At 44.3% G+C, this 72089-nt stretch overlaps 3 protein-coding genes across 3 annotated transcripts; 1 reads left to right on the forward strand and 2 right to left on the reverse strand.

Moving 5' to 3' along the window:
* Positions 1–13094: 13094 nt before the first annotated feature.
* Positions 13095–15164, forward strand: flrt1a (fibronectin leucine rich transmembrane protein 1a; the record flags this gene model as incomplete). The annotated part of the gene is made up of 1 exon (XM_084320561.1): positions 13095–15164. One exon carries the CDS (start codon positions 13095–13097, stop codon positions 15162–15164), a length of 2070 nt encoding a protein of 689 aa, XP_084176687.1.
* A 29662-nt stretch (positions 15165–44826) lies between these two features.
* On the reverse strand, positions 44827–54089 carry LOC311233200 (N-acetylneuraminate-9-phosphate synthase-like). Its single transcript, XM_084320128.1, has 6 exons — positions 53794–54089; positions 53425–53640; positions 51770–51869; positions 50561–50715; positions 49094–49360; positions 44827–45117 (listed from the first exon to the last, which is right to left on the reverse strand). The coding sequence occupies exons 1-6, from the start codon at positions 53923–53925 to the stop codon at positions 44932–44934; spliced, it is 1056 nt and encodes a 351-aa protein (XP_084176254.1). The 5' UTR covers positions 53926–54089; the 3' UTR covers positions 44827–44931.
* Positions 54090–56711: 2622 nt separating this feature from the next.
* Positions 56712–67874, reverse strand: LOC311233201 (hemagglutinin/amebocyte aggregation factor-like). Its single transcript, XM_084320129.1, has 5 exons — positions 67673–67874; positions 64393–64486; positions 62842–63033; positions 61053–61205; positions 56712–57957 (listed from the first exon to the last, which is right to left on the reverse strand). The coding sequence occupies exons 1-5, from the start codon at positions 67707–67709 to the stop codon at positions 57912–57914; spliced, it is 522 nt and encodes a 173-aa protein (XP_084176255.1). The 5' UTR covers positions 67710–67874; the 3' UTR covers positions 56712–57911.
* Between the last annotated feature and the right edge of the window lie 4215 nt (positions 67875–72089).

Consider the following 72089-nt stretch of genomic DNA (forward strand, 5'->3'; position numbering starts at 1 on the left):
GACACTACACATCACAGAGGACCTCTCCTGGACACTACACATCACACTCTCCTGGACACTACACATCACAGAGGACCTCTCCTGGACACTACACATCACAGAGGACCTCTCCTGGACACTACACATCACAGAGGACCTCTCCTGGACACTACACATCACAGAGGACCTCTCCTGGACACTACACATCACAGAAGACCTCTCCTGGACACTACACATCACAACAGAACCTCTCCTGGTCACTACACATCACAGAGGACCTCTCCTGGTCACTACACATCACAGAGGACCTCTCCTGGACACTACACATCACAGAGGACCTCTCCTGGACACTACACATCACAGAGGACCTCTCCTGGACACTACACATCACAGAGGACCTCTCCTGGACACTACACATCACAGAGGACCTCTCATGGTCACTACACATCACTGAGGAACTCTCCTGGACACTACACATCACAGAAGACCTCTCCAGGGAAACAGCTCTGCACAAAATGTGGCGCGACAATTGCTGCTGCTGCACTGGCGTTGAAGTGGGGAAGCGGCAGTGAAACACAGCAGCCTCTGCGTTTTGCCGCGGGGCGTGGCCGCGGCGTGTCACGTGGCCGTCACGGCCAATCAGGGCAACCCCGGAAATAGGATCCGTTGCTGAAGCGGTACACGTGTCCCTGCGAGCGGCAGAGGTCCCAAATGATGAAGCGCGGAGCTGTAATCTTTGTCCGACTCGAATCGCGCGAATACACAACGCATTTATCAAAACAACTACACGCTTCACTCGTCAGTGGAGGCTGTGGAGGCTGCTGACTGATTAACTAGAAACTGTACATTGTGACTTCGCGACAGCCATATTAGACACATAATTTAAGATATAGTTTATGCATTCGCAAATATGAGAGCTCTGTCATTGAAGTGGGTGGTGGCAGCGTAACAGCGTTCACTTCACCCTGATGTAAAGTAGCGATTTTTATTGTTTTGTCATGACAAACCAATTACATAATCCAACATATGTGTAAAGAAACAACATATTCCAGTTAACGGTATATTTTTTTAATGATTAATTACGGTATAAATTAGGTTAACTGGAGCTGCGTATTGCCGGCTCTCATATTTGCGAATACAACAGCGTTCACCCTGCTGTAAACAAAACAAGTCATTGCGACGGCCATATTAGACACATAGCCATAATTTAAGATATAGTTTATGCATTCGCAAAATATGAGAGCTCTGTCATTGAAAGGGCTTCTACAACTTCATGACAGTGAAGTGACCCTGGGGGGGGGCATTTTTATCTGTCTCTGTCCGTGGTGCTGAAATGGACAACCCTAACACTGAGTTGCCTGCCTAAATTCAATTAAATTAGAAACTCTTCACGGATCAACTCAGGCCTCACAGCGTGTGTGCTACAGCATCACCCGAACATATTCACCATTGACTTGTTGTGTCAAAAACGTAGGCAAACAGCCACAGATACACACACACACACGGAGGCCCAGCCAAAACAAGGGGTCGAATATATTCCGTTGCAATATCTGTCACTCTCTGCCGCGTAACAACACACAGAGCGACGCGGCGCGGATAAGGGCGTGTGCTAGGGCGGTCACGTGGCCGTGTGGCCAATCAGAGAAACGCTGAACGAAAAGCTGAACACAAGTTGGTTGCCTTTAATATTCACGCCTCCTGGACACTACACATCACAGAGGACCTCTCCTGGACACTACACATCACAGAGGACCTCTCCTGGTCACTACACATCACAGAGGACCTCTCCTGGACACTACACATCACAGAGGACCTCTCCTGGACACTACACATCACAGAGGACCTCTCCTGGACACTACACATCACAGAGGACCTCTCCTGGACACTACACATCACAGAGGACCTCTCCTGGACACTACACATCACAGAGGACCTCTCCTGGACACTACACATCACAGAGGACCTCTCCTGGACACTACACATCACTGAGGACCTCTCCTGATCACTACACATCACAGAGGACCTCTCCTGGACACTACACATCACTGAGGACCTCTCCTGGACACTACACATCACTGAGGACCTCTCCTGGTCACTACACATCACAGAGGACCTCTCCTGGACACTACACATCACAGAGGACCTCTCCTGGACACTACACATCACAGAGGACCTCTCCTGGACACTACACATCACAGAGGACCTCTCCTGGACACTACACATCACAGAGGACCTCTCCTGGATGCTACACACATCACAGAGGACCTCTCCTGGACACTACACATCACAGAGGACCTCTCCTGGACACTACACATCACAGAGGACCTCTCCTGGACACTACACATCACAGAGGACCTCTCCTGGACACTACACATCACAGAGGACCTCTCCTGGACACTACACATCACAGAGGACCTCTCATGGTCACTACACATCACAGAGGACCTCTCCTGGACACTACACACATCACAGAGGACCTCTCCTGGACACTACACATCACAGAGGACCTCTCATGGTCACTACACACATCACAGAGGACCTCTCCTGGATGCTACACACATCACAGAGGACCTCTCCTGGACACTACACATCACAGAGGACCTCTCCTGGACACTACACATCACAGAGGACCTCTCCTGGACACTACACATCACAGAGGACCTCTCCTGGATGCTACACACATCACAGAGGACCTCTCCTGGTCACTACACATCACAGAGGACCTATCCTGGATGCTACACACATCACATCAGGACCTCTCCTGGACACTACACATCACAGAGGACCTCTCATGGACACTACACATCACAGAGGACCTCGCCAGGGCCCTCATTCATCAATAGTGTGCGTAGAACATTTCTATTTCCACACGTAAGCACGGAATGTAGAACTAGTGTACGCACAGGGAAGTCGGGATTCATCACACGGTGCGTAAGCAGGCTCTATGCTCCTCTGTGTTGATGAATACCACTTTGTTCTACCGTCAATGCTCGTGCATGATTATCCATATATGGTCATGAAAATGAGGAAACACCCCCCATGGGATGTGAAATAATGGACTGACCCGAGCGGGACTCTGAGAAACTCCACGAAGATTGTTCACTGCTGTCGAACCAAGAAGACACTATCGCGTATTATGCCTGGGATAAATAAAAGGCGGACTTGTAAACGGTGATGTCAGATATCAACGGCTCCCTAAGACCATTGCTGCAATTCTGCCTGGACAGCTCAAAATACTAATAAAGACCGTTCGTTGACCACTGTTTGGCGTTGGTTGTGTGTCATTATAACCGTGCTGTAATATGAATGCCTTTATTAGTTGTGTTCGATTGGCTATATGATTTTTAGAGGCATCTATTTTGTTGTCGGCTAATAAAGACTGCGCTGGAATATGACTGCCTTTTCCCGTGTTGTTTGATTAAATACCCAGGGATTAAAGTTCTCCTCAATTTTATTCCAAATCGCGATGGATCTCCCGTCAATTTTCTACCTGCTACATATGATTTCTAGAGGCATACTACAATCTATTTTGATGTCAGTATTGGGTAGCCTATATAAACAATAATAGAGAGCATATACAAGAACAATGAATCTCACTGCATGTATGATGTATACCTGCCTTTCAATACATGAACTTGAATTCCATCATGTTTGTGTGCGGGACTCACAAGGCTGTTGTCACAATGGGTGGTACCGGTACAGTAATAATTACAGTCCACACAATATCACGATCCATGCCATAGCCTATGTTCTAGGACATGATCTGTGACGACAAATGTTCTAGAATGTTTGAAGATATCATACTCTGACAGCATGCCTATGATCAACAAAAACGCGAACTTGAATCCCATCATATACATAGTCTGTCCACTATAGTGTCATTGCAATGCGTTTTCTATTCTTTCTTATACAGTAAAAAGGGGGAAGAACACTATATTCATATGACTTGTATTCTGCTTACAGCTTCGAAATTCAACTTGTTTCGTTTAACGTAAAGCCTTAAATATAATCAAAACGTTCCCGTGTTTCTGCGGTCTGCGCAAAATAATAACGAGTTGAGCTTTATGATTTATGATGAATTGAAAATGGGGGACCCTGATGTAAACAAGACGAAAGTTGGTCTGCATCCCCAATTAACAATTGTATGTACTGAGCTGTACTGTACTGTACCCATTCTGCAATCTGTTAATAAACTTTTCAATCAATCAATCAATCAAGCTACGCGGAGCGCAGTCAGTCAGTAGCCTACACCCCGTATATTCCGATAACGCTATATAAACCATGCTGCATTCATTCTGAGAGAAAGATCTATTATTCCAAATGCTATTTATAGGGTTTTGACCATAATTACACTACTGTTGCTATTTTACAATGAACTATAATGAACTACGGTTCGTACAGAACATGCCAGTGTTATTATGCACAGAAGCTCATTTCCTTGTTGTAATAATATATTCTACCACTGGGCGCCAGGTAAGTGTGGTCTGACCTGTGCGTAGATGTAAGCACGGAGTCAAGTTCAAATCGAAATTGATGAATCCCACTCTTTGCTTAGAAATGATCGTACGCACAGGGTAAGCACAGATCTGTGCGTAGAACACGTTGATGAATGAGGGCCCTGGACACTACACATCACAGAGGACCTCTCCTGGACACTACACATCACAGAGGACCTCTCCTGGATGTTACACACATCACAGAGGTCGAGAACGCTCACCACCAGCTCTATTGAGACTGAGGAAGTTCGGCATGAGCACCAGCGTCCTCACAAACCTCAATAAGTGCCTCATGGAGAGCTTGCTGACGGGCCGCATCACGCTCTGGTACGGGAACTGTTCTGCCCACAGCCACAAATCACTACAGAGAGCAGGGGTAAGCGCATCACATCACCGGCAACAGACTCCCGGCTGTCCAGGATATCTTTCATCAGCAGTGCCTGTGAAAGTCACACAGCATCATCAAGGACCACAGCCAACTGGCAGAGGATGCAGGAGCAGGGCCGCACATACAGTAGCTCCAGCCTCAGGGTTTTTTATACCAGCAGGCCCCCAGGCTGCAGGAGCAGGGCCGCACATACAGTAGCTCCAGCCTCAGGGTTTTTTTTATACCAGCAGGCCCCCAGGCTGCAGGAGCAGGGCCGCACATACAGTAGCTCCAGCCTCAGGGGGTTTATAGAGGCAGGCCCCCAGGCTGCAGGAGCAGGGCCGCACATACAGTAGCTCCAGCCTCAGGGGGTTTATAGAGGCAGGCCCCCAGGCTGCAGGAGCAGGGCCGCACTTACAGTAGCTCCAGCCTCAGGGGGTTTTATACCAGCAGGCCCCCAGGCTGCAGGAGCAGGGCCGCACAACAGTAGCTCCAGCCTCAGGGGTTTTTATACCAGCAGGCCCCCAGGCTGCAGGAGCAGGGCCGCACATACAGTAGCTCCAGCCTCAGGGGGTTTTATACCAGCAGGCCCCCAGGCTGCAGGAGCAGGGCCGCACATACAGTAGCTCCAGCCTCAGGGGGTTTATAGAGGCAGGCCCCCAGGCTGCAGGAGCAGGGCCGCACATACAGTAGCTCCAGCCTCAGGGGGTTTATAGAGGCAGGCCCCCAGGCTGCAGGAGCAGGGCCGCACTTACAGTAGCTCCAGCCTCAGGGGTTTTTATACCAGCAGGCCCCCAGGCTGCAGGAGCAGGGCCGCACAACAGTAGCTCCAGCCTCAGGGTTTTTTATACCAGCAGGCCCCCAGGCTGCAGGAGCAGGGCCGCACATACAGTAGCTCCAGCCTCAGGGGGTTTTATACCAGCAGGCCCCCAGGCTGCAGGAGCAGGGCCGCACATACAATAGCTCCAGCCTCAGGGGGTTTTATACCAGCAGGCCCCCAGGCTGCAGGAGCAGGGCCACACATACAGTAGCTCCAGCCTCAGGGGGTTTATACCAGCAGGCCCCCAGGCTGCAGGAGCAGGGCCGCACCGCCACATACAGTAGCTCCAGCCTTAGGGGGTTTTATACCAGCAGGCCCCCAGGCTGCAGGAGCAGGGCCGCACATACAGTAGCTCCAGCCTCAGGGGGTTTATAGAGGCAGGCCCCCAGGCTGCAGGAGCAGGGCCGCACATACAGTAGCTCCAGCCTCAGGGGGTTTTATACCAGCAGGCCCCCAGGCTGCAGGAGCAGGGCCGCACATACAGTAGCTCCAGCCTCAGGGGGTTTTATACCAGCAGGCCCCCGGGCTTCTCATCTCAAAAACCTATCTGCACTGTGTACAGACAATACTGTTCTATACGCTTTTACACACCTATCTGCACTGTGTACAGACAATACTGTTCTATACGCTTTTACACACCTATCTGCACTGTGTACAGACAATACTGTTCTATACGCTTTTACAAACCTATCTGCACTGTGTACAGACAATACTGTTCTATACGCTTTTACACACCTATCTGCACTGTGTACAGACAATACTGTTCTATACGCTTTTACAAACCTATCTGCACTGTGTACAGACAATACTGTTCTATACGCTTTTACAAACCTATCTGCACTGTGTACAGACAATACTGTTATATACGCTTTTACAAACCTATCTGCACTGTGTACAGACAATACTGTTCTATACGCTTTTACAAACCTATCTGCACTGTGTACAGACAATACTGTTCTATACGCTTTTACAAACCTATCTGCACTGTGTACAGACAATACTGTTCTATACGCTTTTACAAACCTATCTGCACTGTGTACAGACAATACTGTTCTATACGCTTTTACACACCTATCTGCACTGTGTACAGACAATACTGTTCTATACGCTTTTACACACCTATCTGCACTGTGTACAGACAATACTGTTCTATACGCTTTTACAAACCTATCTGCACTGTGTACAGACAATACTGTTCTATACGCTTTTACAAACCTATCTGCACTGTGTACAGACGATACTGTTCTATACGCTTTTACAAACCTATCTGCACTGTGTACAGACGATACTGTTCTATACGCTTTTACACACCTATCTGCACTGTGTACAGACGATACTGTTCTATACGCTTTTACACACCTATCTGCACTGTGTACAGACAATACTGTTCTATACGCTTTTACACACCTATCTGCACTGTGTACAGACAATACTGTTCTATACGCTTTTACAAACCTATCTGCACTGTGTACAGACAATACTGTTCTATACGCTTTTACAAACCTATCTGCACTGTGTACAGACAATACTGTTCTATACGCTTTTACACACCTATCTGCACTGTGTACAGACAATACTGTTCTATACGCTTTTACAAACCTATCTGCACTGTGTACAGACAATACTGTTCTATACGCTTTTACAAACCTATCTGCACTGTGTACAGACAATACTGTTCTATACGCTTTTACACACCTATCTGCACTGTGTACAGACAATACTGTTCTATACGCTTTTACACACCTATCTGCACTGTGTACAGACAATACTGTTCTATACGCTTTTACACACCTATCTGCACTGTGTACAGACAATACTGTTCTATACGCTTTTACACACAGAGCCTCATTGTCATATTATGTATATAGTGTCACATTCTATTATGTTCTTCTCATTCCATTCTCTCATAATCTCATTCCAGTCTCTCATAGTTCATACCACACTTTGTCACACCATATCATACCTGTCACACCACTGTGTCACACCACATCATACCATACCTGTCACAAACACCATATCTTAATGTACATTTTTGCAAGTCCTCTGCCACAGGCAGACCAGGATAGAAAGATAGTTCTTACTAAATAACATAGAGAGAGAGAGAGAGAGAGAGAGAGAGAGAGAGAGAGAGAGAGAGAGAGAGAGAGAGAGAGAGAGAGAGAGAGAGAGAGAGAGAGAGAGAGAGAGTACTCATTGTACTCATTCAACTTGCAGTTAGGTAATCTGTGCCTTCTGCCAGTAAGTACAAAATAATAATAATTAGGGATGTTCGATATTGGCTTTTTTACCGATATCCGATATACCGATATTGTCCAACTCTTAATTTCCGATACCGATATCAACCCCCCCAAAAAAACTGAATAATTTCAGGTAATTAACATTACATATCTCTTGTCATGGAATGAACACAACATTATGCATACTTTTGACAATAAATAAATTAAGAATGTGTTCTTACTTGCTTGCCTGGGTAAATAAAGGTTAAATAAATGTAAAAGAATTAAAAATATTATATATATATTTTTGAAAACCAATACCGATAATTTCCGATATTACATTTGAATGCCAATATCAGTAGGCCGATAATATCAGACATCCCTAATAATAATGTTATTTGTGTGCCCTGCGACAGTTCAATCAATATGTGTGAACACGGGCAGCTCCTTCCAGAAGTCCACAAGCAACTCCATCTTTTATGATTTGAAAAGGATTATAGTCTTTTCACAGTGTTTGATGCCGTTTATAATAATAATATAATAATGCAGGACCTGTCGCAGAGGTCTTTAATTGGCATGCAATTATCCTCAATGTTAGCGGTTAGCACACACGGTTAGCACACACACACACGCATGCATTGTTTTTGTAGGATCACGATCCTTAACCCATCCCGTCGTCCTTCCCCCCCAAGGGCAGCCGGGAGCAGACGAGGGCTGTGGTGTGAGCCACGCTCGGGGACCATCCAAGTGCTCCTGCCCGTTCTCGTCACAGACGCGACAGCGTTAGCGATCTGTTGTTTTGCATGTTTTTCCATTGGGTTTCTCTTATCGGGGGGGGGGGGGGGATCCTTGCGAGCACGGGGAGAACATGCAAACTCCACACAGAAAGGCCCGGGAGATACCCCACATGGGTAACTGGCATCACGGAAACCTGGTCCCCAAGTGGGAATCGAACCCTGGACCTTCTTGCTGTGATTGGTTTAGACGCGCTGTGTGGGAATTACCATGTTTTCACGACACATCAGCTGCAATGCGATGCGTCTTTTTAATTTAATTAAATTTCAAACATTTATTTCAACCCGTGAGTTTGGTGGAACCGGACTCATCAATTATGCCGTTGACGGGTCTTCATGCAATATATGTTTTATAATTAAATCAAGTAGTACAAAGAAAACATTACACCATATTTGATCTATTTATTCTTACACATTTTACCTCATTTTAGCATTTTCTACATTTTAGTTTTGTATATTGTATATTTTGTATAGTGTTTGGTCTTTTACTCCTTTACTCTTTTACTGTAATGTACATGTACCTTATATGTGACAAATAAAACAAAACTTAAAACTCATCGCTAGGAGACACTGAGAGGAGTACTCTCATCGTAGCCAGCTATAGGAGACACAGAGAGGAGTGCTCTCATCGTAGCCAGCTATAGGAGACACAGAGAGGAGTGCTCTCATCGTGGCCAGCTAGGAGACACTGAGAGGAGTGCTCTCATCGTGGCCAGCTAGGAGACACTGAGAGGAGTGCTCTCATCGTGGCCAGCTATAGGAGACACTGAGAGGAGTGCTCTCATCGTGGCCAGCTAGGAGACACTGAGAGGAGTGCTCTCATCGTAGCCAGCTATAGGAGACACTGAGAGGAGTGCTCTCATCGTAGCCAGCTAGGAGACACAGAGGAGTGCTCTCATCGTGGCCAGCTAGGAGACACAGAGGAGTGCTCTCATCGTAGCCAGCTATAGGAGACACTGAGAGGAGTGCTCTCATCGTGGCCAGCTAGGAGACACAGAGGAGTGCTCTCATCGTGGCCAGCTAGGAGACACTGAGAGGAGTGCTCTCACCGTGGCCAGCTAGGAGACACAGAGAGGAGTGCTCTCACCGTGGCCAGCTAGGAGACACTGAGAGGAGTGCTCTCATCGTGGCCAGCTAGGAGACACTGAGAGGAGTGCTATCATCGTGGCCAGCTAGGAGACACTGAGAGGAGTGCTCTCATCGTAGCCAGCTATAGGAGACACTGAGAGGAGTGCTCTCATCGTGGCCAGCTAGGAGAAACTGAGAGGAGTGCTCTCATCGTGGCCAGCTAGGATACACTGAGAGGAGTGCTCTCATCGTGGCCAGCTAGGAGACACTGAGAGGAGTGCTCTCATCGTGGCCAGCTATAGGAGACACTGAGAGGAGTGCTCTCACCGTGACCAGCTAGGAGACACTGAGGAAGAGAAGGGGACTATGAGTTTAAGTAGAGAGAGGGGTGGGGGCCGTAGCCCTTAGGTGTGAACTAAGCTATTGTTTTTCTTTTTTTAAGATTTATTTTCGCATTTTTACAGCTTTATAGGCCATACAAGACCGACAGAGGAGGGGGAGAACGGGAGAGGATGTGGGGAGGACATGCGACAAATCATCGTCGGGAGCGGGAGACAAACCCGGGACGGCCGCGTAGGTGTGCGAGGCACTATGCGGTGCGCCACGAGGGCGCCCCACTAAGATATTGTTTGGGGCCACCAAAAGGAACGCCTCAACGTGACACACTGAAGTTACCCTCATTTACAGTGACAACGAGCTTACAAAACAAGACAAAGTTATCAGTAGATTCATACATGTAGGCACAGTAGATAAGAATAAACAATAAAAAAAGACAGTTACAAGTCGACCAAACCCTGACCAATTTTCTGCCGTTGACAAAGAAAAAACAAACATTCGTACTTGGTGATGTAATATGGGCTTTAAAAATAAACAAATACCAATGATAGTTATGCCTATCAACCAGAGAAGGCCATCCAGCCTTATGTTACCAGGTAATGAATGTTCTCACGTGCTATACATGTCCTCGCTCTGTTTGCTAACTGAACTGACATATGACCTGACTTCAATGTACAGATGTATGCTGACGATGCAGTCATTTTTGTACATGGTAAAAAAACTGACCTGATCTCACATAACCTCACAAATGCAATGAACAAGGTCCAACACTGGTTGCAAAACTCATGCCTACTGCTAAATACAAAAGAAACTGTATGCATGATGTTCAGCAAACGACCAGTTAGAATCACAAGGTCTAATGTGTTTCTGGGGGGGGGGGGGGGGGGGGGGAACTGGAATTGGTTTCCCATTTCAAGTACCTCGGAATCATCTTGGACTCGAACCTATCCTTTAAGAAACATATAAAAAAAGTGAAACGCACAATTCATTTACATTTTGTTAATTTTAGACAAATCCGGCCTTTTTTAACAGGTGATGCTGCAAAAATGTATCTTCATTGCATGATATTCTCACACATTGAATACTGCTTCACAAACTGGTCATTTGCTGGTGTCACTGTCATGAAACACATCGAACAGCTTTATCATAGAGCCATCAATGTATTTGCCAGGAAACCATTGGCATACCACCATTGCAATATTCTGAAACAACATAGCTTTTTGAGCTTTGAAAATGTCAAAGTCTTAAAAAGCGATTCTTTCATCTACAAATGCCTACATGGACTAACTCCCCCTCCTGTACAGGAATTCATCTACAAAAAAAGAAACACTGGACTCTGCACCAGGTCGCCTCAATACTTTAGACAATAAATGTTTGTTTCCGCGTCTCTGATCTGAGAAAAAAAAAAAAAAAAAAAAATTATCTAACCCTAACTAACCATACTGTCATGCACTTGTCCTAATAAACTAACCTACACTGTAGCACTCAACACTTTGACGAACATTGTTACTCAGCTGATAGAGTTGTGCCCTTCCTGATGGCTTGTCGTACAGAACTTGTAAGTCGCTTTGGATAAAAGCGTCAGCTAAATGACTAAATGTAAATGTAAATGTAAATGATTGGCCACGCGCGTTTCTGGTCATGTGACATTGCGCCAATCGTGGGACCGCAAGTTTCTACACTGGTTAAGCTTAGGCGCTCTTTCGAAGTTGGTTAAGGTTAGAGTTTGTCTTAGAGCATGGCGATAGAACGCCTGCCCTGATTCTCACGGTTAAGCTTAGGCACTCTTTCGAAGTTGGTTAAGGTAGTTTGTAGTACCAGGTAGTTTGCAGGCTGTTAGACCCGGAAATAGGCGCAGAACTTGCTGTCCCACGATTGGCGCACATGTCACATGACCTGGCCAATCAGAGCGCAAAACTCGAACGCGGAAACAAACATTTGTTGTCTAAAGTATTCACGCCACCAGGTCAGACACCAGAGGTGACTGCATGGTCCAACGTAGACTGACCACGTTTGGGCCAAAACGTTCTGTCCATAAAAGGCAGTCAAACATGGAACAAACCTATTTCCATAAGGGAAAGCCCCACCCTTGCTTCTTTTAGAGGGCAACTAAAAAAATTGCACTCACTCACACTGTACACAATATAGCATACGTGCAAGCCATCTCTCTCTCTCTCTCTCTCTCTCTCTCTCTCTCTCTCTCTCTCTCTCTCTCTCTCTCTCTCTCTCTCTCTCTCTCTCTCTCTCTCTCTCTCTCTCTCTCTCTCATACACACACACTGAATACATCACAGACTACATAGTCCACTCTTACTCTTAGAATAAATTCAGTTCTACTTCTATTCATATAACCAGAGGTCAGGAGACCCCTCTGAAAATGGCCATGCCAGATTTTCCCAAATGTTTTGCTTACATTTGGAGCAATACTTATCATGACATGCCTGGCATCTCCAAGCCATGTTTATCTAATTTCATATGACGCCCGTTAACATCACCGATGTCACCGATATACTAGAATGAGGCATAATGATGTTTCTTCTTCCTCTCTCTCTCTAACGTTCTGACATCTTTTCTCTCATCCCTTCCCAGGGTGGAGGCTACAGTCTTCCTCTCTCTCTAACGTTCTGACATATTTTCTCTCATCCCTTCCCAGGGTGGAAGAGGCTACAGTCTTCCTCTCTCTCTAACGTTCTGACATCTTTTCTCTCATCCCTTCCCAGGGTGGAGGCTATACAGTCTTCCTCTCTCTCTAACGTTCTGACATCTTTACTCTCATCCCTTCCCAGGGTGGAGGCTACACAGTCTTCCTCTCTCTCTAACGTTCTGACATGTTTTCTCTCATCCCTTCCCAGGGTGGAGGCTATACAGTCTTCCTTTCTCTCTAACGTTCTGACATCTTTACTCTCATCCCTTCCCAGGGTGGAGGCTACAGTCTTCCCGCTCGGCGTTCCCACTTGAGACCCGAAGACCGAGGTGGACGAGAAGGAGGAGCAACGCGGCGGTAAAAACCCACACCGCCATGTCCTCCGTAAGGCTGCCGGAGCTGCGTGGACGGCCCCTCCTGCTCTCCCTCTGCCTGACATCACTGACCCACGTGGTGGTGTTCGGCGCGGCCGCGGTGCCGGGGGACGCCGTGTGCCCGTCCGTCTGCAGGTGCGACGAGGATTTCATCTACTGCAACGACCGCGGCTTGTCCTCCATCCCGCCGCTGCCCTCCTCCGCCGCCGTCCTCTACCTGCAGAACAACCGCATCAACAACGCCGGCCTGCCCGTCTCCCTGGAGCACCACCTCGCCGTGCGCGTGGTCTACCTCTACGACAACGCGCTGGACGAGCTGCCCGTGCACCTGCCGCCGACGCTGCGCGAGCTGCACCTGCAGGACAACAACATCCGCACGCTGTCGCGCTCCGCCCTGGGCCGCATGCCGCTGCTGGAGAAGCTCCACCTGGACGACAACTCCGTCTCCACCGTCAGCATTGAGGACCAGGCCTTCGCTGACAACCCCCGCCTGCGCCTGCTCTTCCTCTCGCGCAACCACCTGTCGAGCATCCCGTCGGGCCTGCCGGCGTGCCTGGAGGAGCTGCGCTTGGACGACAACCGCATCTCCACCATCCCCACGCACGCCTTCCGCGGCCTCGCCTCGCTCCGCTGCCTCGTCCTGGACGGGAACCTCCTGGCCAACCAGCGGATCGCCGACGACACCTTCTCCCGCCTGGCCAACCTCACCGAGCTGTCGCTGGTGCGGAACTCCCTCCAGACGCCGCCGGTCAACCTGCCCACGGCCCACCTGCAGCGCTTGTCCCTGCAGGAGAACGCCATCACACACATGCCCCGCGGGTCCCTGGACGGCATGCGGCGGCTGCAGAGGCTCGACCTGTCGGGGAACAACCTGACCACGCTGCCGCGCGGCCTCTTCCGGGACCTGGACAGCCTGGGGCAGCTGCTGGTGCGCGGGAACCCGTGGTACTGCGGGTGTAACCTGCGCTGGCTGCACGACTGGCTGCGCGCCCGCGGCAACGCCGTCACGGTGAGGGGCCTCACCTGCCAGAGCCCCGAGAGGGTGCGAGACGTGGCCCTCAGAGACCTGAGCGACCAGATGGAGGAGTGCGAGGCGATCGGGGCCGGGGCGGCGGGTAACCGAGACAGGGTGGGTGTCGAAGGCTCCACCACCCTCTCCCCTCCGCAGGGCTCCCTCTTCACCCTCCGCTCCAAGAGGCCCGGCTTGGGGATCCCCGACTCGGGCTTCGACTACACACTGGGCAGCAGCGGGGTGGGGAAGAGTCTGGCTCTCAGCGTGAAGGCCCTCTCCCACGACACCGTCCGCGTCACCTGGAGCGTGGCCCATCCGTCCTCCTCGTTCCGCCTGAGCTGGCTCCGCCTGGGCACCAGCCACGCCACGGGCTCCATCACCGAGACGCTGGTGAGGGGCGACCGGAGGGAGTATCTGCTCACCGCGCTGCACCCGCACTCCGGCTACATCATCTGCATGGTGCCGCTCACCTCCGGCGGAAACAGAGGGGTGGTGTCGAGCGGAGGAGGAGGAGACGGCGACTCGGACGAGGCCCTGGTTTGCGCCAAAGCCGAGACGTCGGATGTCGGCGAGACGAACGGAAGCGGCGCGAAGGAGGAGGACCAGGACTCGCGGCGGGGGGCGACCTCGCTGCCCCTGGCCGGGATCATCGGCGGGGCGACGGCCATCGTGTCCCTGGCTCTCGTCCTCGCCATCTTCTGCTGGTACGGACACCGGGCGGGACGCCTGTCCTCCCGCGACCACTACACGCGCAACAGCGGCTCGCGGAAGAGCAAGAACTACGACGACTACATCGAGTCGGGCACCAAGAAGGACACCACCATCCTGGAGATCCGAGGTCCGGGGTTCCAGATGACGCCGATGGCCGCCTGCCCCCCGCCGCCGCCGCCGCCGCTGCAGCCCAAAGCCCTGCGGGAAGATTACATCATTCACACAATATTCCCCTCCAACGGCACCGGGCCGTACAAGGGCGCCGACTACGTCTCGAACGCGGGATACAGCACCAATCGTGGCTATAGAGAAGGAGGAATACCAGATATAGACTACTGTTACACGTGATATACCTATATCCCCCACCCTCCCCCCCCCATAGCCACACTGTTACTGATAAGACTGTATAGATGCACAACGTTGTCCTCCGCATGGGTTCTTTCTGAAGCACCCCTATTGTGCCTTCTACTTCTTCTGGTTTCCCATTCCAACTGAACCTGCACTGACATGATTGGACGATTCGAGGTGACCTATGAAACAGTAGCAGGAGTCAACGCCCCGCCCCTCGAGTCTTTTTCCACCCCTTTAGTAACGGTCCTGTCCTTTACTTCCCTTTAGTTATGGTCATGTCCTTTACTTACCATTCCTACTCCCTTCTCTGTGACATATTAGGCAAAGAATGTATATGCTGTGTGGAAACTGCCGGGGAATTGGTTCACTTTAAAAACAGTGCTTTTTCAGGGCTTGTGTGAGACACTTGGGGGTGGGAAGAAACGAGATAACGACAATTTAGATACTTCTTCACCTGCTCACTGGCCCACATATGTAGTCCTACAGAACCGACATGTCCTCCTGCAGACGCCTCAACCATCTCGACGAGCCCTACCAGCCCCCCGACGACAAGGGCTTTGTAAAGCTGTGAATTGTTCCTGTTTCAAAATGGCCCAATTAACCACTTGTCTTAAAGTAGACTTGTTATAATTGTATCCCCCGTAGTTCTCGGGGTCCGAGGGCCCCTCCACAAGGTTCGGCCCGACATGGATTCAACTTCGGGTCCGTTTGTTCGGTACCGGGACGTGGCATCGGACGAGATGCAGGTCAGGCGTGTAGATAATTGACGTTCCATAAGACGATCCGCCCAAACTGGATTCTGATGTTTTTGCTACTTTCTATTGGTGTTTTTCTTTTGCTTACCAAGACGGTCCTGCATCGCTGTCTTTTATTTATTGCTTTTCTACTCTTTTACTTCATGTATTAACGTCATATTCTTTTCTTTAAGCTAAAATCACTTTTTTTTGGGTTTTCACCCTGAACGCCCCTCCGCTGTTGTCTGTTTGATGGAGGGAGTAGACCGTTCTCGCTGACAAAAGAGAGAAGAGGGACACAATAGGGGTCGAAGGTCGAAGGTTCGGTATTCTCTTGACTGCACCACAGCACGTTCTCACGTGCACACCTACATTCTGTCAGAGGTCACAAACCGGAGGGCGGCCAGTAGATATAGTTACATCGGCACTACAATGTTCAGCCTTGTAGGTACGGCCTTCTCAGTATGGAGGTTCAGTAGTCTTAGCTTCTCGACGGTTGAGTAGGTCCTTTTTCCGGTGATCTTAAAATGGCCGGATGTCTACCATCTTCCGGGTTTTTGTTGAGTGTATGGTTACCATGGTTACTTTCAGGATGTGGATGTGTACTTTACTCCCAAACATCACAATAAAAGGCCTGCCCTACAACCAAAACCATCACGGAAAGCGACCAAGTTAGATGCTGCATATTGCTATCGTTGACACTAATAACATGCAATGTGATCCCCCCCCCCATGACATGGGGAGGACAAAAGCTGAACTTCCCTACTGCACGGTAGGAGATCACTAGGCTGAACAGTAGGTTCTAAAAGTATAGTGAGGGTAGTGAGGGTAGTAGGGTTAGTAGCTTCTGTCCTACCGTGTAGGTACTGAGGGTAGTAGGGTTAGTAGCTTCTGTCCTACCGTCACGGTACTGAGGGTAGTAGGGTTAGTAGCTTCTGTCCTACCGTCACGGTACTGAGGGTAGTAGGGTTAGTAGCTTCTGTCTGACCGTGTAGGTACTGAGGGTAGTAGGGTTAGTAGCTTCTGTCTGACCGTGTAAGTACTGAGGGTAGTAGGGTTAGTAGCTTCTGTCTGATCGTGTAGATACTGAGGGATTTCAGACACAGCCTTTTGTCGCATGTGAAATCGTCCACCTGAAAGGGTCGAAGGGAACAAGGCACACAGTGAGTTTACGACATACAAATTTGGTGATTCAACCCAGTCATCAGGCCACGCCCCTTTGAGATATCACACGCCCGTTCTCCATGCCCAGCTTTTATACGTGTGTGGCTTTAGTTTGTGTATTTGCGATGGAATAGAAATAATAAAGAAAAAACAAAGAAACATAAAACAAAACATACCTAATAACGATGCATTCGAAACACAACTGAAATAATCTCAACTAGCCACACGACTTCTGTGGACCCTCCTGTAGAGAGACAGGAAGCAGTAGGGGGCCGAAGGTAGAAGAAGAAGAAGAAATAAAGAGATATATCACAAAACATGGCCTCCTGAGAGACGCCACTGCAATCATTAAAAAAGATGTGACCTTTAAAGGTGCTATGTCGCAGTTTTTTAACATGAATATAGAACATGAATATAACTCTTTGCTATGTGAAGATATAGTGCAGCGATGGTGTCCTGAGCAGATAACGACGCCACGCTCCCTCCGCGTTCGTCGTTATCAGAGCTTCTCTGTCCTTTGTTTTGTAGCGTGTTCACGTTAGTGCATGTAAGATATGATAAGATGAGATAAGATATTCCTTTATTTGTCCCCTTGGGGAAATTCGGGCATCATAGCAGCAGCATGGGGGAGGGGAGGTACAGGTGTGGGCAGGGTAATAGTAGAAAGACATAAATATAGACAACATTAGATCTGAATATAAAAATATGAGAAATATAAACTGTACTGTACCCAACATAATTAAGTCTGAATATAAGGGTCATGTATGCGTGCATATACCCCCCCCCCCCCCCCCCTTCCCATTTCCCCATGTGCAAGACACCTGATTGGATAAACACCCCCTTTTTTCTGCTCCCCATTTTCCCAGAATGGTCAACTTGACCTTTTTAACCTAAAACTATGTTTCTGACAACATTTCCTGCGGGTAACGGCTAGTTTGACCTGAATTTAGTTCGATGGTAAGAGGTTGCCAGATCCACGCGGCTCGCTCATAAGAGTAAACTTTCTTTTTCCATCTAAACGGTTTGCTGAAATATGTTGCTGACAATATTTTAGGCATTGAAATAGTTTCTTAGGAATACTTCCTTGAAACGTTCTAGTGTGACACCTGGTGGCGGAATCTGTGACATAGCACCTTTAAACGCTGGAGGGAACAGAGCACAGGAGGAGATAATCAAACCGCAACACTGTTGACCTGCACTGTGGACAGAAGGGCTGGCATGACACTGTGATATTAGAGGGACTGTATTAAGTATGGCCTAGATGTTTGATGTCATTTAGTTCTAATCTATCCCACCATGCAAAGCGTCCTAACATTTCTTCTTTTGCCGTTAGCTAGCATCAGCGCTACCATTAGCTATCAAACAGCAGCTAATGTCTGCTACCAAATGTCACAGCCGACGCTAGCGATTCCTAATCAAAGACCGCATTTGATTTAACACTAGGTAGCGTTAACTCAAGATTCAAGAGATTTATTAGTCGCATACATACACAAGACATGTAGTGAAACTGTGTCTGTAACAGGTCTGACCCTTTAGCTCAGCTGGTTAGTGCGGCCGCCTGTGGATTCTATGGTCCCAGGTTCAAATCCACTTGGTTAGATTGGTGACAGTGGTGGGATCTCACTGCCCTGTCAATCTGTATCAAGATTCACGTAGCAATGGGGGTGGGATCTGATTGAATTGAAATTGAGCTCAATACACACAATTGTTAAGGGGATGCAGACCAGAGAAATACTTTCGTCTTGTTTACATCAGGGCCCCCATTTTCAATTCATCATAACCCTGAGAACCCTGAGAAAGTGCACGCATGGACGAGTCGGTCGCAGTCAACCAGCACCTGTTAACGACTCTGACCCTTTAGCTCAGCTGGTTAGTGTAAACTACAGTCAACCAGCACCTGCTAACGGGTCTGACCCTTTAGCTCAGCTGGTTAGTGTAAACTACAGTCAACCAGCACCTGCTAACGGGTCTGACCCTTTAGCTCAGCTGGTTAGTGTAAACTACAGTCAACCAGCACCTGTTAACGACTCTGACCCTTTAGCTCAGCTGGTTAGTGTAAACTACAGTCAACCAGCACCTGCTAACGGGTCTGACCCTTTAGCTCAGCTGGTTAGTGTAAACTACAGTCAACCAGCACCTGTTAACGACTCTGACCCTTTAGCTCAGCTGGTTAGTGTAAACTACAGTCAACCAGCACCTGCTAACGGGTCTGACCCTTTAGCTCAGCTGGTTAGTGCGGCCGCCTGTGGATCCTATGGTCCCAGGTTCAAATCCACTAGTTACATAAGTATAGTAGCATAGTAGTAAGGTACATAATTGTAAAAAGACAGTAAGAAGGTACATTTCTTTACATTTACAATGGTATTGTAAAGTACTAACAAGTCAGTCGCAGTCAACCAGCACTTAATAACGCGCACTTAATCAGCTGGTTAGTGCGGCCGCCTGTGGATCCTATGGCCTCAGGTTCAAATCCACTCGGTTACACCTGTAACATAAAGGTAGCTGACATGGTCAACTGAACTCTAATGTTTGGTATCAAATGTCGTGCTAACGCAAGCTAATGGCAGAAGAGAGATGTGGTCTTTACACTGTGGGGTAGATTAAGAGGACCGAATGACATTGAACCAAAGAGGCTGTATGATGTTATTTTGATCAAACATGGCGGCCCTTACAGTCCCCCATTGTCTGGAATGCAGACCCTGTAGACTCAACACAGACATGGAATAAGAAGTCATGGCTGCCATGACAGTAGACGAGCTGGAATAACAGCAGGCTCTGAGGTTGGACTTGGGTTGTATTGAAGTATCACGGAAGCCTGGTGGGGGATAAGGCAATGGGAGGCCCTGACGTTGGGCTTGGACTAAATGCTCGACTAAATCACATGAAACATCAGTGGTGGGAGGGGGGGGGGTGTCTACTGGATGCAATTCAATCAAACAGGGCAACCGTGCAGAGAGGGGGGGGGGGGACGTCATCAAGAGCTGCCTAATATGTCTTTAATAACTGTGAAATGACTGTAAAAGAAGATGTTTTGTGTTTCTCTATTCTTTGTCTGCTGAGAGGTCGCCTCACTGGACCCAGTCGCACCGGTGGAAGCCACAGGACTCAGGCTTCACGACTGTACGACGACTGATCTGTACTGTGTGATGCCAAATGATAGAACGATAGGGTTGAAAATAACCATGATTGTCCTTAAAAAGAAATCTGTTTATATTGCACTTGCTTAGTTGGCATGCCAATCACACACTAGCCCTTTGTCATTTGGTCATGTGACCCCCAAAAACACATCCATTCGGTTAAAAGAGAGGATAGAAGATCAAAGGAAAGACACAGATGTGTCGATTCAGTGTGTAATAATAGTAATCAAGTTTGAATGAATTTGATATGGAATTTGTTCGAATTATATTGAACTTTTTTACGTAATCAGAATCCTCTATTATAAAAACAACCTCCGCCCCCGCCAATCCCAAAAACAATTGTTATTTGTTGTCATTGGTTTGGATAGTTGTAATTGCATATTGCCTCTGAACAGGCACCAGAGAGAGAGAGAGAGAGAAAGAGAGAGAGAGAGAAAGAAAGAGAGAACACCATTTGTTGGAATACAAGGCGGCACACTACTTCAAATGTGATTCTGGGACTGTGGAAAGCGGATGACTAAATTGTTAGCGGGACAAGAATTGTATCACATCATTACAGTTCTAACTAATATTTTGCCACGTTCGATCGAAAAGTTCGAACTTGGATTGAAAAGTGACACAGCCCGTAGTATGTAAACATGGTGTTCTGGATGCCACCGCTGATGTCCTGGTTAAGGTCTTATTCAGGATGAACTGTTTAGAGTATCCACCTTCATACCAGTATCACGTATATATGTATGAATCTGTATTAATAAACAGATTGTTGTGAATATATGGAAACTTACGCAGCATTAAACAGGATGAGGTTTTGCACATCAGCTGTAGAGCAGTGGTTCTCTCAGGTTCTCCTACAGCAGTGGTTCTCTCAGGTTCTCCTACAGCAGTGGTTCTCTCAGGTTCTTCTACAGCAGTGGTTCTCTCAGGTTCTTCTACAGCAGTGGTTCTCTCAGGTTCTCCTACAGCAGTGGTTCTCTCAGGTTCTCCTACAGCAGTGGTTCTCTCAGGTTCTTCTACAGCAGTGGTTCTCTCAGGTTCTTCTACAGCAGTGGTTCTCTCAGGTTCTTCTACAGCAGTGGTTCTCTCAGGTTCTCCTACAGCAGTGGTTCTCTCAGGTTCTTCTACAGCAGTGGTTCTCTCAGGTTCTCCTACAGCAGTGGTTCTCTCAGGTTCTCCTACAGCAGTGGTTCTCTCAGGTTCTTCTACAGCAGTGGTTCTCTCAGGTTCTTCTACAGCAGTGGTTCTCTCAGGTTCTCCTACAGCAGTGGTTCTCTCAGGTTCTCCTACAGCAGTGGTTCCCCACCTGGGGTTCAGGATACACACCGAAATGAGGAATTGTTAAATGTCCATAATATCTAATTCACTAGAAGTTAGCCCAATGATGAATAAATGAAATTAATTAGAATACAAATGCAATAGAATATAAAATATGACAGGGCTGTACAATTGTGCAGGATTGTAGTAGAATATATTTATAGACTAAATTAGAGTAAAAATAAAGATACAGTGGCATACCAGAGCTGTTCAGTTAAGAATATGAACAGTGTCATGATCACAGTTTTGAGTATATGTGCAAATATATAGTCCAGGAAGGGTGTGTTAATGTAACACATTGTGACAGACACGTATGTAGCGTATAGTGTCTGTGGGGGGAGGAGGTGAAAGACCTCAATACAGTATAAAAAACTGGAATCAAATCAAATCAAATCAAATTTATTTATAGGGCCCAACAACACACGTTAATGTCCCCATGGGCCGTACAGATCTTCTTTAAACAAGTCAAGAAGAAAACATAACAATAAGTCAAGAACAGAACAAGAACACCATAAGGTGCAAAATTTTTTAGATGGATGCAAATAAATGAAAGAATGCAAGCACTCCCAGACATACCCCACGCGAAGGTAAGGAAAAACTCACTAAAACCTAACAATAGGGAAAAAAGCTCCACAGGCAGTGTGGAGGAGAGAAACCTTAGAAGGGCCATTCAAGGGGGGATCTCCCTTCTTAGATGTTGGTGATAGTAGTGTTGCAGACGGACAGTTGGTAAGCATGCACTCATGTGTGTGGTGAAACACAGATGAGTGCATGCAATAGCAACTGGACATTTTGAAAAATTAAAGATAGAGCTAATAGCGATAGCAACTGAACATTTTGAAAGATTAAAGATAGAGCTGATAGCAATCTATTTGAGGCACAGGGGCGGCGCAAGAGGGTCACGTCCTCCCCGTCTTAGTCAAGGGACATTTAACACTCCGGTGGTTGCTCAGGGACAGCCGGAGACAGGGAGATAGGGGGCAGCGCAGAGAGGGTCACGAACTCCCCGACATCATCGCGGGACATCCGGCACTCCGGTCACCACTACGAGACCTCCGGAGACAGGGGGGCACGCAGAGGGGGTCGCAACCTCCCGGCCTTCGTCACGGGACGTCCAACACTCCGGTCAACACTCCAGGACAGCAAGTCATAGGGAGACAGGGAGACGGGACTGGCGTTAGACGGCTCATGAGATTGTAGTAGGCGGACATAGCAATAGATACAAGTGGTAGGCATATATGTGAAAGGAGTAGATATATGAAGTAGGCGTATTATGTGAATAGAAATGGAAGTACTTAACCCAGCAATGAAACCGCATTGACTGTTAATCTGACTGGAATCTGCTCAGACTGAGGTCCCTGGGACAGAATCTGCTCAGACTGGGGTCCCTGGGACAGAATCTGCTCAGACTGGGGTCCCTGGGACAGAATCTGCTCAGACTGAGGTCCCTGGGACAGAATCTGCTCAGACTGGGGTCCCTGGGACAGAATCTGCTCAGACTGAGGTCCCTGGGACAGAATCTGCTCAGACTGGGGTCCCTGGGACAGAATCTGCTCAGACTGGGGTCCCTGGGACAGAATCTGCTCAGACTGGGGTCCCTGGTACACAGTGGGACAGAAACCTTTCAATTGGGGGCCCAGGGCCTGATGTGTCTCAGTGTTTGACCCGAAAGAAGGTTGAGATCCACTGCTTCTATTAGTCCTGACACTGTACTGTAACCTCATCCTGGACCCTGCAAATGGGTCATTTACATGCACAAATATATCACAAAAAAAATATATATATTTGAGTATCTGTATAATGATAATCTGAATATCAAAGGTGCTGTAGGTGGAATTGATTTAGTTCAAATAAGTCATCTACATGTTAAAATAATATCTGACAACCATCGCTGATACAGAGTGTCTGGTCAGTAACATGGGTCTCTCAGTCCCTCCGCTCTGCAGTAAACAGCCATCACTGATATATAGTGTCTGGTCAGTAACATGGGTCTCTCAGTCCCTCCACTCTGCAGTAAACAGCCATCACTGATATAGAGTGTCTGGTCAGTAACATGGGTCTCTCAGTCCCTCTGCTCTGCAGTAAACAGCCATCACTGATATAGAGTGTCTGGTCAGTAACATGGGTCTCTCAGTCCCTCCGCTCTGCAGTAAACAGCCATCACTGATATATAGTGTCTGGTCAGTAACATGGGTCTCTCAGTCCCTCCACTCTGCAGTAAACAGCCATCACTGATATACAGTGTCTGGTCAGTAACATGGGTCTGACAGCCATCACTGATATATAGTGTCTGGTCAGTAACATGGGTCTCTCAGTCCCTCCACTCTGCAGTAAACACAAAATACATTTCCTGGTATCCCGTTCCCATTTAATCCAATCAGGAGAGAGAACTCCACACTGAAAAAGAAATTCTGACAAAAATAAGAAATAAAAACTAGTTTTAAGAAAATATGTGCTTTAAACATGGAAAAGAATCTACCGTAGCAGTAAAAGCACATTTGGCTTGGCAAGATTTCTTGAAATAAATTCAAATATCTAGGTAAAGTGGGAACGGAAAGTGTTTGTTGCAGAGCGGAGGGACCGAGAGACCCATGTTACTGACCAGACACTCTATATCAGTTATGGCTGTTTACTGCAGAGCAGGAGGACTGGGAGACCCATGTTACTGACCAGACACTCTATATCAGTGATGGCTGTTTACTGCAGAGCGGGAGGGACTGTGAGACCCATGTTACTGACCAGACACTCTATATCAGTGATGGCTGTCAGACCCATGTTACTGACCAGACATTTTACATCAGTGATGGCTGTTTACTGCAGAGCAGGAGGGACTGAGAGACCCATGTTACTGACAAGACATTTTATATCAGTGATGGCTGTTTACTGCAGAGCAGGAGGGACTAGCACAATACATTTTAATCTAATCTAATGTAATCTAAGGTTTAAAGTTAATCCCCGATCAAAGTTTAAATTGGAGTTTAAAGTGTTGGTAAAGTTTGTGATCAAAAGTAAACTGAGATTTAATAATAATAATAATGCAGGACCTGTTCAGAGGTCTTTAATTGGCATGCAATTATCCTCAATGTTTAGCGATTAGCACACACGGTTACACACACATACCGGAACACACACGCATGCATTGTCTCTTGTAGGATCGCCGATGCGATTAGTCTCTGCGATTAACCCATCCCATCGTCCTTCCCCCCAAGGGCAGCCGGGAGCAGACAGGCGTCGGCGAGGGCCGCGCCAGGGGACCAATCCAAGTGCTCCTGCCCGTCTTCGTCAAGGACGCCACAGCGTTAGCGATCTGTTGTTGTGCATGTTTTCCATTGGGTTTATCTTATCGAGGGGGAAACCCTTGCGAGCACGGGGAGAACATGCAAACTCCACACAGAAAGGCCTGGGAGATACCCCACCTGGGTACCTGGCATCATGGAAACCTAGTCCCCAAGCGGGAATCGAACCCTGGACCTTCTTGCTGTGAGGCGACAGTGTTAACCACTACATCACTGAGGTTTAAATGTAATAGCCTACTGCTTAGTTTTGTTTACACCTAACTAATGTTTGGCGCAACGGAATTGTGACAATCTCGGCCAGAGCCTCTCTCTCTCCCCCTGCTTCCAAGCCCTTATATGGGCAGCTTCCTGTCAATGTGTTCACACACTGTCAGGACTCGGCTATCTGCACACCTGAGATTCATCAGGCCATCGCCAGCTCTGATAAGAGCCCTGCGGTTCCTGCCACTCACTGTCTGAGTGTTGCTACACCTACCTATGTACGAGGACGTGTCCTACCTTGCTGCTCTGTCTGATTCCCTGCCTTGCTCTAACCTCTGTTCTCCCTGTGCCCAGGACCACCCGCTGCCGGCCTACGCTGTCTAACGAGATGTAGGGGATGCAAATAGATACCATCGTATTTCTACACATAGTGGAATCATTATGAACAGGTACATGGTCCTATCACGAGCGGGGCGGGAGTTTTCAGAACCAGCCTATCAGAATGGAGTACCTGAGTGGAGTCCCACAGTGACGGGCGTGTCCAGGCATGTTGGAAAAGACGTCGTCCATGAGAGAGGCACGGAGAATACCGTCTCTTCACGAAACTACTAGAAGTTGACATAAAGCCAACACAACTTCTAAAAAGAAGTAACGGACATTAGAACGGACAGTTTAATAACCGTGTGTGGTCGCATTGTTATCGTTACATGAGTTTTATGCGACAAGTACCCTTGTGTCTGAGAGAATATCATGCTAACTGCGACAATGGCGGCGTTCATTTCTGAAAAGTAACATTCGACTGAGAGCGAAAGAGTCTTCGTCAGTGCTGTGAGTTTCAAGAAAGTGAATGACATTGTTTTTTTTTTTATTGTTTTTTTACCCTCTTTTCCTCCGCCTGATTTTTCTATTTTTCTCCCCATCCCAATTTAGTCGTTATGCCAATTCCCCCCTCCCCTACCTGGTTGTTGTGCGCATGTTGCTCCTACTGGTCGGTACAAGGGAACCCTGAAGTCTTCCCACATGCTTCCTCCGACACATGTGGAGACAGCCAGTGGCTCTTTTTTCACCTTGGTGAAGCGTAACGCATGGGAGGTCACGCTGCCTTCACCATTTCCTGCCTTTCACTGAGCAGGCGCCCAGACCTGACCTGTAGGCGTCGCTGTCCACAACGCCAGATTAGCACCCTCGACTTCCCTCCCGCTAACTCAGCCAAACGAGTTAGTATGACGATCGGCCCAAGTCGCAGGCAATGCTGACTCCGGGAGTCGAGACCGCAGCCTCTTGCATTGGTGACGAGCGCAATTTCCGCTACGCCATCCGACCGCCCATTAGTGAATGACATTGTTGAAGAAAGAAGCAGATGAATATTCTGTGAGAGTTTTGATGGACTTTTTTTTTTATCCACTTTTTCTCCCATTTTCTATATTTTTCTCCCATCCCAATTTCGTATCATCCAATTCAACCCTCCCCTGTCACGAACGCTGTTTCTTGCCTCCCACAAGCCGGCTGCAATGTGGACTAAGTCATACATAGCACAAGTCCCCTCCGGTACTTGAGGTAACAGCAGTCGCATCTTTTCACCTGCGCAGCTCGATCTCTCAGTGTCGAGGAGTAACGCGTGGGAGGCTCACGCTGCCCCCGACACTTCCTGATTCTACTGCGCAGGCGCACCAACCGACTTGTAGGAGTCGCTTGTTCACAACGTTCGATCCCCACCCTTCAGTTTTCCCTCCCCGTAATACGGCCAATGTGTATTACTGCGGACGACCAGCTAAACTGAAAACAATGTGGAGAGCTGGATTCGAACACGCGAATCCTAGCGTCTCCACACTGGTGGCGAGTGCCTTGCCCACTACACCACCTAGCCGCCCTGTTTTGATGGACTTTTAATAAGCTAAAAGTCAGTAGCTACCGCCGAGACCTGCGGTCAGTACGTGAAGTGTTAACGTGAAATGTAGCTTCGCGCCTTGAACGGCACGCGCAGTAAATACCAGTGAGTGCGTTATTGGATTTGAGGGAGACCGGCTGGTGTCCATTAACACGCACACACACACTATCCCACACACAAACAGACTGGAACATACGCACAAGCTCAGTGATCAAGCAGTTACACGCATTATTTAGAACATTATAAACAGACCGTTTTCCCTGCCATCAAAAGACATCCTCCAGTGATTCAGCTCATCTCGTATGCAGTCTACAGGAGTGGTAATTGTATCAAACCATTTTCAGTTGTAACCACCTGAGGTACTGTGTTAAAGTAATAATTGATTGTACCAAACCTTTTCCAGTTGTAATCAACTGAGGTATTGTGTTAAAGTGATAGTTAACTGTATTGTGGTAAATTATCAAAATGAAACATTACTGTTCCTCAAGGTCTACAATTCTACGGGACGAATCCGAGTGGTAAGAGGTATAGGAAACAGAAGCTGTACTTTTATATCTGGCCAAGTCAATAGGTTAAAGAGTGCAAACCGACTATACAATGGTAAATATTCAATAGACTTCAGTTAGAATCAAATATGTCTCTCTCGCTGCAACTGTAAATGGCACCTTCCCCCTTCACACATATATTCTACAGGAGACCACAATGTAATTTAAATACCACCAGTTGCTGGCTGCTAGAAGGTAAAGAATTAACCAGATGGCTGTTGACCAAACCTTCCCCCACAATGGATACATTGTGATTGATTAGGCCAACTGTAAATACTCTAGGCCATATATGGGGCCTGGAGACAAGATAAAGTTAGCAGTTCCACAGTTCATCTGTTTACTCTAGCCAGAACCTAACAAAAGGTCACTCTGGGACCCACTGTTAGAAATAGGAGATTGGCTCACCAGCCAATCTTTATGGGTCCAACTTCAAAGAAGAGGGCACCTGGTCGCCTTCTAGCCACAGGAACTCCTTTGTAATTAATTGCCTAAATTTGGACAACAGTAAACTAAACTATAAAGTATTATGTATTGAAATTAGACTAGACCGGTTTAGATTATTGTATGGATCAGTTTGAGACTAAACAAGATAAGGATTGATCTTTTAAAAGTTAAGTTTAAGAGGCTGACAAACAAATAAAAAAATCGCGATTTCCCCGCTGGCTACAACAACACAACACTCAGTGACTGCATGTGGTCAGAGCCAGAGCTCAGCGATGCCGCGATGCGGGGATTCGGCTCCCATCAGGCGGGCAAGAACTGCGGGTTTTCAGCCTCTCCCCTCTCTCCTGGAGCTTAAGGGGGAGCTTAGTATTCCTGCCGCGGAGGAGGTGGCTACAACATCAACACACAGTGACTACATGCAGTCACTGTGTGTTGGCGTAGCCAGCGGGTAAATCGCAATTTTTTTATTTGTTTGTCATGACAAACCAATTACATAATCCAACATATGTGTAAAGGCACAACATATTCCAGTTAACGGTATATTTTTTTAATGATTTGTTACGGCGTAGTCGTTCTATATGAATTGAAAATGGGGGACCCTGATGTAAACAAGACAAACGTCTTTCTCAGGTCTGCATCCCCTTAACAATTGTGTGTATTGAGCCGTACTGTATTGTACCCATTCTGCAATCTGTTAAATAAAGTTTTCATTCATTCATTCATTCATTCATTCATTCATTCATTCATTCAGTCAATACTTCCATGCGTATAAATTGAGGAAGCGAGCGAGTCCGTGGCCGCTCGCTCTGCCGCGCGCGGCAGCGGCAGAGCGGTGGATAGGGGGGCGGGTCACGTGGGGGTCGCGGCCAATCAGAGGAACCCGGAAACCGAATTCCGTTGCGGAAGCGATACACGCCGCCAGGACGTTCCTGTGGAGCACGAGGAGTGCTCCTGCTCGCACCTGTAGAACATTCCTATTTACTAACCTGTCTGCATGGTATTGCTATTGCCACTTGGAAACATTAAATCAACCTAAACCGCTCCATTCTCTCTCCCTTGTGTTCTGCTATTGGGCTCCAGTTTAACGCTACCCTAACAGGAATTAAACGATGAACCACGATTCAGTTTAAAAGATCAATCTTGTTGGTGCAACCAGCCATCAGTACAGCTCAAGTGGTTTAAATTTACCACAATTCTAGTGTACTTTCTGAATACATACACAAGTATATACTGACGTATACTTATTCTTTACTTGAGACAATGTATAGGCTCTTGCTGATTAGACCAATTTGTGTGTGTGTCTGGCTCTGTGTGTGTGTGTGTGTGTGTATGTGTGTGTGTCTCTGTGTGTATGTATGTGTGTGTGTCTCTGTGTGTGTATGTATGTGTGTGTATGTGTGTGTGTCTCTGTGTGTGTGTGTGTGTGTGTGTATGTGTGTGTCTCTCTGTGTGTGTGTGTGTGTGTGTGTGTGTGTGTGTGTGTACATGTGTGTGTGTGTGTGTGTGTGTGTGTACATGTGTGTGTGTGTATGTGACAAATAAATTAATTAACCCTGCTGCCTCAGCTGTTTCCTGTGTCTGTGTTCTGTCTGGTTCTGTCTCCCTCCACTCTTTTCAAGACAAAATGCTGCTCATTATCATCGTCAATATCATGATGACGTCATTATTTGAGCCCCAACATGGAATTGCAGTATGAGTACGGTGCCCCCTGTTGAGACACTACCACCCCCTACTGGCTCATGTATTCATTGCAGCAAAGACCCCTCTCACTCTCAAAGTGACAAAGATCAGATCAGATTTAGCTGACATACAAATAAAAAAAGGTCTACAAATTATTTGTTTATAAATAACTGTATTTATCAATTAACAATAAGTCTGAGTCCTCGTCTGCACCTTCCGAGTCCGAATGCAGTCAATGCTCCAGTCCAAGTCTAAGTCCGAGTTGGACTCGAGTAGTATAACACTGGAGGACGGCCTGCTCCGCGAGCTCACTGACGAGGCCTGGGGGCTCACTGATGCAATAGCGTCCAGCTGCAGCACCGGAGCGATCCCCTCACTAGATGCTGTGGCAGCCACAGAGAGTGTGCGCTGATTGGCGGAAAGTACGGAAGTTTCTCTTAAGGGTTAGGTTTAGGCCCTCATCTAAGAGAGGTTAAGGTTAGAGTGACAGTCAGGGCTGGTAATCCTTCCTGTAACAATGAAACATAGGCCCTCAACCATAGAGGTTAGGGTTAGGTTGGGGAAGTATTTTACTGTATTGTACCCATTCTGCAATCTGTTAATAAAGTTTTCAATCAATCACTTCCTGGCTGCGACCCTCTGCAGCTGGACGCTACTTCCACTGACGAGGCGGCTCACTGACAAGGCGGCTCACTGACGAGGCGGCTCACTGACGAGGCGGCTCAGTGACGAGGCGGCTCAGTGACGAGGCCTGGGGGCTCACTGACAAGGCCTGGGGGCTCACTGACGAGGCCTGGGGGCTCACTGACGAGGCGGCTCACTGACGAGGCGGCTCAGTGACGAGGCCTGGGGGCTCACTGACGAGGCGGCTCACTGACGAGGCGGCTCAGTGACGAGGCCTGGGGGCTCACTGACGAGGCGGCTCACTGACGAGGCGGCTCAGTGACGAGGCCTGGGGGCTCACTGACGAGGCGGCTCACTGACGAGGCCTGGTGGATCACTGACGAGGCCTGGGGGCTCAGTGACGAGGCGGCTCAGTGACGAGGCGGCTCAGTGACGAGGCCTGGCGGCTCACTGGCGAGGCCTGGCGGCTCACTGACGAGGCGGCTCACTGACGAGGCCTGGCGGCTCACTGACGAGGCGGCTCACTGACGAGGCCTGGTGGATCACTGACGAGGCCTGGGGGCTCACTGACGAGGCGGCTCACTGACGAGGCGGCTCACTGACGAGGCCTGGCGGCTCACTGACGAGGCGGCTCACTGACGAGGCCTGGTGGATCACTGACGAGGCCTGGGGGCTCACTGACGAGGCGGCTCACTGACGAGGCGGCTCACTGACGAGGCGGCTCACTGACGAGGCCTGGTGGCTCACTGACGAGGTGGCTCACTGACGAGGCGGCTCACTGACCTGTTGGAAGCGGGGGAGGCAAGGAGGACTTCTCCAACCTTTTTTGATTTAGATTTGAAATCTTTATTTCGAACATGTATATAAAATACAAACAATATAAAATCAAAACAAATCATTGATCTCAAGAAATTAAAAAAATTTTAATAAAAAAGAATAAACAAAAGCAAAACATAACTCAATTTACATGTTCGAAAAGGAGTAGGAAGAAGTATACACTTATTTAATCCTACTCCTTTTCCACTACTCAAATGAGTGTACTAATTTAAAACCTTACAAAAAAAATATATATATTATTTATGTAAAAGGGTGGATTATCCCTGCTTGTGGGAGTAGTAGTACACAGACACTGGGTAGTAGGATACTATAGTATTGGACCTATATGTACCCCCGTCTTTGGCCCGGAACGTCGTTCTGGAGGGCTTGCAGCTGGAGTGGATGGGGCCCAGGATTTACTAACCTGGGGACTGGTACTCTGGTCTCCCTCGCCTTCCAAGGCGGTCAGCAGTAGCTCCCCACACACCCTCACTTCCCCCAGTACCTCCGACAGCCCTCCCACACCCAGTGACTGTCAGTTCAATAGTATTATTGGGCTTCCCTTTAAGCAGTACCCTTCCTTGACCACCTGCATAGACCCTTCAAATGCTATTCTGTGAATGGGGTGTAAGGGTTAAATAATTATGCAGTCACAATATTTACCCAGGGTTAGAATAGCAAATGGAAATTGGAAGAAACAGACACACACAATGATTCCAATAATGTCTACTTTATATAGAAGCCTGGGCATGTTATCCATTACACTGTCATTTATTAATACATGGCACCGGGTGCTCTTGCTATTATAATGTAGGGGAAGCTCTTCCCACCATAGGCACCACGTGCTCAATACATTAAACACCCCGATTGTACTAGGGGAACCCAGGCATAAAGTAGAGAAACATTGGGAATTCAAATAACCAAATAATCAAATAACAAAATAAAACCAAGTAAATGTGGGCCCATGTTACCAAAAGAAAACCTAACCTAAGCCGACTTAAATTGTTCGGGGTACCCCTTAGACACTGGTTGTTAGCGTTCACTTGAATGGACGTTGCTGTTGATACACGTGGTATCGTTAGTACTTAGCCAAGATGGCGGACCCACCCTTGTCACCACTTGTCCAGGTGACAAGATGGCGTCGGCGATCCCGCGAGCACAGCCAGCAGGCTGGGCAAACAGCATAGGCAGTGGTTAGCTGGAGGAGCGTGCTGGATGGCGTCCTCTGCTGGTGGGAAGAGGCGTCCTCTGTACCGTCGGGGAGACGTCCACCGCTGGCTGTTGCTGGCTTGCTGCTGTCGCGCGAGCTAATACTGTTGCTACCCTAAACACAGCTAAACTTCGGGTCTCGACGCACCCTCCTGCTATATCGGTTGTGCTACTAACGCAATGTGGCTGGCTATACCACCGGTTCTTCAGCGCCGCGCGCCCGGTAGTCTACTCAAGTCAGACGGAGCCGCTAGCAGCATACTAATACACCGCACACAGTAACTACTATAACCCGCTAACGTTAGACGTTAGTCTCGTTAACTCTAGACGTTAGTCCTTCGGTTCTGTATCTCTTACTCACACACTATCGCTGATACTTCTAGGATAACCCGTCACTAGCAAGTACTTCTCATCACCCGTTGCTCGTTCCAACGGGGCTCTCTCTTATCACCCGTCGCTCGTTCCGACGGGGCTCTCCAACAAAGGGGGCTCGTTTGAGCACCCGCCCACTGTAACTGCGACTGATCACGGTCAAGTCCAATGCCGAAGAGAGCTTCCTGCTCCCTTTGCCTCCAGGTAACTCCCTCTTCCTCGTTGCTTGCTTCTCTCCACCGCTCCACCTGCCACCACTGCCACTCTGCCCCCTGCTGGCAACCTCCACTGGTCCCACTCAAGGACCGCTCCAGAAAGGGAAAAAGGGCTCAATGTTATTGTTAGTAATCCATACTGCAGCCGGAGAAGAGGAGCACCTCACCTCGTCGTTAGACTGGGTGAGCTATCCAAAGGAACACTGTTAATCACACGTTATACACACACAGGGAAAGTAACAGTTAGTTAGCACTACTGAATACTTTGTAGAATATTCAGGCTGCTACATTTCCCCCCACTTTAAACTTGCCAAGTCCTCTGCAAGTGACTCAATGAAACCAGTTTAATGACATGAAAACGGTCCTTAGACCCACAGTTTCACACATTGTTCCATTAGTTTCACACACTGTTCTACCACCATCCTCTTCAGCACGTCGTCCTGGCGATCCCGAGCGGGTAGCCGACCTCTGGTGCTCCTCTGGGGCCAGGTTCGTCCAACCTCCCCTGCATCTGATTCCGTGTCAGATCCGTCTGTCTCTGTTGGTAGGCCCTTGGCCACGGCTCCGCCCACCGAGGCCTCTGAGGAGCCACCCGCGCGCCCTCCTCGCCCCCGTCTCCGCCGTCTTCTCCATCCTCGTTTGAGGGACTGACTCTACCTCTCCTGACGCCCTCCTGACGCTCCCATCTCCACCCTCTAGGCCTGGTTTGACACCTGCCGGTGAGCGTCTGCGCCGGTATTGAAAGTTGCGCCGGTAGCGACGCCGACGAGGCCCCTGTTCTGGGCTGTCCTCGCCTCCTTGACAGTGGCGGCTGCTGGATTCTTCTCCACTAGGGGCGCTATACCAAACATTTTGCAAACATGTACAAGGCACGCATTGGTGAATATTATCACCATTGCCATCGATCAATATATGATCACAGTCAGTCAAATGCAACCACGTTTCCAATAGCCCAACACAAACACGCACAGCTCTCTCTCTCTCTCTCGCTCTCTCTCTCTCTCTCTCTCTCTCTCTCCCTCTCTCTCCCTCTCTCTCTCTCTCCCTCTCTCTCTCAGATCGATTCAATAAGAAACACATATGTATATATTGTCATTTTAAACAAGTTACCATTGTTTACCTCGGGAAGCAAGTTCTCCAGCAGATGTGCAGAGACAAAGTCGACTGGGACGATGAACTACCAGAAGCCCTAAGACCTCAGTGGGAGTCATGGCTCAGAGACCTCCCCAACTTGTCCGAGACACACGTACAAAGATGCTACGTACCTCCAGATTTCGGCGATGTCAAAGGCTACGAACTTCACCACTTTGCAGATGCAAGCGTCACAGGATACGGCGGATGTTCCTACCTTCGAACAATTAACAAGTCTGATGAAGTCCATTGCTGTCTAGTAATGGGAAAGGCAAGAGTTACTCCAACGAAAGTTACAACAATACCAAGACTCGAACTCGCTGCAGCAGTTGTTGCCGTTCGAACCAGCGACATGCTCCGGAATGAGCTTGAAATCCAAGATCTACAAGAGTCCTTCTGGACGGATTCCCAAGTTGTTCTTGGCTACATAAACAACGATGCTAGAAGATTTCAAACCTTCGTAGCCAATGCATCGAAAGAATTAAGTCAAGTACAAAACCTGAACAGTGGTTCTATGTTGCTTCTGAAGATCACGCTTCTCGAGGTTTAACTGCAGATCAACTTAAGTCCTCAAACTGGTTCACCGGACCAAAGTTTCTTTGGCAAAAGGGTCCACTCCTCAGAGAATGCAAGAAGGGAGAGGTCAACGAAGATGACCCAGAACTTCGCAAGGCTCTCGTGTGTAACACTGAGACAAAAGAAGAGAGATCTTTACTAGACAACCTGAAGAAGTTCTCTGACTGGACAAGAGCTGTAAAGGCAGTGGCAAGGTTAAAACGAATGGCCAAAGAACATAAAGGTCTGAAAGAACGCACCAACGAGTTTTGGACAAGATGGAGGTAAGAATATCTTCTCAACTTACAACAGAGACAGAAGTGGTGTAAAACCAGAAGGAACTCCAAAGTCAACGATATCGTCCTTCTCCAAGATGAATTGACACCACGCAACGAATGGCGACTAGCAAGAGTCACTGAAGTCTACCCAGGACAAGATGGTAGAGTCAGAAAGTTGAAGCTGCTAGTAAGCCACACCACATACGATAGCAAAGGGAGAGCTACAACCAGTACGGTGTATTTAGAGAGACCAATACACAAGATAATTACATTGAAGCAGACTAGAGCACTAGTGAGTCATTTAACACTAAGTTGTTTTGGCACTTACCCATTTTCTGCTTGCCTTTACTCTAAAATAGGAGTTTGTTTTTTGTTTTTTGTTTTGCACTAAAGGGAGATACTTACCTGGTTGAATCCAATTGATCCTAGAGACATATTCTTTGAAGTATCCACAATAAGAAATTCCACATTCTATAAGTATGTGCAATAAGACATTCCACATTTATTGGTATGTGTAATTGGTGGGAATGTAACTGCAGCTATGGTTAACAGTTTTTTAATATAGTTATTTATGTTTACAATTTATATGCTTATTTTGTATAATAGTAATTGTTACAAAGGGTCAGATTAAACCGAATATATATATTTATCGTTTGATATCCCTTGTATAATATTTGTATATATACACGGAATATCCCTTTACCTAGGTACAAACCAGACCATAATACTCGTTCTCCTATTGGACAGCGACCCCTAGGCGCCAACGGCCATACCCCCAATGGCAAGTTCAAAGACACCGCCAAGGCATGTCTCAACATGTCCAGGTTTGCGCAGTAATACAAGACAGAACTGAGGTTGGCACTAGATTATTCACCTTAAGTATAAATACGTCGCAGGTGGATACAGCAGTAGTCTTATCCCAAAGTTGAAGCCTTCACCACGAGTCAACGACCAAGTGAAGTGAGCAACTTTGCGTCTAAATAGAGCACTTATAACATGTGCGAATAAGATAGTAAAAGTGTCAGAGTTTAGTGAAATAACGTCAAGTTCAACATAGTTTAATGTGAAGTATAGTGCACAGGAGAATCTACAACGGCGAATGCAGAGCCTTTTCCGGCTGGATTATATTGCTTTGGTACCGTGGCTGCTGGAGCAGAGAACCGTCTACCCCACTGTCGTGTGGGATCTACCCCTGTGAGGAGCACCCTCGAGCCCGCCTCTAGGACCAGAGGCTGGCTAGCTTTCATCCATGCTGTCGTGCATACTGGATTATAGCTGTTGCTTTGTCTAAGGACCAAGGGAGTACTGCACCGACTCCCGTAGCTGGAGCTTCTTTATTCCGCGTTGATCCAGACTTTGCTCCCGAACATTCCTCTACCCTGCCGGCTTACAACCGGAGGGAACCCCCTAGTGTCTCCAGCTGACTACGAGTGTGCCTTATGTAATTACTATGCTACAGGTGGCGTCAGTTATACCCATCTTACTATTCTCATGGACTTACGCTCTTGACCTACTTAAGTGTTCTTCGCCTTACAAGCGCAATCATAATTCCCAATCTGTAACCTACCGTTGCTGCTCTAATAATAAATACCTCTAACTAGAACTTTCTTTGTCAAGCCGTATTCTTGTGTGGGTGTTCACCAGATATACCGTGTACTGTATGGCCAGTAATTAAAGTACATAACTAAGTAGTGGTTTAATGATACCATACTCTCAGGGAATACAGTCAGGGAATTGTACCCCTCAGTTACAGTAATAATACACTCAATTGCTTTTCAATGTATTTCTTATTTGTTTTATATAAGATATATATTAGTGGCGCACTGTTTTTCTATTTTATTTGTGCAATTACCACATCTCACGAGAGTTGACACACCTGGTATCCGGTGACGTGTTTCCGCCTTCTCTCTCTTGCGTTGGACCATGAACTTGAATGGTAATGGAATTACCTGGCGTTCTAATAAGTAAAGAACAATCCATCACGCCAACGTAACAAGACAATCTTCCAAGAAACTGACAGAAGACATACTACAGTAACACATCGATGTTCTCATGTACTGGCACGCAGCCAATAAGGTATTGATTGATGGAGATAATAATGTGGTATATGTTTAGTGACGTTCCGACCATTGGTAATGGACTTGTGATAGTAATAGTATCTTTTGTATGCATTTGTATTTCATACAGATTTTACGGTTTGGATGAAGGTTTGGATGAGGTTGGATCAAGCTTCTTCATTAACATCAGTCCAAGAAATCAACTTGTGTTTTGCGTCGTGCCGAGGATGTCACACCCTGGGTCTCTTCTTTCTTACAGTAGGACTACAACGATTTCATGAGTGTTTTTTCTTCTTGCGTCTAAATCGTCCATTTTCCGGTGCAATGCGCAGAGATTTCTATAAGCTCCATATTTCCCTAATAACACTTACAATCATTGGTAAACCAATGTAGTGCTGAAAATATACACTTTCACTGCTGTTTTGATAGGGTTAGGGTCTTTACTCTTGGCTACATTTGAAAAAGAAATGCAACATTACTTAATACAGACTGTATTGATCTATTTATGACGTGAAATAAATATCGTACCGGGCCAATCATCTACTGACATTAATATAGCCCAGTCAAATGAAGTCATATAGTTTAGTACATCTTCACTGGATTAACAAGAATTCGTCTCAACGATTCAACTAAGCAAACTATTATTTAGGGCCCCCCTGTCTCAGGATGGCTGCAGTGCAGGTTGACTATAACTATTATTGTATCGCATGTGGTGAGCACACGCATGCATGCACAACGAAGACAGAAGATTGCGTTGTCTCAATCATTTTAACTATAAAATGAGTTCAAAGTATGAGCTCACTGACTGAAATTTCCAACAAAAAGCATCAATTGTCAAATAATATTGATCACATTAACTAGACTAGATGTTTTTGAGGAAATTAGAAAGGGAACAACAACTTAACCCTTGTGTCTGATCAGATTCTTATTTTTTTTGATAACTTTGCAGTGATTATGTTTGTAGCCAATGTGGCAAAGGTGTGTAATCTTTGAATTATCTTGGAATTATTTTGACTTTCTCTTTCATACATTGTTTATTCAACTTCAGCCCCAATCATAACCACCACATATTGTTTTTTGTAATGTCAGATTTAACAGTTGTACAGTGTTTCCCCCCCCCCAACCCCTCCCTACCCAACCCCCACCACACAACCCCACCCAACCTCCTCCAATGTACAGATTTCACGTCAAATGTATATACTCCCTTTTCTGTACTCTTTTTGTATCACAAACAGTACTGTATTTGCAAATCTGGTATGTCATAAATGTATAGATGTAGCAGTACTGTCTACCTGTATGTCATGTATGTCATGTCCTGATGAATTGAAAATGGGGGACCCTGATGACGAAAGTCTTTCTCTGGTCTGCATCCCCTTAACAATTGTGTGTATTGAGCTGTACTGTATTGTACCCATTCTGCAATCTGTTAATAAAGTTTTCAATCAATCAATCAATCAATCAACAACTCCTTTCAGAAAAGTGGGTGTGCCATCTGCCATTCCATTCGCCGCCTCCGCTGTCAATCAGTTGTATCGCCTGGTTCCGCCTCCACCAATCACAAGCGGCAGCACGGCTCCATTGTGTGTGTGAGAGAGAGAGTAGTTCTCCAACTCTGTCGCAGACAGTGAAATCCTGGTTGTTCCCCACCCACCTAGGTTATCTAACTATCGCGCCGCGCCGCCGCCACAACTAGAAACAATCGGGTGCTCCCGATGGCCAGTCCGGGCCTGGACAAAGCTTGACAACAGAGGTTCAAATATAACTTCATATTTATTGGCAATTTGTTCATTTTATATCAGCATCCAGAGTCCGCAGTCGTGTTAAGACATTCCTGTTTACATTTTCGAACGTGACATCATCGCCTACGGCAAGCGTAAACGCTCAAAAGGCAAACCGTAAACAGAACCCGAAGCGAACCAAGACTGCAGTGTGTACACAAACTAGAGGGGGGAGAGGGGGGGGGGGGGGGGGGGTTCGCACTCTGACCCGGAATGAGGGCGGTACGCGACCGGTACGGACAGAATGAGTGAGTGAGAAAGGGCCCTCAGAAGAAGCTTCTATCCCCAGGCCATCTGGGCCCCGTTTCATGTACCTGGATAACTGAGTTAGCCGGATAACTTTAGCTGGATAACTGGGTTAGCCGGACTTTCCGGTTTCATGTACGTGGATTTTCCAGATCACCATGCCAACAGATCCAAAAGTTTGAGCCTGCTCGAAAGCAGAGTTCAAGTTCAAGTTAGCCCGATCACGCAGAGCCACGCCCCCGCAAAGAAGTGACAGCTCGTTTCCTGAAACTATTCCCACAGTCTACGATCTGCATTATACCATTCTGAATTACGTTTTTGTGCTCCATTCTTCCAGAGGGGGCTTTTGAAATGTAAAATAGACCCAAAATGCTGATATTAAATTCACTTTGTCCTAAATAATGCACGTTATATATACCGTGGCGACGGTGGCGCTCGCTCGTGCGATGTACACAAAAATTTGGTTATTTTAATTGTAACTGGGATTAAGATGTCTGATGAGATGCGCTGTTTGACGGATTTGAGAAATTGAATGAGCCGTTGACGTCACATGAATGAATGAGGATAAAGAAATAAAACTTCATTCAAAATAAGGAATATTCTAAACACGGGTCTCTCGTTCATTAATGTATAAACAATGAATTTATCCCATCTGGCACAGTGGCACAGTGGCCCAGCGGTAGTGCTCAAGCCTGCCAACCTTGCGACCCGGGTTCAAATTCCGGTGTTTCCAATATGATTTTTTTGAATATAATATTAATGATTATACGCCAAAGTAGCCTGGTTTTAAGTTAAAATATTATAAATCTACATGCATTGAGGATGTCATTCTTTATATAGCTCTCAACGTGCACCAAATTGAATTATTCCTATATTGCAAAAAAGAGGAGACGACTAGGGTCTTGAACCCCGGTCGTCCGTGTGAAAGTCAAAAGAACAACGCGTTAGACCACATTGGAGATAAGTTAAAGATTGACTATACATCAATCAATGGGCAAGAGGGCCGTATCGTAATTCTGTATAACAGTTAACTAATTCTTTTCGCTAGCAAGATCTCATTTGATTATTCAATCCAGCAGGCAAGTTTAAAGAAATATAATCTGATTGATTGAGGTAATGAGGGACTTAGAATTAGCCTATAGATAACGCATTTAACTTGTCGGCGAGGCGATTGAGCCGTATTGCAATCTGTCAATAAAGTCTTAAATCAATTAATCAATCAATGCCGTTGAGAATCAGGGTCTCTGCCATCGATACGTGCTGGCTTTTCACCTAAAACGGCCGCGCGCATTTAGCCTGACTCGCAAGTCTGGCTTGAGTTAACGAGACTGAATCCACCTTTGTGAAACAGGAAAATCCCGGCTTCGAACATCGGGTTAACTGAAGCTGGATAATGGACATCTTGATCGACTTAGTTGAACCACGTACATGAAACAGGGCCCAGGTTGCTCAACGAACAATAACACTATGCAACAACCATCAAAAGCACTCACAGCACACACATCCACATGCACACACTCACTTTAAACAAACAACTCACTGCAGCACCCACTCTACACATCTTTAGAACACCTAAACACACTTTATATTTATTGGCCCAAGAGCGAGAGCGCCTTTGTAAAGGAGACAGGCTTTTCCAATTGGAGGAAAGCAATGGAGAAATTACGGGACCATGAGAAATCTCGCATTCATTCAGATGCGAGTAAAAAATGTGCAGCGCTGAAAAGTAAGCCAATTAATGCACTGGTTTCCGAAACGATTGCAAAAAAAACAAATGACAGCGAGGTAAATGCTAGAGCTGCAGTTCAGCTGCATACGATTCCTCGGGCGCCAGGGGCTTCCACTGAGGGGTGATGCAAATAGGGATGGGGTGTTATGGCAGCTGATGATGGAAAGAGTGCGCACCGAGTCTGATCCCGAGTTGAAGAATTGGCTCCAAAAGAGAGACAACTGGATGTCCAACAACATCCAAAACGAAATCTTACAGCTGTTTGCCCATGATATTCAGTGACAAATTAGAGGCAAAGCATCCTTTGGCTTGAGCGCTGACGGAACCAAGTTCCAACGTGCCTGCCTGTGCGTGATGTAATGCTTAACTAGCCTATACAAAAACCTAGGGGTCCGCAAAGACGACTTCAAACTTGAAATGGTAACAAAAGATGAGGTACTCAAAAAACTGAGCGCCCTCCAACCTAACAAGGCCACTGGCCATGACCATATCCCCTCCAAATTCCTCAGAGACTCAGCAGCCGCCATCACCCCAGTCATCACACACATAATACACCTCTCCATAAAACAGGGACACGTCCCCAAAGACTTCAAAATTGTGAGAGTGACCCCCCTGCACAAAAAAGGCAGCAATTAGACCCAGGCAACTACCGCCCTGTTTCTATTCTTACCTCAAGTTCAAGTTCAAGTTCTTTAATAGTTGTCATACAGAAGTACAGAATACTTTCATACAAAATGCTTCTTACTGTTACGCTCCAGAGACTGTGCTAGACAAGATAGTATATAATAACATAATATAGCATGAATTTAGAAGAAGAAAATGAGGTCACAGTTGTTCGGTATAGACATATGTACAATGTTCTGAGTTACCATATAATATACAATACACAACTATGCAGTGTACTAATGTACAGTACTATCTAGTGCAAAGCAGAAATGGGATGAGGTACAATTTTAGGTACAATTTACAGTAAGGTGTACGAGTTGTAGTGCAATCCTTCATCCATAAATATAAAGTGTGGGGAGTGGGTGCTACAGTGTGTTTGTTTAAAGTGGGTGTGTGCTATAAAGTGTGTGTAGTGGGTGCTACAGTGTGTTTGTTTAAAGTGAGTGTGTGCGTGTGGATGTGTGTGCTATGTGTGTTTGGTGGTTGTTGTTGTGTAGTGTTCATTCATTGTTCGTTTAGCAGCCTGATGGCCTGGGGATAGAAGCTACTTCTGAGTCTTTCTGTGCTCGCCTTGAGACTCCTGTATCGCTTGCCTGACGGCAGCAGTTCAAAGAGGCAGTTGTTCGGGTGGCTCGAGTCCTTAATAATTCTCTTAGCCTTCCCCTTGCAACGCTTGTAGTAAATGTTCTGGAGGGTGGGGAGCCCCCCTCCAATTGTGCGTTCGGCTGAACGTGTCACTCTTTGTAGTCTGCTTTGGTCTTTTGCAGTGCTATTCCCAAACCAGGAGGTGATGTTGCCGGTCAAGATGCTCTCTATTGTACATGAGTAGAAGTTCTTAAGGATCTTCTGGCTGACTTGGAACTTCCTTAGGCGCCTGAGGAAGTAGAGGCGTTGTCGTGCCTTCTTCACCACACTGTTAATGTGTATGGTCCATTTCAAGTCCTCGGATATGTGGGCTCCGAGGTACTTGAAGCTGTTGACTCTCTCAACCGGTGCCCCGTCGATGCTGAGGGGGCTGTAGTCCTTGACCCCCGACCTCCTGAAGTCCACAATCATCTCCTTTGTTTTGCTGACGTTCAGGGAGAGGCTGTTTTCCTGGCACCATCCCGCCAGGACCTTGACCTCTTCCAGGTAGGCCCTCTCGTCGTTGGCAGAGATCAGGCCCACCACCACTGTGTCGTCAGCAAATTTGACGATTGTATTGCTACTCCGCTGAGCCACACAGTCGTGTGTGTACAGGGAGTAGAGGAGGGGACTCAGAACACAGCCCTGGGGGGCCCCTATGTTGAGGGTGATGGATGAGGAGGTGCAGTTGCCTGCTCTCACCACCTGGGGTCTGCCAGTCAGGAAGTCCAAGACCCACTGGCAGAGGTCATAGCCCAAGCCCAGGTCCCTGAGCTTGGCTATGAGTATGGAGGGGACTATGGTATTGAATGCCGAGCTGTAGTCGATGAATAGCATTCTCACATGCCATCTCGAAAGTCATCATCATAATTTTATAGTCAGCGAATGGATCGCAGCAAATAGAGTAAGCAGAAAAAAGGGTTTAAGAACCAAAGAAATGTGTTCTATTTTTAGTTTGAGCTGTATTTTCTTTTCTCCATTTGGCTGTATAGAATATCTATTTACAGTTTAGTAATGTTGATTATATTTACTTCTTGATAACAGACTGCACACTAGTCATTTTGTTCATTGTGTTGCCTGGACTTTGTTCTTCAATAAAATTCATATTTGGTTACCGGGTTTTCTGTGACTGAACCCTCATTTGCTCAATCTGTTTTATGTTGCACCCTGATACCTTGGTCCACCTGGGGGCGTAACATTATTCACTTTTCATGTAATTCACTTCAGATAGTAACAATACATAAAAAGTCTCAACTCTTGTTTAAGATATTGTTTAGATGCAAGAAAACATGCTTAATCCCATTTGGAAGGGTAATGCTGCAAGTTCAGTTTTCTCATATTAATTTGAGGTACAGTGTGGAGAACTTTGGTCATAGCAGGTGTAAGACTTAAATTGAAGCTTATAAATGTGGGAAGTGTTTCATATCCATGTGAGGCAGCAACATGTATAATAAAATACTTGAAACAATTTGTCAGGCAGACAGAAGTTTTTTTGTCTTTTGAGGTATTCTGAGGGTTATATTTGACAATAGAAAGGTAGTAAGCCAGAGAGTATTATTCTGGTACTTTCCCCTGTGTCAGGATACACCATGCAAAGGTTCAGACTTATCTGACCATTTATGCAGTTGCAGTACCAATATTTGCAATTACATAATTTAGCCAGAAGCTTTTCCCAAAAAATTGTTTTTTTGGCCCCTGAGGCCAAACGGGGATGAGTTGGGGGTGGTCATTATCAACTGATGGCCCAATGTATAGGATAACAGGAAATGATACTGAAAAAAAGGTAGCAAAAAACATCCTGAGGGGTGGAACTGGCTCTCGGCCTACTAGTGCTCCCTATTGCTTTGGTTGCTCTCACTGAACTGGCCCTAGTTCATAAGGTATGCGATACTGCCACCTGTCAGGATTCAATTGTCATTGCAGGTCCCAGGCACACCCACAAAGGCCTGCGTGAGTGTTTAGAATAAGAAAATATAAAAAAAAGGAAAAAGGAACGAAAAACAAGATATCTCGTTATTGGCGATCAAGCATTGGCTCTCAGAAACGAGATATCTTGTTATTGGTGCTCAATGAGTTAAGAGGAAAAGAGGCTAGATCAGTGAAAAAAACGTATATCTTTTTTTCTCACAAATTAAAATCAAACATCTCAAGTTGACGCCAGCAATGACAGAAAATTATAATAAATAGGAAACACTGGGGCTCCCCTATACCAAGAAACTCCTGAAAACGTACAGGATTTACCGAACCTGCATTATAACATCTCCACAATGCACATAAATGAGACAGGTACTGCATTTTCCTTACATTTCTGACTTACAATATTGAAATTTAAATGGAACTATTTAAGATAAAGTTAAAGTTAAATAAAGTTTGAAAATGCAACTACATTTTTGTCAGTAAGCTACTTATGTATATATATATATATATATATTTTTTTATAAAGAAACGCCCACTTGCGGTCATAAGCAGTATGCACCAATTAAACTTTTTAGGCTGATGATTTGTTACATTCCTACAAGATATATATATTTAGATGTTTAGACATGTTTCACTCAAATAAAACTATAATCATTATTATTATTTATTTTTTGAAACTTTTTATTATACACGAAAAACATTTCAGAAACAGAATAAATCCAGCTACTGTATATGGTGAGTTGGGGATTATTACATGTATAATATGACAGTAATCAGTAAAAATAAATAAAAAGATTAGATTGTTTTAGTGCAAAGCTGTGTGAATGTGAAATTATAGACTAAATGTCATCTATCATAATTCATAATTTCACAAAACAAAACAATGGTTGTAGATGGTAATCATTACACAATTCACATTATAGTCTGTAAATAAAAAGAATTGGACATTTGTTTGCAATTCTTCATAAAAAAATTAATAAAAAATTGTCTGTTTTATCTCTGTCTGGCATTCCTTTGTTTAGTTCTAGTTGTCTAGTTCTAGTTTGTTTCTCAGTGTGTGTGTGTGTGTGTGTGTGTGTGTGTGTGTGTGTCTCTCTCTCTCTCTCTCTCTCTCTCACTCTCTCCCCCCCTGTTCTTGTTGTCTCGGTTATTCGATCATGTCAGCTTCGATACTGTCGTCTTCCTCCACGTCCACTTTGATCACTTTGCCGATCATCTTCTCCATGTCCTCTGGAGCGATGCCATTCGGCTCGGCCACCTTCACAGCAAGCATGTCCCAGGTCAGCGCCGAATCCTTAGTGATGGCCATCTTAGCCACCACCGACTTGCCCAGCTGAAGAATTGAAGAGGGGGGGGGGGGGGGGGGGGGACGGACAAATTCCAGACATTAAGAACAAATTCAAACAAAATAATTTGACGCTGACTTTTTTGACTTGCTAGAAAGAATGTTTGCATCGCAGGAACTTCCCCCTGGAACTACAGTAGGGACATTTTTAGGACCAGGGTATAAACTGAAGTCCTGGGACTCGGGAGATTATTTTACCCCTCAAACTCTGTGTGTGTAGGACTTTTCCAAAGTCCAGGAATTTTGGGGGGTGGTGCTTGCAGGCACCATTCGCAGCATTAAAGGCTATGCATTAATAACATTTTCCCACATTGAGTGCAGAGGCAAGCACCACAACGTCCAATCCCCACCCACCAGCTTTCCCACCCCTAACACTGCCAATTGTGTTAGTATGAACGACCAGCCAAGCTGGTAGCAACGCAGAGAGCTGGGCTCGAACCCAGCATCTCCTGCGTTAGTGGCGAGTGCCTTGCCCACTGCGCCAATTAGCCACCCTACCAAGACACTTTTCTGATAGCCTAGCCCAAACCCTAACCCTAGCCTTAACCACACTGTTACCTTAAACTAATCATAATAACCCTAACTTTCTATCTAAACCATAACTTAAAACAAATCATCATCATAGGATTGCTGTTTGTATCAAGGTAAGTGCATGGGTGGCTTAGTCTAGTGGTGAGAGCACTCATCTGCGACCACACAATCATTGTTAGTTCGACTCCTGGTCGCACATGTTTCCGCTGATACAAAATGTAAAGATTACTTGTACAATAAGTAAATATATTACGTATGGCTATAACGTACATTATGTACCTTTTTTCTTTCTTCCTGTGGTCGAGTAGTACTATTTTCTGATGATACCTACGTTTGTAGCCTAAGTATTTAATCAGACATTTAAACGTGACATTTAACGTCCATTTCGCCATATCATCTGCCTTCAACCAGGAAATGTGAACATGGAATGCATATTAAGCTGATATATCTAGTGATATGCACAAAAGTGTTTTTTTTCCTGCAGCAAATCTTAGTTACAATTAGATTGTATGAACTAAGCAGGTGTAGGTCAAGTATTTAAAGATCGTTATTACTGACAACACGGGCAATGACACAACAAGCCCCACATGCATATTAAAAAACTGATAAACTAGTGATATATGCACAAAAGCGATATTTGTTCCTCTTGGTTACAAACAATTAGATTGAACTAAGCAGGTGAAATGTTTGCAGCTCAAGTATTTAAAAATCATACATTACCTTTCAAACACTACTTTTGAATGAATGAATGAATGAATGAATGAATGAAAACTTTATTTAACAGATTGCAGAATGGGTACAATACAGTACGGCTCAATACATACAATTGTTAAGGGGATGCAGACCTGAGAAAGACGTTTGTCTTGTTTCCATCAGGGTCCCCCATTTTCAATTCATATAGACATATATGACATACATGACATACAGATAGTCAGTACTGCTACATCTATACATTTATGACATACCAGATTTGCAAATACAGTACTGTTTGTGATACAGAAGGAGTCAAGAAAAGGGAGTATATACATTTGACGTAGAAACTGTACATTGGAGGAGGTTGGGTGGGGGGGGTTGGGTACATTGGGATATTGACAACCATACTGGGTAATTTACATTGGAGGTGGTTGGGGGGGGGGGGGGGGGGGCGGGGGGCACACAGTTGTATTTAGAAAAATAAATATAAAGCAATAACAATGTAAAGAAAATTATATATATATACAAATATATTACAAATATAATAAAAAAATGAATAATAAAGTATTGATTATATCAATGTGGTCTGTGTCTCTAATTATCATATTGACTCATCAGTCTAGTCTCGAGTTCACGAGATCTTCCCTCACTCAACTAAGCCATTCTGATTTCACTCTTTTGCTGACGTGAATAAGGCACTGATTTGCATATCACCGCCCCTGGTTGTAGTCACCTCCACCGCCCACAATCAACCATTATTTAGTGCAGACACCAGAGACCACAAGGGAAGTGCAGTGAGTTAGCCTAACCTAAAAAGTATGAGCAACACGGGCAAGAAATGTGCTGTTCCTGGCTGCCAAGCTGCTAATATGTCTTTGCACACTTTTCCTAATGATGTCGTGCTCCACAAGCAATAGGCCAAGTTAGTTTTTGGATTTTTGCAAAGATGAGGGACTTTATGCTGCCGTGATTTCCTGGCTGTTGCTAAAGAAGAAGGGAGCTAGCCTGTACCAAGTCTTTGAGACAGAAAGAAAGCATCGAATCAGTAAGTACATACAGTACGTCGTAATTAGTTAATTAGCAGTAGGACCTCGTTCATTCATCAGTTTGTGTATTACGGTACTCTTCCGTGTGTGTGCCAAGACAGTCTAACGTTAGTGCAAGCACAGTGTGTGCATGTGTGTGTGTGTGTGTGTGTGTGTGTGTGTGTGTGTGTATGTTAGACGGAGTGAGAGAGCAAGCTAGCTTAGCTAACGTTATCTTAGCTCTGTGCTTCATTGTATATATGTAGACCTACTTGTGTGTATTGCGAATGAATGATTATGTTCCTTGTGTGTGTTTGGGGGGGGTTATCTTAGCTCTGTTTATTGCGCCAAGAAAATCTAACGTTAGTACAAGCACTGTGTGTGTGTGTGTGTGTGTGTGTGTGTGTGTGTGTGTGTGTGTGTGTGTGTGTGTGTGTGTGTGTGTGTGTGTGTGTGTGTGTGTGTGTGTGTGTGTGTGTGTGTGTGTGTGTGTGTGTGTGTGAGTTAGACTGAGTGAGAGAGCAATTTTATTCTTTCTTCCTGTCATTTTTCTCTATACCCAAAATGGTATGGCATGGGTACCTGCTTCGGTGTCATCCCTTTGTGGATTGTATTGTATTCGAAAACCTATGCTTGAGCCATATTTGATTGTGTATTAGGTTCACTTTGACGTTAGTAGAGTAGTGTGGGCGGAGCTACAGGTGGGGGTCTGTCACTCAAATCACATTCCGAGGCTGGGCGGAGCCAGGCCAGAACAGCTTGAAATCTTGAAATAGAAAAATGCTGTTTTTGAGTACTTGATTAGAAATATAAAACAATGAATTTTTTTAAAGAAACCTTACAGATGTGTTCCATAGACTCACAAGAATTGTGTAAAGTTGCCCAAATAGTGCAAGGAATAGCAAGACATGGGACCTTTAATACAATTAAATACAATTTACCAGGAATCTTTAAAAAAGAATGTAAGTTATATTTAGGTGTTTTGAACCTCCATGTGAAATCTGGTGCAAATACACTTTTTCCTCAGTGACAGTCATTTATTTGGATATTGTTCTGGGCTTTTTTAGCAGACAATGTGAAAATACATACATTTTGGTGTTGCCTTCATATTTGGACCAGTATCTCCCGGTAATTTATTCCCCACACAAAGAAACCTCCATCATATAGCTCTATCCTCAACATCCATAACAAGTTCCAATTTATACCTCTTTGTCTTTTTGCCATTTTATTATAAAACCAGGGACAAGTGCCTCCCTATATCCTCCATTGCACAACCAGCGCAAGTCTGTCTGACGGCCCGATCTGCAGAGCACACTAAACTATTGCGAAACAATAGGAATTTTCTATTGGTTCTCCCAGCCCACTTGACCATTTCAGCTACTTTGATGAACATTGTTATAGAGTTGTGCCCTTCTTGATGACTTGTCGTACAGAACTTGTAAGTCGCTTTGGATAAAAGTGTCAGCTAAATGACTAAATGTAAATGTAAATGTAATGTCTAGCATTTCTATTGGTTATTTCAAGATTATATACCTTACTTAAGTTCCATGCACTGCTACTCGGCCTACAGTCAGTGATTGGGGTGAGAGGTGTCCTTGACAATACTGCGTGCGTTCCTCAGACCGTTTGTGTTGGACATCCTCAATGTGACTAAATGTAAACATAAACTACTTGAAATGTAACTGACTAAAAAGTGGCCTTGAAGCTGAACCAACCTTATCATGGCAAGTCTTCTCACAGGGTAGCATGAATTTGGTAGGGGCTCCAAAGGCCCTCTCCACCAGTCTGATGGCTCGCACCAGCTCTGCCAGCTCTGAGGGCTCCAGGGATGCCTCGTGGTCATTTCCCTTCCAAGACTTGTCCAAGGTCACATGGCGTTCTACAACCTTTGCCCCCATCGCCACAGCAGCCACAGTGATGTAGATTCCCCGCTCATGTCCGGAATATCCGATGGGAATGTCAGGGAATTCCTTATGGTATTCCTGTAGAAGGAGGGCAAAAAGAGTCACATTTCGGTCACTATTGAATGGGAATTAGAAATAACATAATTTGAACATTATATATATGATATTGTTATTTTTTTTGCATTCCATGAGGAATATCATGTAACAACCTTACTGCCCATCACTGGAAGGATTGGCCAAGTGGTTGAATTATAGGAGCACAGAAGTTGTAGACAGTGTTTCCTTTTATTTTTCACTGGTCAAAATATGCAATAAACAGAATGGTTTCCAAAAAGACGAAAAAATAAAAAAAAATTACAAGAATTCAATGAGAAACAGATACAAGGCTCATCAAAACACAAGGCAACTTACGTCTCAAACATGACAATGACAAACAATGATCACCACAAAACAGGTCAGGACATGGTTATAAACCAAATGTGCTGTTATTCTTTAATTAAAATTTTGTTTTTAGATTTGGGGTATTATCCCTGAAAACTCAACATAAGATAGATAGATAGATAGATAGATAGATAGATAGATAGATAGATAGATAGATAGATAGATAGATAGATAGATAGATAGATAGATAGATAGATAGATAGATAGATAGATAGATAGATAGATAGATAGATAGATAGATAGATAGATAGATAGATAGATAGATAGATAGATAGATAGATAGATAGATAGATAGATAGATAGATAGATAGATAGATAGATAGATAGATAGATAGATAGATAGATAGATAGATAGATAGATAGATAGATAGATAGATAGATAGATAGATAGATAGATAGATAGATAGATAGATAGATAGATAGATAGATAGATAGATAGATAGATAGATAGATAGATAGATAGATAGATAGATAGATAGATAGATAGATAGATAGATAGATAGATAGATAGATAGATAGATAGATAGAAACTTTATTTATTTATTTTGTCAAGGATAGGAACGAAAAAGGCGCAATGACTTATTTACATCGTTGTCCTTGGATGTCAAGGATGCTTGAAAACAATCTGGTTTAGCTTTTGCATTTCAACGCAAAAGTAGGATAATTTCAACATATGAGACAGCTGAAATGCAACAACGCATCGGTAACGGATTCTTTCATTCCAATGAATGAATACATTTCTGTCGGAGAGTAACAACACATTCAGAGTAACTGCCCAGTTTATTAGTCTTTAAATTCTATTCAATTCTATTGTATTGTATTCTATATTCTACTCACCGCAATAACTTTGAGGTTGACATGTTCAGGTTCCAGCGGGTAGGTGCTGGTACACTGCAGGATGGTGAAGTTTTGGTTGTGCTGCTTCACCGTCTTGTAAACCCGACGCATGGTCTCCATCGACTGCATCCCGCTGGACACCACCATGGGACGGCCTGCAGATACAGTAAGACAGGGTTTGCCAAAGACTCAGCCACTACCCATATATGGGCCATAAAATAATGGGCCTAATAATTGAGGTAAAGTGATCTTCAAGTTTACTGGATGAACCACTAATGGCTTCCACGTCACTGCAACGTAACTTTTTATAGAATATTGTAGGCTAGAAAGTAAGAGGCTTGAAGCTGACGTTTTACCAGATTAGCCTGAATAATAACTTTCAACTCCAAGATGTGGGTGAAGAGAGTAGTTATGTTGTAAGTAGGACTGTCAATATTAACGTATACTAACTATTAACGTATTTTTCTTTTTTGGATTCATTTGAAAACCTTAATGCATTACCCTTTTTATATTCAGAGTTAATCATATTGTTTACACTGTTTATTTTTCTCATATTTTATATTCAGATCGAATTCTATATTTATGTCTTTGTACTATTACCATGCCCATACCAGTACCTCCCCTACCTCCTCCCCCATGCTGATATGACGCCCGAAGGGGATCAATAAAGGAATATCTTATCTTATCTTAGTACCTTATCCCCCAGTGTAACGGAGGTACCGCATGTCTATCCACAGTCACGATGGACTGTGATTGATTGATTGATTGAAAACTTTATTAACAGATTGCAGAATGGGTAGAGTACAGTACAGCTCAATACATACAATTGTTAAGGGGATACAGACCAGAGAAAGACTTTCGTCTTGTTTACATCAGGGTCCCCCATTTTCAATTCATCATAATGTATAGTGAAGTGGCTGTGGACGTTAAGCGGTACTGCAAGTAAACTCACTCCCCAGAGGCATCCAGACCCATTACCAAGAGGTGAGTTCACCTCTTGGTATAGTGGTCTGCAATGTCGCCCGCGGCGCGGGAGACCGGGGTTCAACTCCCACTCAGGGCATGTCAAATAAGACCGGTTACACCAGCTTCCCACTTTCCCATGCCTGTGGGGAAGTGTACACCTGTCAGGGGCATCAGACACGCTGAGCATAAGAAAGCCACACCTCATCACGCTACAATAATAATTATCAATAGATTAGGTCAGACCTTTCTTAGCAGTTTTGTCCAGATAGGGAAAGTTGTTTGCATCGCAGGAAGCCACTTTGAAAAAAGGCACATTCAACTCATGAAGGAACTCCACGGCCATCTATGGGAAACACATTTAAATATAAAAATAATATGAACATTCATATAAAATAATAATAATAATGCATTTTATTTAAAGGCGCCTTTCTGAGCACCCAAGGTCACCGTACAGGGTTAAAAACAAATACAATTTCACAGTAAAAACACAGTATTACAGAGTTACATAGTTACATAGGGGAGCAGTTGTAATAAACTTTAAATGAAAGTGAGTATGCCAGAATGAACAGAGGTGTTTTGAGACGGGAAACAAAGGTGGGGAGGTTATCTATTTCACGGATTTCTTGTGGTAGGGAATTCCAGAGGCGGGGGGCACAGCGGGAGAAGGCTCTGGATCCCATGGTAGTCAGACAGGAAGGGGGAGTGACAAGTTGGAAGGAAGAGGAGGATCTGAGTGACCGAGAGGGAGTGTAGGACTGGATAAATTCCGTGAGATAAGGAGGGGCTAGGTTATGGAGGGCCTTGAAAGTGAGTAGTAATACTTTGTAGTCAGTGCGTGACTTGACAGGCAGCCAGAGAAGTTGGTGGAGAACAGGAGTGATGTGGTTGGTGGAGGGAGTTCTGGTGATAATTCGGGCGGCTGAGTTTTGGACCAGTTGGAGTTTATAGAGGTACTTGTGTGGGAGACCAATGAGGAGGGAGTTACAGTAATCCAGACGGGATGTGACCAGGGCGTGAACAAGAATAGCGGTGCTGGTGGGTGTAAGTGAGGGACGGAGACGATTAATCAAATCAAATCAAATCAAATTTATTTATAAGGCCCGACAACACACATTAATGTCCCCATGGGCCGTACAGGTCTTCTTTAAACAAGTCAAGAATAAAACATAACAATAAGTCAAGAACAGAACAAGAACACCATAAGGTCCAAACATTTTTAGATGAATGCAAAAAATTTAAATAAAAAAATAAAGAATGCAAGCACTCCCAGACATACCCCACGCGAAGGTAAGGAAAAACTCACTAAAACCTACCAATAGGGAAAAAAGCTCCACAGGCAGTGTGGAGGAGAGAAACCTTAGAAGGGCCATTCAAGGGGGGATCTCCCTTCTTAGATGTTGGTGATAGTAGTGTTGCAGACGGACAGTTGGTAAGCATGCACTCATGTGTGTAGTGAAACACAGATGAGTGCATGCAATAGCAACTGGACATTTTGAAAGATTAAAGATAAAGCAAATAGCGATAGCAACTGAACATTTTGAAAGATTAAAGATAGAGCTGATAGCGGATCTATTTGAGGCACAGGGGCGGCGGCACCTAATGTTGCATAGGTGGAAGTAAGCGGACCGTGTGATGTTATTTATGTGGGATTTGAATGACAGTGTGCTATCGAGGATAACTAATTGACATGCAGTATTGACAAATTATTTAAACTTCTTGGTGAAAAAATTAGATTTTAGACTAGACAGCATATGCCTGTCTAAATAAAGAAAGGAAATATTTATTTTACATAAAGTATTTTAAATGCTCAAGTATTCCCACCTCAAATTCAAAGATGAGTTAAAATGACATTTTTGAAAAGGATCTATACTTTTGAACCAATCAAGTGATTAATTTACCTCATCCATTCCTGAAGCCGTGAAGAAAATCCCTATCTCGTGGGCGTATTTCTGCAGCTCTCTGTACTGCTGGTGGCTGAACTCTAAATAACGCTTGTGTTCCCCATAGGTCTTCCCCCAGGAGTGTCTGGAGTTGTAGGGCCGCTCCAAAGCGCGCTTGTTGAACTTGCACTCCAGTTCACTTTTCTGAAATTTGGCACAATCAGCTCCACAGTCCTGTGTGAGGCGAGTAGATGAGAAACGTTAGAGCAGTGGAGAAAGACAAGAGTCAAGGGGTAGAGTGACAATGACTGAATTCATGTTGATATCAGCCCAAACATAATATTTACAATATATTACATACATGGAATAAATTCATCTATATACTACCTTTGCCATCTTGATCATTTTCTTAGCAATCTCGATGTCACCCTGATGATTTTGTCCAATTTCAGCAATGACGAAGCATGGGTTGGAGCCCCCGATCATTCTACCAGGACACAGTTCAAACTGCAGAGGCATTTTGGTGTAATGTGGTGAATGAATAAGTGATGATACAGAAAGTAAATAGCAAGAATATTACGAGTCTAGAATCTACCAAAAAGGCGATAAAAAAGAGCAATTTAAAGATGGCCAAATGCTTGAAGGAAATGATACAGGTGAAAGGGGCTTGAATGATGTTAGCCGCCAACCTTTATAGTGGACAGGAGTTCTGCCGACCTAGCCAGTCCATCCAGTTTCACCCAAAACCAGGCACGTTGGAACTTTAAATTGGCAGGGGGTGCGGCCTTTCTGAGATTTTTTTTTCAGTGTGTTGCCGTACCATACAGTGATGGATGATGAAATAATGTTTTGTATTATGGCTGTGTAGAATTGTACCATTAAGTTCTTCCTAACCTTGTATTTCTTGAGTTGTCTCAGATGAAATAGTCTTTGATTGGCTGTTTTGAGTAGATGAGTGGTGTGATGGTCCCAGTTTAGTTTATTGCTGATCCTGTTCCTAGGTATTTGAATGTGTCTGTGGCTGAAATGGGTTGATTGTTGATGAGCATGGGTGTTTTAGTTGGTGTGGTTTTCCTAAAGTCAATGATGAGTTCAACAGACTTTGTTTTGAAATAAGTTATTTCTAATGACCCTTTAACTTAAAATGACGTGAGACGTGAGGCAAACGAGAACAACATAATAATTGTTTTATTTTGGCTTTTCAAGCCTGAAGAAATAAAAACAAACAAACCTCACTTGAACTTCTGAATACCTTACTTGGCTCCATCTCCAAGTCTGTATGACAAATTTCTATATATGGGTTAGCTTCAATGTTAGATTGAATGCATCTCCTACAATGACTCTGTCGCGCCAAAATTAAGACGTTACACAGCTGATACCAATTGTATTATCAATGCACGGCTAATTAAGTGTTTTAAATTACATCAGTCCGCGACCCGATGGTTGGGGACCTCTGCTCCGTTATGCACAAGTTTATAGACTTTCGGAGTGCGTATATTATTCAATGACTGCCAGCCAGCTTTTGCTCGACGGAGAAATACAATTTCAATTGTGACGAGAGAAGATCATCTCCCGATTCTGACACAATTGAATACAAACGGTTCCAAAGATATTAATGTTTTGCAGCAAATGTTCACCCTGCAATAGATTTTGGTGCGTCTATGAACACTATGAATTGAAAATGGGTGACCCTGATGTAAACAAGACAAACGTCTTTCTCTGGTCTGCATCCCCTTAATTGTGTGTATTGAGCCATACTGTATCCCATTCTGCAATCTGTTAAATAAAGTTTTCATTCATTCATTCTCATCTCCTCTCTCATCTGTGCGTCTCCTCTCCGACACCCGAGACAGGGAGCACTGTCAGCCAGTGGCCACTCCCCTCAGACGCAACTGTAGTATTTCACACAGCGAGGAAAATAATACAGTCGGGCAATCTAACAAGAATTAACGTATTTACAAGTGTGTCAGTGTAATGGTGAAGTCAAGTGCTTTGAGCAGGATAAACTTGTAACTTATATTATATTATGTTACAGTATATAAAAATACCGTTTTTACTTTTGTGCAGTAACTGAAGCTGCCACTAAAGGGGGTGCTGCCGCTCCCCCCGCACCCCCTGTTCCAACGTGCCTGCCCAAAACTACATTTATCCAGATTACTGGCAGCGAATGTACCTCATGCCTATCGGCACCACCAAGAATGCAGTGAATGCATGCAGTACATGCAGAGCGAGGGATAATTGAGCATTATATCATGCGCAGGACAGTGGCGTCCTTTCACTAAAAGGCAAGGTATGGCGAGGAGGGGGGGGGGGGGGGTGGTGAAGGGGGTGTTTCCCCCCCTTGGTGGATTTTTTTTGTCAAATCAGTTGTGCAATAGTCACTTTTGGTGAGTTGTTTCTATACAGTTCAGTTATATGACATTTAGGTATGACACAGGACTACACAAGCATTTTTAGTATAGAAATGTGTCAACAGACTAAAGCAGGGAACCACAATATTTTGCATACGAATTATGCAGAATGTAATATCATAACTGTCTATTACTTTTCTTGCAATTGAGCCAATTTTCCTTAGGTACGGTTTTGAGGTGTGTGTTCAACAGAATGTAGTATCAAAAACACATTCACAAAAAGTATGGGTTACTGAATGCTGAACTGCACTATTATAATCACTAAGCCAGACCTTACCTGTGTCCCTGTCTTTGTCTCTGCTGCCCTTTGATAAAAAAAAAACGTCCCTATGTCCATTTTCCTTTTTTTTGGTATATTTCAGTTATTCACAGCAAAAGTCACCTAGTAAAAGTGAGATAATTGACAATAATCATTTTTTTTTTTTTTTTTTTTTTACATTTTTATTTGCCAAGGTATGGCGAGTGCCATACCTTGCCATACCAAATGGACGCCCCTGGCTATACTGTATTGTACCCATTCTGCAATCTGTTAATAAAGTTTTCAATCAATCAATCTGTAGATATATAACAGCTTTCTGGTGTTAGCCTATCTCACACTGACTCACCGTCTATAATAAAAAATTAAGGTGTTTTAAATAATCAAATACATTATTTTATTATAATGTTTTTGATTATTTGAATATTTTGAATATCATGCAAGCAGGCATATATTTGATTTAATCTGGAGTCATCTCTCTCTCTCTCTTCCTCCAGTGATCACATGCTAACAATGACCTATGTAATCAATATCATGCTATTGGAGGAACTAGTTGAACAAGAAGGCTAACAGCCATTTTGACTAATAGACTTGAAGGTAGGAGACCCTTCAGACAAATAAATGAGCCACAGACCCAATGCCTTCAGCTGTAGCTTTATTGAAACTCCAAAAAGATCCACAGTGTGTTCAGGAGAAGGTTGAAGAAAGGAACAGTCTTAACCAGGTAACATGCCTTCAATAAGATCATATCAACATACTGTTTGAAGAATACATTTTCTCAAGGTTTGGAAATTAGGACTGTGTGTGTAACTAGGAGGGATATGAGGACTGTGTGTGTGTAACTAGGAGGGATATGAGGACTGTGTGTGTAACTAGGAGGGATATGAGGACTGTGTGTGTAGCTAGGAGGGATAAGAGGACTGTGTGTATGTGTAACTAGGAGGGATATGAGGACTGTGTGTGTAACTAGGAGGGATATGATGACTGTGTGTGTAGCTAGGAGGGATAAGAGGACTGTGTGTGTAACTAGGAGGGATATGAAGACTGTGTGTGTAACTAGGAGGGATATGAGGAATGTGTGTGTAACTAGGAGGGATATGAGGACTGTGTGTGTAGCTAGTAGGGATATGAGGACTGTGTGTATGTGTAACTAGGAGGGATATGAGGAATGTGTGTGTAACTAGGAGGGATATGATGACTGTGTGTATGTGTAACTAGGAGGGATATGAGGAATGTGTGTGTAACTAGGAGGGATATGAGGAATGTGTGTGTAACTAGGAGGGATATGATGACTGTGTGTATGTGTAACTAGAAGGGATATGAGGAATGTGTGTGTAACTAGGAGGGATATGATGACTGTGTGTGTAACTAGGAGGGATATGAGGACTGTGTGTGTAACTAGGAGGGATATGAAGACTGTGTGTGTAACTAGTAGGGATAGGACTGTGTGTATGTGTAACTAGTAGGGATAGGTCTGTGTGTATGTGTAACTAGGAGGGATATGAGGACTGTGTGTGTGTAACTAGGAGGGATATGAAGACTGTGTGTGTAGCTAGTAGGGATATGAAGACTGTGTGTGTGTAACTAGTAGGGATATGAAGACTGTGTGTGTAACTAGGAGGGATATGAGGACTGTGTGTGTGTAACTAGGGATATGAAGATTGTGTGTATGTGTATGTAACTAGGAGGGATATGAGGATTGTGTGTGTGTGTGTGTGTGTGTGTGTGTGTGTGTGTGTGTGTGTGTGTGTGTGTGTGTGTGTGTGTGTGTGTAACTAGAAGGGATATGAGGACATTGACAATAAAGTATTCTTCTTCTTCCTCTTCTTCCATTTCCTTTAATACCTCCTAAGTCTGCAGTAGGTGTAACGCCAGCGACGATCTCTGTTGACAAAGAACCAGTGGAAATATTATGTCACTGTGGCAAATATTAGCTGCAAGGCTGCAGAGCAGTTTATTGATACCAGTAATCAAAGCTCCACTATGCGATCACATCAACCAGTGGATCATTTTCACAAGCGTTATGACGTCATAGTCTGATCCGTGAGGTAACGGGAACTTTTACATGATACACATTCATTTTGAGAGATTTTTTATAATAAATAACAAAATTATCACACAATGGAGCATTCCGTGTGACAATGTAAATGTAAATGACACTGGAAACATCTCAATATGTCAAGCAAAAACATTTCCTAGTTACCAACGTTGTCAGCACTGAGATGGTAGAAGATCTGTGGGTATATGGTAGGATGAAAATATGTGGGTATACAGTATGTTAGGATGACGATTTTGTTAGGATGGTATATGTTAGAATAGTATTTGTTAGGATGGTATATGTTAGAATAGTATTTGTTAGGATGGTATATGTTAGAATAGTATTTGTTAGGATGGTATATGTTAGGCTGGTATATGTTAGTATATGTTATGACGGTATATGTTAGGATAGTATATGTTAGGATGGTATAATATTATATTATATATACATATTATGTGTAACGGATGGTACCGCGAAAGTCACGAAGGGCTGGGGTGAGTAGGGTTGGGTTAAACTCATTCTCATCCTCAAAAGACAGATAGACACATTGCAAAGTAGTGAGTTCACTTCTTGGTATAGTGGTCTGTGTTGTTGCACGTGGCATGGGAGACCCGTGTTCGAAACTCCCTCGGGGCATCGAAGTTTAAGGTGACGTTGTCACAACCGTTACATATGTTAGGATAGTATATGTTAGGGTGGTATATGCAGGGTGCGAATCATGGGTAAGCTGGGTGAGCCATCAGCTCCCCAGACATCAGCTCCCCTGAAAACATGATTTGTGAATTTTTGGGGGGTCTCTAAATTACTGAAAATAAATGCTACTTTTGCCATGCATTTTTAATTTTTCTGTAATTTTCTGTATCATCATCGTGTATAATAATAAACGTAGGCTATTTTGATGTATGATTAATGATTTGCGCACTAATTCTGGAGCATTGGTTAATTTTTGGTCAGAATTTTCCTTGCGCGATTTTGCGCGCCGCGGGGGATCAAATTCGAGACACATATTCGGTTGCAAAAAGGTGTCCCACGGTCTCCTCTATGGCCGTGAATATTTCCACGCGGATCGGAATCACGGCGCGCCCGTGGGACACTTTTCCGTTTCGGCGAGTTTATTCCACGCTTTCAACTTTCCTTTTCTAAGCATTTTCGGGGCTACATGTGAATGAGTCAAAGTTGCGGGACGCCCAGATGTACCCACGGTAGAAAGCTCGCGTGGAGCCCATAATAGGCTCACTTAATACAGCGTTTTTAAAATCACGCGACATTTTCAGGGTCGCGAGCCGACCTCCCCCCCCCCCCCCCCGGCTCACCCAAAGACCATGCTATGGTTCGCACACTGGGTATATGTTACGATGGTAAATGATAGGATGTTAGTATATGTTAGGATAGTATATGTTAGGATGGTATATGTTAGGATGGGGAAAGCGTTCACACTGTCCTATTTAATGTATGGAGTTATTTGTAGTGAATCCACTACTGTAAGTAGGGTATTTGCATTTATTGTTTTCTGTAATGTATTGGACATGTATTGTGTTTTTAATTGTAGGGTGGGAGGGGAGTACTTTCTATGACTATAATTGTATTCTTTGTACTTTTACTGTATGACTGTATGACTGTTTTGTACTAATTTGTTTACTGTCTAGGACGACAGATGGGAATTAGCTTCTTGTTAAATCTGGTGCTCTCATCTTCTTGTTTACCGTAGTGTGATTAAATGTACTGTCCTTTTCATAAACCAAATCAACTAAACTCGCTCATTATTTTGCTGGCAACCAAGACACTTCTTCAATCAATAGCATTATCATATCATTAGATTCATGCTTTACTTTACCTCGACCTAAAACAAATGCTCTGAAAAAGACGGTAATGTATAGAGCAGTTGCTTATTGGAATAATATACAGAGAAATATAACTATGGTAAGGAACAAATTTATGTTAAAAAAAAAGTTTAAAATTGCGCTCATGAATAACGAGATACATTTTGGTCATTGACTTATTATGGAAATTAGTATGGAAATATAAAGGTCATCGGTGACTTGAGAAAAGTTATGCTATAGTTATGCTTTATATTTCCATACTAATTTCCATAATAAGTCAATGACCAAAATGTATCTCGTTATTCATGAGCAACATTTTTAACTTTTTTTTTAACATAAATATGAGTTAAAATCATATAAACGATTTTGATCTGTTTTGTTCTTATGGACTGATTATGGAATATGTATTTTATGGATAATTGTGATATCTGACTTATGAATATTGAGTGAGATTTGATTCACTTGTTTTGTTTGTTGTGATGTTTTCTTGTGGTTTTATATTTTTTTTTTTTTTTTTTTTTTTTTACTTTTTTTTTTTTTACTTTTTTTTTTTTAAATGTTTGGACCCCAGGAAGAGTAGTCTCACTTTGGTGTGTAGACTAATGGGGATCCACAATAATAATAATAATAATAATAATAATAATAATAATAATAATAATAATAATAATAATAATAATAATAATAATAATAATAATAATAATAATAATAATAATAATAATAATAATAATAATAATACATTTATTTTATATAGCGCCTTACATTAGGAATCTCAAATCGCTTAAAACAAAAACAATAAAAATATCTGAATGTTAAAAAAATACGTTCTTACTGTCGTATACTATTATGTACTATGCTACCGTGTCTATACTATTATCTACTATGTACTATGCTACTATACCCATACTACTACCTACTAAGCTAATTGAGCTAATTGTAACACTCAAGTTCGACACTGCTAGACGAACAATACTACTGGTTGTACCCTTCCTGCTGATTTGTTGTAAACAATTTGCAAGTCGATTTGGATAGAAGCGTTCAGCTAAACTAATAAATGTAAATGTAACGTAACCTATTTATATTTGCTTGCATATCTGTGTGGATAGTGATTGATATGTACTCACTCTCTGCCGTTATCGTGGTAGCTTGCCACACCTACGAGGAAGTTGGCTCCAGGAACTTCCCAGTGGAAGTACTCGTCCCAGTAGTTGACCCACGGCGTCAGTTTGCAGTCGAAGGTCACATGTCCTTTGGAGAGGCAGCATTTGAACTTCCATCTGAAATGATAATTCATGTTGATGACTCATACTCCACAAACGAGTCATGAAACTACCAGTACTTTGTTCAAAAACATCCACAGCAGGCGGTCAGGTGGCGTAGCGGAGATTGCGCTCGTCACCAATGCAAGAGGCTGCGGTCTCGACTCCCGGAGTCAGCATTGCCTTGGCTTGGGCTGATCGCTATACTAACTCGTTTGGCTGGGTTAGGGGGAGGGAAGCCGTGGGTGGGAAACTGGCGTTGTGGACAGAGACGCCTACAGGTCAGGTCTGGGCGCTTGCTCAGCGGAGGCAGGACTTGAGGAAGGCAGCGTGACCTCCCACGCGTTACACTTCACCAATGAGAGCCCTCGCTGCCAAGTGAGAAGAGAGCCACTGGCTGTCGCCGCACGTGTCGGAGGAAGCGTGCGGATACTTGAGGGTTCCCTTGTACCGACCAGTAGGAGAACATGCGCACAACAACCAGGTAGGGGAGGGGGGGGGGAATTGGCACAACGACTAAATTGGGACGGGGAGAAAACAGAGAAAAATCGGAGAAAGAGAGATACAAAAAAAGAAAAAGGAAAAAAACATCCACAGCAACTGTGACAATATAGTCACCTGCTAGCACAGTTAGCCAATCACACTACTACCATGAATTTGTTTGCATTTGAAAGCTTCATGTATTATGATACATCTCCTTTCAATGAACAGGCCACACCGCGTAAACATACTGAGAGCTGGCTGTGCTCGGAGAGGGTGCACTAAGCCACGCCCCCTCAACATACTGAGAGCTGGCTGTGCTCAGAGAGGGTGCACTAAGCCACGCCCCCTCAACATACTGAGAGCTGGCTGTGCTCAGAGAGGGTGCACTAAGCCACGCCCCCTCAGCATACTGAGAGCTGGCTGTGCTCATAGAGGGTGCACTAAGCCACGCCCCCTCAACATACTGAGAGCTGGCTGTGCTCAGAGAGGGTGCACTAAGCCACGCCCCCTCAACATACTGAGAGCTGGCTGTGCTCAGAGAGGGTGCACTAAGCCACGCCCCCTCAACATACTGAGAGCTGGCTGTGCTAAGAGAGGGTGAAACACTAAAACAAACCCAACCTTGCTAAGTTTTATGTATGTCCGTTCGAGAATGAGGACCATTCTTTTTTTTTTATCCACTTTTTCTCCTATTTTTCTATTTTTATCTCCCATGCCAATTTATCGTGCCAATTCTCCCCTCCCCTGTCTTGAACGTTGCTTGCATATGCCCCCCACAGGTCGGTCATAGGGAAGATAGAAGCCTTGCATCACATGTCCCCTCCGATACACGAGGAGGCAGCCTGTCACATCTTTTCACCTGCCAGCGCGGACTCTCAGTGGCGAGGTGTAACGTGTGGGAGGCTCACACTACCCCCGCCATTTCCTGTCTCTGCTGTGCAGGCGCCCCAACCGACCTGTAGGAGTCGCTGTCCACAACGACCAGATTACCACCCGTCGACTTCCACCCGCTAACTCTGCCAATGACGGCCGGCCCAAGCCGGAGGCAACGCCGACAGCCGGAGTCGAACCCGGTGTCTCTTGCGTTGGTGACGAGCGCAATGTCCGCTGCGCCACCCAGCCGCCCTGAATGAGGACCATTCCTTATATGATGTGAAAGAAAGAGACAAACCTTCTGTCCTCAGCGTAATTGCTGTGATAGCTGTGCATGCCAGATATCACATCACTGTGTGGACATCTGAAGTTGATTACTTCATCAAATCTGTTCACATATTGAGTCCAGTAGCATCTTCCAGGCGATGGAATGTGGCGGTTGTAGCACCTAATCCACCACCGACGATCCTCTCTACCGTTGTTGTGGTAACTTTGAAAGAAATACATACAGATTAACATTGTAGAATCATGTACCAATTAGTCAACATGTAAAATACATAATGGACTATCCAGTAGTACAGGGCTATTCAACTGGCGGCCCGCGGGCCAGATCCGGCCCGCGGGATGATTCTGACCGGCCCGCCAAAGATTACATGATAATAATTTTTTTTTTTTTTTTTTTTTTTTTTTTTTTTACTTTTTTCTTTTCATGTCAACGTTAACACGCACAATTGAGCCAAAGGTCACTCAATTAATGACAGATTTCATTGATAAATTGAGGGAAAACTTTCGATTTGATGAATTTGACATGTCCAGAGAATTGATGCATTTTGTGAGCAACCCATTTGCCAATGTAGCTGCTATTTCCACAAAAGGACAAGAGTTCCTTGCATCACTTCACATTGATGAAGGTCTCCTGCAACTTGAAATAATTGACATGCAAGCATCATCTGCTCTGAAGCAGGCACTTGAGAATGAATCCACCACAACATTTTGGATAAAGTGTATTCATGTCAAGACATTCCCCAAAATAAAAACGCTGGCAATATCTGTGCTAACAATGTTTGGCTCAACATACACCTGTGAATCCAGTTTCTCTCACATGAATGCCATTAAAACAAGCAACGTGCCTCCTTGACAAATGAGCATTTGCATCACTGTTTGCGGGTAGCCCTCACTTCCTATGAACCCTCTTTCTCTGCCATTGCCCAGTCAAAGAAGTGCAATCGCTCTCATTAGATGTGTGTATGTAGGCTAGGCCTGTCTGCCCCCCACCCCCCTGATGTTTGAGAGTTAAGAGTGGACAATAAGTGCTAATAAGATGCTGTGATTTGCTGTTGTTGCACAGACATGAAGCACTTTTTCATAAGCTCAGCTGCACTATAAATGTGTTTTTTTGTTCAAGTGTTGATGTTAGAATGTTCAGATGCACATCATGCACTTGTTTGTTTTTTATTTTATTTTTATATTGAAATGTTGAAGAGGAGATGTTGCAGTTGTTGCACAGTCATAAATGAAGCACTTTCTGCAGGAGATGTTGCAGATGTGGCACATAAATGAAGCACTTTTTTTGAAAAGTATACTACTTTTGCAATGTAGTTAAATAAAAGTTGTGAAAATGTGGTTGCGTGTTGTGTCAAGTGTACATATATTCATAGCACGGGGAGGCGCCGTGGCAGTCCGGCCCCTGGCCCCTTGGGTTTCTGACAATGTGGCCCCCTGAACAATTTAGTTGAATAGCCCTGCAGTAGTAAATAGATATATGTATATTTCTTATATAGCAGAATATGTATTATTCTGCTGTACAGTAGAACTGTACTGTTACTGTAGAACTTTCTTTATCGTTTACCTGGCAATCACAGAAACAGCCGAACCAGCAGGACAGTTACGAGTTAGACGTTTGTCCCACTGGTTATCCCATCCGGATAAAACGCTGTGGTCTGCTGAAAATAATACATGGCAAGCAGTGAGTTTAAAGAAACCATTAGTAATTTGAAAGACAGTGAAGGTATCAAACAGGAAGAAAGACTGTCAGGTTTTAAACTGTGGGTAAAACTCATATTTCACTAATAACACTTAAAATCATCGGTAAACAAACGTAGTGCTGAAAATATACACTTTGACAGGGTTAGGGTCTTTACTCTTGACTACATTAATTCATACGTCTGTAGAGATGGATTTATGGTGTGATGTCATTTGCGGTCCACCACCGGACCGCTCAGGCTTAAGAGGTTAAGAAGAATGACATGAACCACATGTCAGAAAGATGTGGTCTGGTCCTTTAAGAAGAATGACATGAACCACATGCAGTCCCGGCGCCAGAGCGAATTGACAAGGGGGGCACAGGTAATTGTGGGGGGGGCATAAAATATACGCTTCAGAAAAGGCATTTCCCGCAAACCAACACGCATTTCTTCAAAACATGAGCGCACTGCAGGCATAAGAGATAAGACAGTCTCTCTCTCTCTTTCTCTCTCGCACGTCACGTCACAAACACACTGGCGTCTTGCGCACACACAAAGTGAAAGATCACGTATATTTCGTTTTCGTATTATTAATACTGACAAGGGCCAAGGGGCAAGGCAGCTTAAATTAAACACTATGAAATAAGCCCGAGGCTGGGCTTCACATTCAACTTATTAATAATAATAATTGGGCCAAGGGGCAAGGCAGCTTAAATTAAACACTATGAAATAAGCCCGAGGCTGGGCTTCACATTCAACTTATTAATAATAATAATTGGGCCAAGGGGCAAGGCAGCTTAAATTAAACAGTATGAAATAAGCCCGAGGCTGGGCTTCACATTCAACTTATTAATAATAATAATTGGGCCAAGGGGCAAGGCAGCTTAAATTAAACACTATGAAATAAGCCCGAGGCTGGGCTTCACATTCAACTTATTAATAATAATAATTGGGCCAAGGGGCAAGGCAGCTTAAATTAAACAGTATGAAATAAGCCCGAGGCTGGGCTTCACATTCAACTTATTAATAATAATAATTGGGCCAAGGGGCAAGGCAGCTTAAATTAAACACTATGAAATAAGCCCGACCGAGGCTGGGCTTCACATTCAAGTATTAGTAATAATAACAATATATGACTTACCGATTAAAAGAGTTGTAGGCGGCGAGTCGTGGCACTGAACCTCCTCAGGACGGTGTCCTTCCATTCCGTGGTACATTTTCGCGTGAGGTCCTTCTCAAACGCCAGCTGAACCAATTGGGCCTTTCGTCTGTGGAGCATTGTCCGTCTGTGATCCGAAAAAACGTTCCGTAGCGTTGAGAACGAGTTTTCGCACATTGCGGTGGAGGCGCCGAAAGTTAATGCGTGCTTGAACGCAATCAATACACTGGGCATTGCCACAAGAGTTTTGTGGTAGTGAGACAAAATGTACTTTGTGGTCCAGATCCCCTCCTCGATTGGCTGTGATTCCTTTTCAGGTTGTGGATCTGGTGGATGATCATCATCGTGGCCTATAACCACCACGTTAGCTTCTGCTGTGCCTGTAACAGATGCAGCAGCAGCACCTCCAAGTGCAGCACCGGCGGGGGGGCCGCCTGGGCCTGGCGCTTCTTGGCAGACTTCTTCAACCACGTTAGATGTTGGAAGACCTTCACCAGGAGGAGGCATTCTTGGAGGAGGCCGTGAAGAAGCCTTAGGTGCGCCTGCCCCAGCCAACCATTTTCGTATATCCATTTTATTTGTATGTCCGTCTCCAAGAAGTGATTATTATTATATTTTACCTGAGTCTGACTTTCGCGCTCACTGACCTCACTCAAGTCACGCCCTACCCATATCAAATCAATTCAAATGCAGTCACGCCCTACCCGCCGTCAACTCAACGTGACCAATAATAATGCGACTGCGTGAGCCGTGGCGTGAGATCAAACATACACTTCCTTTAAGACTTTTTTTGTTTAATTTCGTTTAATAATAGGCTAAATAGCCTATTTATAAAGGAAAACATCTGATTTTTACTATAATAAAAAAAATTAAATGTTTAATTATTTTATTTTTTTATAATAATTGACCATGCCGGTTGGAGGGGCACAGTGCCCCATCTGGGGGGGCATGGCCCGCGAATGACCCCCCATGTCGCCGACACTGACCACATGTCAGAAAGATGTGGTCTGGTCCTTTAAGAAGAATGACATGAACCACAAGTTGCAAAAGGGACAGTGCATTTAATTGAATGTAAATATGCCAGAATTAGCCAGAAGGCTAGATTTCATCTGTAGTCCCTGATGTTAAAAAGGGCATCAACCAAAAGTGATAATAAAAAAAAAGGTTATCACACATAACATACATCAAATAGGCCTACATAAAATACAATTCATCATCACAATATACACATAAAAAAAAATACATATATAAAACAGAATAAAGCTGAATTCCATACACACCCCATTTATGAATGTAGCTGCCCTTGAATGAATTGAAGCCCCTTTACATGTGAAAAACTAACCTTTTCTTTTTTTTCAATTTTTTTTTTTATTCACCACAAATTCACCATTGTATAGCAGTGTACATAAAGACCCAGTGCCTCATCCGTAGCTAACAGTGTATTGCACTACCACAGGACCTATAGTCCTACCATGCTCTGTAAATAACTCATGTACATATACCGATATGCCCTACTTTGTTTACTTGTTTATTGCACAATGCCGTTCTATTGGATTCTTATTATATTATTATATATTACTTGTATTATGCACAATCGTTGCGGGCAAGACCCCCCGCATTTCATTGTATACTTGTATGCCGTGACAAATAAAACTCTTGACTCTTGACTTGACTTGACTATGTGTTGGGGGACTGGGCGTCAACCAATTAATTGTGATAATTTGAATTTTAACAGTATTTGAAGAAGATACACACTTTTCCTTCCCTAACTAACTTTTTCAGTGCTTGTGCATTTAGGTTTCTGATTGGCCGACAAAAGAAAGTATGAATAATGATAATAAAAATATATATATATGGAAATATAATAAAATAACCTGGCGTAATAGGATGATGTTTAGTAAAAAAAATATATATATATAAATAAATAAATAAACACAACAATGATACATAATAAAAACTGATGTTCATATCTTATAGGAATAAGAAGCTCATCGTTTTTCTCTTACCTGCTAGAAGTGCGAGAAGCAAAGTGAGGAGCAGCATGGTGGACGATTCCTGCTGTGAGGTGAAGGATGGAGGACGATGGAGGACAATGGAGGATGATGGAGGATGATGGAGGATGATGGAGGATGATGGAGGATGATGGAGGACACTGCAGGGCACCTCAGTAGAATGGTACCTCTTCAGACTGATGCTGCTGCATTTATATTGATTCTACCAACCAGGAACGAGGAACCAGGAACCAGTTGGGTGACAGGAAGGAATTCCCCTTCTCTACTCCCTCTTCACCCATTGCAATCCTATGCAGTGGCGTTGCGCAATATTTCGGGGCTCCCCCGCAGGTCGGACCATGGGGCCCCGCCCACTCCCTTAAATCAATAATAAAGTGACATGGGATAGACATCGCGGCCACGTAAAGCTTTTTTAAAATGTTAATTTGTTCAGGCATCATTCATTGACAAATACAAGTGGCTTTTTTTTTTTGTATTTTATTTTTTTATTCTTTTTTAAACAAACACATAAACAAACATGACAACACACGATAAGATATACAAGCATTAGTTGACAGTGCACATCCAATGAAATCACCATTTAGTTAATTGTCTTATACAGGATATACCCCTAATACCTGTTATCTAAAAACCTACACACATATGCTCTAGCTCGTACCCCCCCTCCCGGACCCCCCATTGGATAATCCAACTATTATAACTTGTTCCTAACCAGACACTACCATTATATGCTAGCTTTTATTCTCTCCACCACTTCTAACCACATTGTCATTTTGGATTCATTGAGACCCAAAATTCTTGCTGTAGATATTTCTTGATAAATCACATCGAGATATGTAAGAATCCAGACCTTCCGGCAAATCTTTTCCGGTTGAAACCATTGTGATGCTATCAGCTTTTTAGCCACTGTGATACCAGATAAAACCAATCTCTTTAGCTGTGGATGTACTGCATACTCAAAAACATCATTCAGCAGTAATACAGAGGGGTGTACAGGTATATTCAGAATTAAGAGATTTGATAATTGCTGGGTCACTTCTTTCCAGAATATCTTAACTGGTGGGCAGTCCCAGTACATGTGCATAAATGTCCCCTCGTCCCCATTTGTACATTGATTGATTGATTGATTGAAAACTTTATTAACAGATTGCAGAATGGGTACAATACAGTACAGCTCAATACACACAATTGTTAAGGGGATGCAGACCAGAGAAATACTTTCGTCTTGTTTACATCAGGGTCCCCCATTTTCAATTCATCAGGACATATATGACATACATGACATACAGATAGTCAGTACTGCTACATCTATACATTTATGACATACCAGATTTGCAAATACAGTACTGTTTGTGATACAGAAGGAGTCAAGAAAAGGGAGTATATACATTTGACGTAGAAACTGTACATTGGAGGAGGTTGGGTGGGGGGGGTTGGGTACATTGGGATATTGACAACCATACTGGGTAATTTACATTGGAGGTGGTTGGGGGGGGGGGGGGGGGGGGGGAGACACTGTACAAACAAACAAAATTGTACATTGGACTATTGACAAAACCATACTAGGTAAATGACTGTACATTGGAGGGGGTTGGGTTAGGATATTTACAGGGGCCAGTGTTGAATTGCAGTCTCCCGTAGGTGTCCCTTGAGAGAGGTTTTGAAAGTGGGTAGTGATCCACATTCCTTTACAGCTTTGGGTAGGGCGTTCCACATTGATGTGGCATAATTGCGAAACGTGTTTAGTCCCTTATTTGAGCCGAATCTGGGTTTAACATGATTTGTGGAGCTCCCTCTGGTGTTGTGATCGTGGTATTCACTGACCTTTGGGAAGTATTTTGACATGTACATGGGTACCTTGGTCGTGTAGTGTATCTTGTAGACCAGGCCCATTGCAAGTTGCTGTACTCTGTCGTCTACTCTAAGCCATCCTAGGTTGTCAAAGTGGGCAGGGGTGAGGTGGGTTCTAGGAGTAAGGTCAAGCAGTAGTCTGACATAAGGAGCATTTGGAGTCTTGTTTAAGACCCATTCTGTTCAGTCTTATAGGAGTCAAGTATGTCCTATGGATATAGTTAAGATTGATTTGTTGATGGTCCGGGTTCCTTGATGCAAGTCGAACATTTGCCCAGGCTTCTTGCCACTCAAAATCTATTTCCAGGTCTGGTATATCCCTCCTCCAAATAGAGTCTAGGTGGAGGGTTTCATACGAGGCCGTTAGTAATTGATGATAAAAATCTGATACAAAACCTCTCGATGTCTCTCTTTCATAGAATAATTTGTGGTATCTGTGGTGTGCAATTGGTATCGTTAATGGAACACTGTGAGCCTTCAAACATGCCAATAACTGTGCGTAAAAATAATATGTGGACTTGGTGAGATTACATTTTTTGCGTATTTCATCGAAACTACAAAAACCCTGTTTGTTGAAAACGTCTCCTAATGAGTGTATGCCTTGCTTTTCCCATCTAGGGAATCGTATAGGTTGTTTTCCAATCAAGAGTGCATTGTTATTGAATAAGGGAGTATGATTATGCCATTTATGTGGGATAGAATATTTTTTTTGTGTTTCACGCCATATCCGGATCACATGAGTGATTATGGGGCCAAATTTCCGTTCGCATTGCTTAATTGATAATTTGGTGTATACTATGTCCTTCAGCCTATATGGAGCTACTATATTTTCTTCTAAATTTCTCCAGGATACTGATGCTTGGGGATCAAACCATGTTGTCAGTGGTCTTAAAGTGTACGCCTTAAAATAGTGGTAGAAATCTGGAAATGCCATACCACCGTCTGCTTTGTTTCTCTGTGCGGTGGATCTTTTTATACGTGGTGGTTTGTTATTCCAAATAAATTTGTATGTGGAGGAGTGTAATTCTTTCCAGTAACCCTTTGGAGGGGGTAACGGTAGCATTGAGCTGAAGAAGTTGATTCTAGGTACGACGTCCATCTTAACTATTGATATCCGTGCCTGTACTGAGTTTTTAAGTTGACCACCTGACAAGGTCGTATTTGATTTTGTTTTGGATTTTTATGTAATTGTGCTTCACCGTTTGGCTTATGGTAGGGAATATTTCAACCCCCAAACCTCTAAAGTGTTTTACCATCGGTATCTCTTCTGGGAGGGTTATATTTCTTTTTGCAGGGGCGTTAAGTGGGAGGAAGGCCGACTTCGGCCAATTTATCCTAAATCCCGATAAATCTCCAAAGTCCTCAATCAACTTGAAAAGATGAGGCAATGCGGTGTTGGGGTTTTGCATGAACAGTATTACGTCGTCCGCATATAAACTAATTTTGTGTTGTGTGCCCTTGATTACGATTGGTTCTATGGATTGGGATTGTCTTATATATTGTGCTAAAGGCTCTAATGATAGATCGAATAGTCCGGGACTAAGAGGGCAACCCTGTCTGGAAGAACGTGATACCGGAAAGATTTCGGAGGTGATTGTGCCTGTTGTAATCATGGCCGATGGGTCTTTGTATAATACTTTAATCATATCAATGAATCCTTTTCCTAACCCCATCCTTTCTAATACTGCCCATAGATACGACCATTCCAACCTGTCAAAAGCTTTCATTGCATCCAGGGACAGCATCGCCTTAGGTGTGTTGTCTTCCTTGTTAGCATCTAGTACGTGTAGTAATCGTCTTATGTTATCAGTGATCAAGCGGCCTCTTATGAAGCCAGTTTGGTCCGGATGAATTAAAGACGTCATATGCTTTTGTAGTCTGATGGCTAATACCTTAGAGTACAGTTTGATATCGGTTCCGAGGAGGCTTAAAGGTCTATAACTACCGCACTCGGTGGGGTCTTTGTCTTTTTTAAGGAGGACTGTTATGAGTGCAATATTGTCATTCTTATGGAAGTTCCCCCCCTTGACTGAGTATAAAATCATATTTAGTAATAAGGGACCAATTATGTCCCAACAAGAGAGGTACATTTCTGGTGGGATACCGTCTCTTCCAGGAGCCCTACACTTTGCATTTCAGATATGGCCTCCCTAAGTTCATCTAGTGTGATCGGTGTTTCTAACTGTTTAGCGTCATCCTCTGAAAGTTTAGGGAGGTTAATTTGATTAAGATATGTGTCCATTTTGTTTTGATCGAAGGTCGTTTCTGATTTGTATAAGTTGGAGTAGAATTCTTTGAATGTCGTGTTTATTTCTTTGGGTTCTGTAACAAGTCCTTGTTGTGCTCTAATGGTAGTTATATCTGCAAATTTTGCGTTGACTCTTAATCGCATAGCTAATAGGTGACTTGGTTTGGAACCTTGGGAGTACTGCTGTTGTCTTGTGCTACGTATTTGCATTTCAGATTGTTGTCTGTATATGGCGTTAATCTCTTTTTTTAGTATATTGACTTGATTTTCCAGTCGAACCGAGTTGTTGTATTGTAAAGAATTAAATAACGT

The sequence above is a fragment of the Notolepis coatsorum genome, assembly GCF_963971535.1.
Source record: "Notolepis coatsorum genome assembly, chromosome: 8".
NCBI classification, from domain to species: Eukaryota; Metazoa; Chordata; class Actinopteri; order Aulopiformes; family Paralepididae; genus Notolepis; species Notolepis coatsorum.

Bases quoted from the DNA above. Each gene is read 5' to 3' on its own strand.
- LOC311233200 (XM_084320128.1), bottom strand. From the start codon at position 53,925: ATGCCTCTGCAGTTTGAACTGTGTCCTGGTAGAATGATCGGGGGCTCC. The intron at 50,716-51,769 runs GTCTGACCTAAT...CTGTATCTGCAG, and splicing joins GGACAAAACTGCTAAGAAAG to GCCGTCCCATGGTGGTGTCC. The intron at 49,361-50,560 runs GTGAGTAGAATA...CTCCTTCTACAG, and splicing joins TCAACCTCAAAGTTATTGCG to GAATACCATAAGGAATTCCC.
- LOC311233201 (XM_084320129.1), bottom strand. From the start codon at position 67,709: ATGCTGCTCCTCACTTTGCTTCTCGCACTTCTAGCAG. The intron at 63,034-64,392 runs GTAAACGATAAA...TTTCTTTCAAAG, and splicing joins GCTGTTTCTGTGATTGCCAG to TTACCACAACAACGGTAGAG. The intron at 61,206-62,841 runs GTTTGTCTCTTT...TTATCATTTCAG, and splicing joins AATTACGCTGAGGACAGAAG to ATGGAAGTTCAAATGCTGCC.